A 60,948-nucleotide genomic window follows, 5' to 3' on the forward strand; every position below is an offset into this window, starting at 1 on the left:
TTTTGGATAATTTGTAGAATGTGTATGTACCACAGTATTTCTAAAATAAGAACAATGCAATCATTAAATACAGTGATTTGCTAGTACTAAATTTTTAATATTCTCACAGAAATTTTTGACCGTGGAATGTACGCCGGTCCTGTTGGTTGGTTTGGAGGAGCTGAAAGCGAGTTTGCTGTTGGGATTAGATCAGCGTTACTTGGAAAAGTAAGCAAAACTACGAATATGTTAAAGTTTACCTACTATGCAGTTCCCATCTTGTATTCTAACTTTTTTTTTTACCATACTTGCATATATAGTTGTCGTATTTTACAGTTACCAATCTCCTATTATTCCAGGGTCACAGCACTTTAGTGTACGCCGGTGCGGGGATTGTTGAAGGTACAAATCCATCTTTTGAATGGGATGAACTTGATCTCAAAGCATCTCAGGTACCATCTTGTCGAATTCATGATAAACAGTGTGCTGGGTTTAAATTAAAGAGTAAGGCTAAATGCATCCAATTTTTGGGTTATTTTCAGTTTGCAAAGCTGTTGCGGTACCAAGAACAACATATTCGCTACCAAGAGGCTGAAAACTTGGGAACAGTAATCTGAATAGAGAAGTACAGTAGTAACTAGTAAGTCATCACAAAGTTCAGCATTCATTTAGCTAGTTATCGTACACTTATTTGTTTGATAGTAAACTAGAAGGGATTTTCAGTTGAAAAATTGTGTAATTATGGGATTGAGAACGGGCGGCGGTGCTGGAAAATACATTGATGAATCAGCACGTGAATGTAACAGAATATATTTACAGCATAAACTATTTGATTGAATCATCACGTGAATGTAATAATAGACTATATTTACAGCAGAAACTCATGGCAATTGAAACACTCCATTTTGCAACTTTGCTCTGTTCGCGTATATAGGCAGCATACTGTTTGACTAAATATCCGATGAAACTATGTCAAATTTGTATCCACTGGATCAGTAGTGAATCTATCCAACATAAGAGCAAGAATGATACGGTTTCATACAAGCACTGTGAAAGCTGAGGTTGTGACAATCTCCAAGCTATTTGTACTGCCTCATTTAGAAGTTATATATTACAGCGACCGGCCTCTAAAACACAACTTTGACATCCTATTTTTATAAAAAAAATATTTAGAAAAAAAAGATATATGTATACTTATATGGAAGTATTTTTCAAGATAAATCTATTCATATATTTTTACACTAGTACTCCCTCCATCGCAAATTGTAAGTCATCCCAAGAATCTTGGAGCAAAGCATTTTCACGTTTAACCAAAATTATAGAGAAAACTACTAAAATTTGTAACGTAAAGTGAGTATACTATGAAAATATAATTAAGAAAGAATCTAATGATACTTAGTTAGTACCATAATAATTATTATTTTATAATATAAATTTGGTCAAACTTAGAAAAATTTGACTCTCCAAGATTCTTGGAATGACTTACAATTTAGAATGGAGGGAGTATTTCTCAATGTTTGTCTCAAGCCTTATCCAAAACAGCTTTTAATACGGAGGGAGGGAGTAGTAGAGAAACGGCAACAATGATGCTAGTGTATTTTGATTTGATTTTGAAGATTCCAAGATGAAAGACTAGCTTGTCCTCGTAGAAACTATCAACTCAGGCAGAGTGTGAATTGTGATGATTCGGAAAGTTGCAAAACGTTAAGAGATCCAAAGAAAGCACTTGGTATCATCAGTATATGTACAATAGTTGTGAGTAGCAAGAAACCCAGCTAGTGTGTACACTCTACAGGTATACAACCGTATATCTCGAACCCTCCAGCCTACTGGGTATTCAGTTGTTTATACAACTGTATGTATCTTGGAGCATGTGAACATACAACCGTGGATATATTCATGAACATACAGAGCTTTGTACACAAACACAACCTGCAAAATCAAGAAGAGAAAAACTAGGCACGCGCATGGTACCTTGGCTTGAGATGCTCTATTCTCTTCATGCTGGCTACTCTGTCTTGTTGACCCCAGGCAGAGGCAGGGCACCATAGTGATAGAAGAGCAGCAGCAGCAGCATGAGGAGGTATCCGACGGCGACAAGCGTGACCAGCCTGGCGTCGTCCCTGGCCAGGTACGCGGAGAAGGCCGAGTGCACGGTGAGCACAGCGAGAGCCGTCAGCCGGAGCCATGGCGCGGCGCGATCGCCACGACCTGCAATGGAGGAGGAGGAGGAAGAAGAAGAAGAAGCACCACCAGCTCTCCTGGTGTTCTTGGATGGTGAGAGGATCAGAGCGATGCTCTGGAGGCTTGGAGGGGAAAGGGGAGCTCAAATTCCCCCGGGACAAGTAGCTTTCTCAGTCTTGGGCCTTGTTTAGTTCACAAAACTTTTTGGTTTTAGATACGGTAGTATTTTCGTTTTTATTTGATAATTATTGTTCAATTATAGATTAACTAGGCTCAAAAGATTCATCTTATAATTTACAGATAAATTGTGCAATTAGTTTTTGTTTTCGTTTATATTTAATGTTTCATGCATGTGCCGCAAGATTTGATGTGACGGGAAAATCTTAAAAAAATTTGGTTTTTAAGTGAATTATAAACAAGGCTTTAGTTGTCCTTTGTCCCCACATCGGAGGATCAGAACTATGTGACCACTGACAAGGGAACAAGTGTTTGCTCTGCTCCATGACGACATCTTTTTGACTATACGGACACACAGAAAGTCGAGGAATCCGATACTACTAGAGACGAGAAACCATACGAGTCAATGTCACGAGTAGTCTCTGGTGGTGTGGTTTCTGGATTAATAGTTTTTTTTCTCAATTGTTTTGCTTTTGGTATTTGTATTAATACAAATATGTATGTCATATCCCAAGCCAGCTTTACAGTAAAAGAAAACTATGAAAATTGCGTGACGAAGTGTGTTTTCTTCTGTTCCACATGAAAGAACTGTTTGTTCAATAACCTACGTACTATTTCCGACGACAATCGCCTGAAGATGCAGCCATCAAACTACAGGTCCAAGAAGAAAAGAGTGGGATCAAAGTTTGGCAACAAAACGAAAGGTTTCAAAGAAAGCACTCCTTCAGATTGGTGTGTACAATAGCCGTGACCTGTGAGTTGTTCAACCGAGCTAGTGCAACTGAGCAAGTGTATGTGTCCCATTATCCTGATTTCTGAATCCTTCTGCCTGTACTGGGCGTTGGGTTCTCTTCTACAACTGTATACTAGAGCATGTACAAACATATAAAGCTGCAACCATATTCATCAACATGCACAACTTTGGACACAAACACAACCTCCAATATCAAGATAAACCTAGGCATGAAATCCACCAAAAACAGTTCTCCTAGTACCTTGACATGCTCTAGCTGTGTGTATCTTGGTGGGCATGTAAACATACATAGCTACAGCCATATTCATTAACATACACAAATCTGTACACAAGCTCCAAAACAAGACAAGGTTAGGCATGAAACTGGAACCAGCAAAAACAGTTATCATAGTACCTGCCTACCTGGACATGCACAAGGGCACATGTTCAAGATAAGTTTGCTAGTCACTGGTCAGGAAGTTGGATTACCCAGGGCAAAGGTTTTTTACCCTTAAAACATGCAAAGTAAATAACAGTGTACCTTTATTAAGTAGAACATACAAGACCTAGAAAAGAAAATAGAAGGTTTTGAACACTTAGAAGGGTGGAAAAGATCTCCCATCAATTTTTTTGGTTACCCTAACAACACCATCAGAAACTAACGTCTTGAAAACAATACCATGTCCGAAACCTTATTACTCAACAAACTCTGCTAAAAGCAAAGCCATCGATGAAACAACGTTCTTCAACTTGTACAGCTCTACAGCTGATTCTATTCTCAATTCTTACAATGTTTTCAGATAGCAGGGTACATCATTCTGACACAAATCTTGTTCGCAAACACCAGCTCAATTTAAGTGTTACATGATCAGGGGCCTCACAAGTGTCAAGATTAAAGGAGTTTCTAGTTCATCTACCAAGGTTCCCTAAGTCAAACATGGCATGTGGTAAACCGGAGACTGTTATTTTGTAGTTCCTTGTCCTGAGGGAGGGTCAGCCTCAGGCCTGGTATAAAATGCAGAAGTTTCTGCGTCCAGTAGGATTTGCTTCAGATGTTTGTCTTCCAGATGTTCCTGGAAACAATGAAAATGTCGACAGTCAGCCATTATGAGAGAGAGAGAGAGAGAGAGAGAATAAAGGAATAGAACATAGACTCAGAGGTTAATGTGATGAGAGGCAGTGTCCATGTAAAATCAGAGGAAAGTTTGGCTCATGTTTAACACGACTCATACAAACATCCACCAATAATAATTACTTCTGTCAGAGGGAAAGAGATTTGGAACTCAATCCCTGAACATAGTTATTCCAGTAATAACTATCCCAAAAGATGCAGGACAGCAGTAATTCAGTATGGCAGTCAAATACTCCCACCATTCAAAGCATATAAGCCGTGTGTAGTTGGCATGATCTTCAACATTACATTTGGAATTCCCTTTGATACAATTAAACCAAATTATTTATAGAAACAAAGCATTCTCACAGGAAAGTCCTTTCAACATGAATATAACGGTTCTACTTTTGAATCACAAAACATATATATTGTTGACTAATAGATGATAAAAGAAAAAAACAAAGTTCAGTGCAAGTAGACAAATATCACAGATATAGATCGATTTTCAACGCTGCAGTAAATCAGTAATCAGTCCATTTTCTTTGAAAGATTTAACCAGTCCATCAATTTCACTGCCAAGAACATTTGACTCTAACAACTGGTTGGTGGTTATTTCTATGTCCAATTGTAATCATAAATTGGTAATGTGGCTTACTGTGATATAACCATGTAGTTTATAGTGGTGGTATCAGGCGATGAGCAGTGTTGGCTCTATGACCTTTTCAATACATAGTGCACAGACTACTGAAAAGAGTTCTTCGAAGAAAATAGAGTTAGTCATTTGAAAGTTAATCTAGTTGGTCATGTTGAGAATTTTGCTTGCTCATCACAAACGAATCATTCAACTAAATTCAAGTTTCTCAATTTGATCCCCTGGACCAAATTGAGAACACATACGAAAACGTTTTTGTTGATTCACGAAAAGGTTGCTTGGAAATCGTGATAATAGTGCTCCTAAATTGCAGTAACTACGTGACCAACGATCTATCTACAAGAAAACATCCTGCTCTAGATCTTGCCGCCAACTCCATTGAAGAATCCAGGCCTAAGCTACGACAACAGTGCCGAGTACAATCCCTTCTTCCAACGAGTACACCCACCCCCTAGCCCCTATTGGATTGGGGCGCCATCACATTCAAGAACAGCGCCCTTGCGAAAAAACTGGGATCCTTAACGAGACCAGCCCAACAATACAATAAGATGAGCCGTGATCCTGCGGCCAGGGAGCAAGTAGATGCAAGCAAGGGGCGGAGGCAGGAGAAGCGCGGGCGAGGGGGGGAGATGGGTTACCTCGAGGCAGGCGCGGTACTTGTGCCAGTGGTCGGCGCAGTCGTCCCTCTGCCACTGCCCCTTGGCGAACTTCTCCGCGTACCACCGGTTGAAGCACTCGTGGTACGCGGTGCGCAGCTCGGAGCACGCGGCCGCCGCCTTTGAGGGCGCGGACGGCGTCGCCGACGAAGATGATTTGCTCCGGCCGAACACCATGCTTGGGGAAGTCGGATTGCGACGCTGGCGTACGCTGACTCGCTTGCTCCTCTCGCGTGTTGGGAGTAACAATTTGGCCCAACAGCCCAGCGTTACTTCAGGTTGGGCCAAAAATTCACATGTAGAAGTAGGTGCTAGTATTCTGGAGGAAAAAGTCTACTTTAGGAACTTTCGCGAAAGTCTGATTTTCATCCCTAAACTCTAAAATCAGACAAAATACATCCTTCAACTTTTAAACCGTGCACATTACATCCTTGACCTGGTTTTAAAAGCGGTTTTACCTTTTTCTTTTTATTTATTTTGGCTGATTTTTTTGAAAAATCACAGTAAATCACATAAAAAATCATAAAATAGAAAACTCAATTTTGTTGGACTTCTGATCAGTAGATCTACACATTGAATATATAATATAGTATGTTCTAGTACAAATTTTTTTGATGCATCTTTAGATCTATGTTTTTCTGTAATTAATTAGACTAATTATAGCTACATTGTCTATGGTCTAATTGTGATGAAATTTATATGGTGAGCTAATTATTCTATGTTTGAGTTATAGTAAAAATTTTATACTCATTGAATCATGTATTACTTAGTTATATATTTATTTAGGTTTATGCTTGTTAAATTATAATAAATCTATAACTAAGTTATACATGATCTAATGAGTATGTATTTTTTACCATAGTTTAAACATATAATAATTAGTCTAACATAAAAAATTCACCACAATTAGACCATACAAACTATAGCTATGAATTATTCTAATTAATTATAGAAAAAACAGTTCTAAAGCTAAAAAAAAATTGTACTAAAGCATACTATATTATATGTTCACTATGTAGATCTACTTATCTAGAGTCCAACAAAATCAAATTTACTATTTTATGAACTTTATGTGATTTACTATAATTTTACAAATATTCAGCAAAAATAAATAAAAATGAAAAAGACAAAATTGCCTTCAAAACCGCTCATAACCATGTCAGGGACGTAATATGCATGGTTTTAAAAATTGAGGGATGTATTTTACCCGGTTTTGAAGTTCAGAGATGAAAAATAAACTTTTGCAAAACTTGAGGGACATAAAGTGGACTTCTTCCTATTGACAAAATATGAGGTGGAAACTAATTTAAGAATACATATTTTGATCATTCAAAAATTTTTGAAACTTGGCATATTCATAGTCCATACAAATATGTGCTTATATGCAAAATCTGGAATTTAAACTCACTTAAAAGATTCATACGAAAATGGTAAATTTTAGGTCTATGTGCACTAAAAGATAAAATTCCTAGATTTCGTCATTTAGTGTGAACCTCATTTTTTTATGATTTTTTCAGTTTGAGTTTACATCTCAACTTTTTCGTGTGATTATATGTATGCACTATGAATATACAAAATTTTATTTTTTTTAATGATCAAATAAGTTTTTTGAATTGGTTTTTACATTTCACATAGTAGGTGGATTTCACCACAAATTTCGCCTAGAGCCATACCCGCCTTTGATGCTTCCTATTTCCTTTCCTTTGTGTTGTTGCCGCTAATTTCTGTTTTACACGTAAGGGGTTATTTTGATATACATGTATTTACCTTAATCCATATATGTTAGAGTGGATTGGGATGAAATCTATACCTAATGTATTAAAGAGCCAAATTAATGCCAAATATAATTTTCGTCTGATCCTCCCGCATTCACCTTTTCCTTCACTTCTAAGTTTCGAGACCAGTACAAGCTGAAGGAGTTTTCCATATTGTACCGCGAGATGCAAGAGGAGCGAATTTAGGCCACCCTACATCAGAGCGAGATCAAAACAAGAACATTGATCAAGTTGGGACCAAATCGAAAACATCATAGACAACTACCAAATCAAAATGAAGCATATTGAGACATAAATCAAGTATATGCCAGTGGGCGAAATCAAATTTAAGCCAAGACCAAACTGCAAATCCCTAAGCCCCCTAATAGTGAGCATGCGGAACCTCTAGGAGGCTGAGATGGAGGAGTGCTCCATGTGCTAGCGAACAATGGTAGTCTCCCGTGACGTCACACTTAATTTTGCTTCATCAGAGGAGAGTTTTTCTGACCGCTCTACAGAATAGAGCCAATGTAACACCCTCCTTTCCATATTGTGAGACTACATATCTAGAAAATCTAGAATGCCTTACAATTTGGAACAGAGAGAGTAAATCATAAGTCAACTCTTAGTATTAGGTGTTATTGTACTTTTGTTGCCTCAGAACAAATAAACTTCTAAAGTTTATTCTAACTGGATCAATCTATATTAAGTTTGATCAAATTTTTAGATGAAAATACAAACATTTTTTACAGTAAATTAGTATCATCATGTACACTATAAATATACTTTATTTATTTGCGGCCATAAGTAGTGGTAATTTGTTACAGAGCTAGTCAAATTCAAAACAACTTGATTTGAGACAAGTCTTCAAGTTGTTTTATTTTGGATTGGTGGAATATGTGATTCCATCTGTATTGCCTTCTTTTGTTATTGTTACTATGGTCAGGTAGTCAGCTACATATAACAAATCTTTTTCTGTTTATTTTAATTCTTTTTGGTAGGTACCCTAAAAAATTTGCTTCCACAAAATATGTTGTTTATGACAAAAAAAAAGCTTGGTCAAATCTTATAAGAACTATAAACATCAATACTATTACATTGTCATTGTTTCGAAACGTGTAAGTTATATGTACAAATTTGTATTCTATCTCTTAAATAGTTAAATTTAAAGAATTTTAGAAATATGTTCTAGAAAAATAGTGACCAAACATATGCATAGAACATGCAATGCCGAACATATAAAGTTTTCTAACAGGAGCCAGTCTATTTTTTTTTCTTTTATGAAACTAACAAATTTGTAGCTAGCTACATCCAAATCCATAGAGGAGTAAAATAAATTGGGCGCAGTGCCGGGCCTTTTGCGCTGTATTTGTACTAGTACATCGCGCGCGCCCTTGCGCGCGTGGCCAATTGGGTTATTGATGGATTACAATAGATTAATAGGGTATATATGTTATATAAATAAACTATAAAATGTCTGAAACGGTGAGGACAATTAGATAAAGACATTAGGCACTGTCTGCCGCATATGCAAAAGTCAGACATACATACAACTAGCCGAAACCCCGAGCGTTGCCGCGGGTGTAATTCAGCAAGTTGGATAGAAGCAAGCATGTGGTGTATGGCTACAACATCATGATTCAAAAAAATGGCATCGTAAATGGTCAAAAGATGGTTACATGGATATAAGATTCGTCATCACACATGTTGAAAGTAATAGTTCTACTCATGGTAAAGAAAAGAAAATAATTGCACTCTATTCGTGTTTCTATCTTTTTAAGCATCGAAAAGCAGGGCACTCCAATCTTATTGTAAACTAAGCAGTACTTGCACCTCTTTGTGGTGAAACCCAACAACAGCTGTTGAATCAGGAATGCAGGGTGTTCTGTTTTGGCATAGAAGAAGCGGGTTACACAGAAAATATGCAAAGTAAAATTAGAAACAAAAGCAAATATTCGAGAGATTTACAGACATGCAATAGTAGAGGAAAATGTTAAAAGAACGTACCTTAGCAGCAGTGGAAGAAGGGAACTGTGGGTGGTAGAAGTATTATAGACGCATTCATTTGCAAGAAGAGGAGTAGATGGTTTCCTTTTTGTTTCAGTCTTCAAAGCAACTGCACATCAGAACTAAAGAATCAATATAATTGGAAGCAGTTGGAGCTTGGCTGCTGCAGCAAGCAATGAAAGGAAAATATTTAGTGTTTCCTAGTTTCCAAATCATCTCTGTGGTGGCCTACCAAGTCCCAACAGTAGTACTACAGAAATGAATGACTTCCAATTATAAAGACGTTAAGACATGGTAAGCATCGAGCTCATTTTCTCTCCCGTTTTACTATTAATATAAGTCTGATTGTCGCATGAAGCCTTATTATGCATTCGCATTGCAAACAACCCAAGTGAATTTTTTGTGTAGCTGCAGCAACAAACTTTAGAACCGTGAAACCCACATAGAAGGAAGTGTGAACATTTATCTTGCCTACACCTGATCAGAAGGCAGAGAAAGGGGTAGTTCCATTCAGCAAAAGGTTTGCAGCAAGGATTTTGTATGGTGACGTGCAAACTTCTGTCTAGGGAGGAATTTATAAGACGTTTTGGAATACCAGGTTGTAGCAAGGTAAGTGGAATCAAAAGCAGAATGGAAGTGGGTGTTTTTTTTGTGAAATAATGGTTGGCTTACCTAAAATCAGAAATCGAGGAAGTACACAGATACTAATGCACTATTTCAATTAGAAATGTTGGATGTGCATGGGTACTCATCGTAGTACCAAAACAGTAAGGGTTGCACACTAAAATACATAGATATACTACATGTTTGACCAATACATAATTTATTAATTGGGCCACTAAAAAATTGTGGCATAGTATAATTTTGTAGAAGATTTGCTGAATCAGTAAAATAGAGTGAAATTGGTGACATCAAAGGATCATGTCACTTCAATTTAGTAGGCCTACCTTTTTAAGAGCACATACTGTGGTGGTACAATTCCATTCTGTTCCAGTTTGAGATATATAGAAGCCTTCCTACTACACAATAAAAGTAAAGGTGATAATCTGATCAGTTGCCAAAAATATAGTCGTCCTACAACATGGAACTATTTCTCTTATACATTAGCACAACATTCAGAAGGTCTAGATTGGTGCTGAAAGAGCTGAACTCAACATTCCACAGCCATGAAACTATTTCTGTAGTCACTGAGTTTGAATAATTTAAATCTAGTATGTGCCCCTACATATGAAATTGAAACAATTAGAATGTACTGAAGCAGGGGGAAAATTATAGTACCTTAATATCAGTGGAAACAGGGAACTGTGGGTAGTGACAGAAGCATTATTGTGGAATCGCAGGCAGATGACAATATCTTGCGACACTAATAGCATAGAAGAAGTTATTTAGTGCACCTACTAAATCATGTAAATTAACCACAATACAGCCATTACCTTGTGACCTGTTACCCACATAGACCGTGAAATTTAAACATTGAAGACAAGTAACAGAGATGCACTACTTAAATTGTAGAATGAAATACCTGTTCATCTAGCAGGCAATAAGGACATAGAGTGAAGCCATACAACTGCTATAGCAAAAGGGAGCCCATTTGGTGACAATTAGTAGCAGGAATAGCATACAAATGTAGTAGGTATATAGAACAACAACAAATGATTTAAAGAGAATAGTAATCAACGCTCTTAGTTTATTACTGAAAATTGAAAAGGAAAAAGGAATTGATTTGCTGAACAAATCCTCACCTTCGTGAATAGGAAGAGTGAACTAGCAGGTTTCTTATCAGGCAATTTCACATCATCATATTTGTTGCTATAAGGATCATTTACAACAATCCATATCCCATCCTGAAGACCTTGCCGACCCCACTTCGCACTGGCATAAATCCATAGACGCATTCCTGTAAGGCTTCAAAGGTGACCTGCCTCAGTTTCGGAAACAGTAAATAAAATGGCATAGCAAATGATCAACTTCGTGGAGATGTGAGAACTCCTTCAGTGGTAGAAGTAAGGCCAGCTCTTACATTAATGGTGCAATACCAGGAGAAACTGCAGATGAAATGGCATAGCAATAAAATAACTTATTTTATTCAGCTAACTACATAACAATGTTTAGGACAAGGCTACAAGGCAGACAAAAAACCCCAAGAACATCAGGTTAGAAAATTGTATGTGTCCTCATCATATCATGGACATGCATGTATAGCTCCAAAGGACACACGTCGTGCTACAGAAGAGTTGCAGGGTATTTCTAAATCATATATAGGTTAAATAACAGTGTTATCGCAGAACAAATTTTGCAACCTATTATCAGGTAGAGCTCTGTCAAATAGGCTGTGTATTGTACTGTTAGATCCAGCTTTACTCTATTCAAACGACAAAGCAAAGAGCAAGGCTATGTATTAGGAAAAGGATTATATAGAATCTGAATGGGCTCACCCCAAAAACAGCCACCATGTTGTACCATGAGAAGGGCCCTGATCAATGAAGCTGCACAAAAAAAATCCAGAAGTTTGTCAGTAGCTTTGACAACCAAAACGGTACCTAGCAACATAGAACCCAAACTCTAGGCAGGCCTTTCGAATTCAATCGAAACAAAAATTTAGTCACAATATAATAGCAGTCAATGTGGCCTAATCCGGGAGAAAAAAAATAAAAAGACCAAAGCATACCTTTTACATTGACATGGCTCTGATAATGACTCATCAGACACATGGTATGGGAACGCAATAGACTCTTGGATCAGTAGTGTAGCTAGGCAAAAAAAGCTGATCTTCGTGCATCCTATTTGCTGACAACTACAAAATTAGTATGACAAAGGCATTGGCATCATTATCAAAGCACAACACCAATCGCAATCCAATAGACCACAACATTTGTGCCTGAGCAATCAAAGACATATCTCACTATTTGTTTCTGCAAAGCACGTGACAATGAAGGGAAATTTTACTCTAGACAGACCAGGTTATCATGTTTCGAAGAAGAATTGTGCAAGCAAAGTGGTTGATAAGAACTCAACATCTATTGTCCTAGCTTGTTGTCTTTCATCCCATCATCTGTCCATCATTGAGATACTCATCTATTTCTACAACAAATGAAGCAGAAAAAGATGTCCCCACTTGAGAAAACCTTATGATCCAGACCTATTGACTGTACCATGGAGAGAAAAAGAAGGAAACTTAGAATGAATGTACATGGCAAATTTAAAATAACTTCCCATCATTCAGATTTGCTCTCGCCATTTGTTTGAACAATATCTGGTTTTATAATAACAACTTCCAATTAAGAAGTACATTAAACAGGACAAAACAATATTCCGATAGCACAAATTAAGGAAAAAGCATGTGGTTGTTTGTCTAACTGTGCCATGCATAGGCACACAAAAGTGAACTAAGTAGCAATAAATAGAAGAACAAAATGAAGTTGTCATATTTATCTGAATAAGCAAGTACCGTAACTTTGGAAACTAATTTTATAGTTATTTACTGAGGCTGCAATACAGGCTAAAAAGAATGGAGGATGAAAGCATGAGCTGCTAACCTGAACAGCAGCTAAAACATGAAATCCTCGCTGTTAACAGAACTATTAGAAATGTAGTGTGTTGATTAGTGCTTTGACAGCAAGTAGACTTAACCAAGCTACGCGGACTTCAACATGTAAAGAAAGTAAAACTGTAATAACCCCCCACAAAAGCTATTTTAAAATGAAATTAGCTACAAATTTTAGGGCTACATGTAACGATAAGTCATTAGGATTTAATAATTTTGACAGAAAAGGTGATGTTTATGATTAATAACATACAAAACTTTAATGGCGGAGCTCCCTCTAATATTTAAGAATTGTGATGGTTGAAACATAAATGATAGAGGTCCACACATTCCAACACTTATTTACCATTAAGGAGGTTAGGAGCAGGGGTTATAGCTACAATTCTTGAAGGATGAAAAATTATGCAACCTGAAAGCATGATTACACTTACAAAAAGATAAATATCATAAGACAGAGAGGTCATGCATGTGGCAATGTGGCATGTATCAATCAGGAAGCATGGATAAACATGGATAAACATTGATCATTTTTACATATTGTAAAATGGGCCCACCAAGTTCCTTCTACATGTGTATGCATGCTTGCAGCATGTATCTAAGTAATTTGAAGGCTAACTAATTAAAATTTTCCATGTTGGTACATAGCCTAGACTGCAGCAGGCAATTTTCAATATCCTTATCATCATCCTGACTCTATGAAGGCAAAGGGCAAAGGCTGAAAAATTGATACCAATTCAAGTACTTAATGTTATATTTTCTGGCATGACTGAGCAAGGAAAGGTTCATTGCATCACCTTGCATAATATATGTGGTAAATATAAAGCCCTAGATAACATAATAATAAGGAAGTTACCATAGCACTATGAAAACACACCTTTCCTTTGAAGAAGATAGAATGTGTATAAAATATAGAATCTACTCAAGAGGTAGTTGAATATGTTTGATGAACCACTCATATAAACTTATAAAAATCATAAGGTGAAGTTGAAATCTAAAAACGAAGTTAGGACCACTCTCATAATCTGTAGGTGAAAGAATTTACTAACTGAACACTTTGACAGTTCCAAAACGACATAGCTTTGTTCTGTGTCCACGGAGAAAAGCACCCTCCTTTTATTGCAAGACTAATATATTTCGTAGGATAAAAAAACATAAAGACAAAAGATAATCTTGGTAGAACTTTATTGCTCTAAAAGTTCATCCTTGTATTTTTTTTAAATGAACGTGCTCAAACATTTATAAAACAAGGTTCACAGTTAGGGGAACACAGAAGGCACTAATCTACAAAAGAAACAATTCATTACCACCTAGCAAACCTACCACAACCGCATGCTGAGCAGATTAGAAATCCGAAGAAAACAATCTTTGAATCTAGTAGACTAGACACTAAAGATCAAGCACAAATAGGGTAGGAGAAGTGCCCATATCCATCCATACCTGGTGGCTGAGCCTGTGCGCACTGAGAGAGAAGCGAGGAGGGGATGACTCGGCGTCGCCGCCGCTGCTGCAGAACCCTGGGTGGAGGGGCCAGCAACCGCCACATCCAGCTGCGGAGCTGAACCACCGGCGCAAAGGAAGAGGGCACGCGCAGCTGGGGTCCTCGAGCAGAAGCACCTAGGGTTTCCTGTAGCACAGGAGCACATGAGGAACGACGGAGGAGGAGGACGGGAAGAGGAGGAGGAGGAGGCAGATGAAGAGGCAGAGGAGGAGGAGGGCGCCCGCGGGGAGCCGCTCGCGGCCGGCGTCGGCGCCGTCGCCATCTCGTCGCCCCAGGCGTCTGGCATCGGGAGGAGACGGGAAGTGAAGAGTTTGGGAATGTTTTTTTTTGCTGAGATGAGGGGGGCTGTTTTTTTTCCCATCCCATGAACAGTAACACAGGACACGTGGACACGTCGGCTTCCGGCCGAGCGTAGGCGTCTTAATAAGAGTAAATAAATGCACTGAATCCAATAGAAAATACAGCCCTTTTTAAAAGATTCAGAGAAAATATGGCTACATATACAGCTTGCTAGCACATGGTACAGAATGAGCAACATCAGGCCTTGTTTAGTTCGCAAAAATTTTGTTTTTGGTTACTGTAGTACTGAAGCGCCCCTGGTAAACCAGGAACTCAAATGTGATACAATACTAGTCCCAGGAGGCTAGTAACACATTTATTACATCAGATAAGTTTCAGCGCAGTAGTCTCGGTAAGCGTGGACAAGGAAGACACGCTATAATAATAAGACACCAAAATACAACATAGGTCCAAAGGACCCAGAAACAAACGATATCACAATCGAACATCTGAAGAGTCACAATGCCACAGGCTTAGTTGGATGCAGACACGACCTTACTCGAACGCCACTTAGGGATCGAAGTCCGGATCTTCCTCTGTTTGATAAAGTAAGGGTGAGTACAAAGTACTCAGCAAATCCAACCTTACCCTACGGAAGGGGATAACAATATATATGCATATGGATAAATCAAGGATGAGGCTTAGTTTCATTTGCATAAAGCTATCTTTTTACACATGAAAGGTTTTATTTCACAAATACTGTTGTAAAAGACCTCTTTTCCACATATGATAGTATTTCTGAAAATGGGGGTTTGATCACAATTTTAAGTGTTGTTGAACCCTTGTTCCCACAACACAATGGCAGTCAACCATTTATTTCCAAAATCACACTCTCTCACATGTTTTCACTCATCCCAACCAGTCTAGTTGTTGAAACCAAACCATAACCCGTCCGAGACCGCAGACACGGCTATCCAGATAGATTTACACTCTGCAGAGGTTGTACACTTTTTCCACAAGTAGGATACCATAACTTACACCGTCGTGCAAGCATAGATCCATCAAAGTCATTACCCTCCATAGCTAAGTAATGGCGCTCACCACGGGAACACTAAGGCCACATCTCATGATACCACAATAATTCACAAAGCTCTTTTCATATATTTCCACAATTTCACATACATCACTTAGTGTCCCGTTGCACACCTGCCTCCAGGTGATTGCCATACTAACTAGAGGAATTTAGACTAAGCCTTTCCCATGCAAGGCGAGTGGTTGTACGATAAATGAGTTAGGCAAGATGAATCATCAACTCAGTCCTTAATCGAGACAAGACGGATATCTTCACGCTTAACCCCGCAAGGTATAAGCCACAACACCAGGGCATCCCAAAAGAGATCCCATCCGCCCCATCTCCATAGTAATCACATCTATAACTTGTTCATTAACCCTTTCATAATACCCACAATATATTTTCACCACTCACACCTTTTACTTTTAAAATCATTATATTTGAGAAAATATAGCGATGAGTATCCAGGATGAGTAACAAGTTCTAAGCATACTAAATAATAATATTTCTGTCATAGCATATTATTTGTTCCTAGGTTCGAACAAGACAATTACCGGGTAATATCAATTCAAGGATGGCTATTCAATAGGTTTTAACTAAGCAGCAAAAATACTTCGTACATATATCGTACATGCAATATTTAAAACGGCTTCTACGGGTTGTGTTTAAAAATAGGATCAATATGCATCAAAGGGGATCGGTTGGACTTGCCTCCGTCGGCGTCCTCGGCAAACTCCTGCTGACAGTCTGGGTCCTCGGCGTCAAACTCGCGGTACTCGTTTCCAACGTTCTCGTTTTCCGCCTCGTTCACTCCGTCAGCTAAAATACGCGACGAAAGACACAGACAACAGGCACAGATAAATAATTATATAAATTCAAATGAGCTCCAAAAATCATGAAATTAATATGGGAGATGGATCATGATTTTAGATGAATTTAGGAAAAAGAATTATTAAAATCAGAGTTAGCATGTGGTATTTGTGAAATGGCCGGAATTTAATCATGCGAAAAAAGCTAACGATGATTAAGAAATACATGCTTCACGAGATGAATTTTGGTTGGTAGTGCATGTTGCATGCATGCATGTACTATTTGGAGTTAATGCTTATGGCCCACACATGCATGGTTAGAGAGAAATTAGCAGGGGTCATTAGAGCTCTTCTGTATGTTATGGTTCTATTCGTGGAGTTCTTGGCTGTGAATCGGTACGGTCAAATACAAGGAAAAATACAGAAAAATACTACAGAAAGACAGAGAAGAGCAACGAGATGTTCATGAGTTGCTCACCTCGTCTTGCGACGACAGTCGAGCTCGGCTTGTGCGTATGGCCGTATACGGTATACGCGAAGTGAGAGCGAGTGAGCGAGTGAGTGAACGTGTTTCTCGGGTGGTGAGAGTGAGCACCCGAGGCTGGCTTTTTATAGGCCAAAACGCTCAGCTGCGTGCCATTAAAAATGCTACTGTAGCGCATGGTCGGTGCCTAATCACCGTGTCCTTGTATGCAGGTGCATGCAAATGGACGGTGGCATGTCCTACATGCATGCATGAGATATATATTCGTGTAGGTGCACTACTATGTTTTCTTGCATGTAAGTTTGCTGGTACTCGCTGTTATTTGTGCGCGAAAAATATGGATGGATTAGGTGGAGATACTATAGAGCTCAAATTATTTTATAGTTTTTGAAATATATTTTGAAAATAATTTTTAATGCGAGTGATTTTTGAATGTGAATTTTTGGGATGTTACAAGTACTTCTGTTTTTATTTGACAAATATTGTCCAATCACGGAGTAACTAGACTCAAAAGATTCATGTCACAAATTATAGATAAACTGAGCAATTAGTTTTTATTTTCGTCTATATTTAGTGCTCCATGTATGCGACCAAAGATTCGATGTGACGGGGAATCTCACTTGTTCACTTGTTGAGCGATATTTATACTAGCAGCTTTTTCCTCCTCTTCCTGGCATTGAACTTAATATACTATTATTCATACATGATATAATATACTGATGTCGCGGAACGTGTATCCTGGCGAGCAATCCTACCTGTTTGATTCCCTTGTCTGTCTTACGTTTGAAATAGACCAGGTCACTTTTACTTTTTTGCATTATGTGGTCCTTGAGTACAATGAGTAGGTATGTTTGACACAACTCTAACTCTAAGATTTGTTGGGACGGTCATCATCCTTAATAACTTTAGAATATGGATTGTTTAGTTGTTTACATACATTACTCTATATTCAGATCTATGTAATGCCGTTTGTCCATACATAAAGCTTTTGTACAAACTTATCAGGGTGTTCAAAGCAAAACTAATGTAATCAAGTTTTTTTAATACAAAAAGCTTTTATTAAAACCTCAGAAGTAGTACATAGAGTTGATGCAAAGCTAAAGAGAACAATTTACAACAATCTAGCTAATACACCATGTATCATACTTCCTCTACCCACCAAAGAATCAATTCCTAGAATTCGTGTCAATCAATTTTTTTTAGTTTGACTAACTTTATAGAAAAGAGTAACAATATATATCTATAATATAAAATATGCATCTTATAAAAATATATTCTATGATAAATCTAATGATACTAATTTTATACCATAAATTTTAGTGTTTTTTTCTAAAAATTTTATTAAAGTTTTAAAGGTTTGACTTAGGACAACTCTAGAAATTAATTCTTTCATGAACAGATTGAGTATTAGGCAACATAGATTTGGACAAAGTGATGTGGCACATGTATATAAATAAAAAATAGGGAGAATTAGGTGTATGGCTCTGAAAAAAAACTTGTCTTAGGTATATGGCTTTTTTTTAATTTGGCTCTATGGTCTACAAACAAAATTTATTTAGCTCTATGGCCTTCTGTCAGTTTGGGTAGCCAACGGTGTTGAGTTAGGATAAAAAGACCATTTTACCACTAGTGAAAAAAGTAAAAAACAGAGCTTTGTTTGTTTATTGTATATTTTGAGTATTATCATATATATTTCCGATACATTACCCCACACACACACACTTCTCATATAACCACATGTATATTTTCAGTACATAACATAAAAAATAGAGTTTTTTATTTTTTGTAAGTTATTCCAAGAATGTTGGAGAGTCAAAGCATCTCAACTTTGACTAAAATTATAGAAAGAAATTACAAAGATTTATAACATCAAATATGTACAATATGAAAATATAATTAATGAACAATGTAATGATACTAGGTTGACATCATAAATATTATTATCTTATCATATAAATTTAGTCAAACTTAAGATGATTTGTCTCTCCAAGATTCTTAGAATTACTTATAATTTGGAATGGAAAGAGTATAAATAGTAAGTGTAAATAAAATAAAACGATACTCACAACACTTACAGGGGACAGACACATAGAGTGTGTTTGGTTGCATTCTACATGTAGCTATGGCTCATTTGGGCCAGAAATTGAGTGTTTAGTTTGCTGAATAGGGCTTGGGGCATGGCCAGGCTTGGCTGGCCGTACTGGGATAGCCTGGCCAGCTTTGAAAGCCCAAATCGAGGTTCCCTACTGAGCCAGGCTCTGGCCAGCCCTCTGTCTCGTTGGATTCACCTCCCGGTGGTTCTCCGCACCTGCTCCTTCGCACCTGCCCACAGCCCGCACCTGCTCCTCCGCCGCGGCAGCGGGGGTCTCCTCCGGCGAGCGCCGCCAAGCGCGCAAGGCTCTCCTCCGGCGATGCTGATTCGACCGCTGCTAGAGGAGAGGACCACGCGACCCGCCAGAGGAGCACGCAAAGCAGAGCTCCGCCAGAGGAGCACGCGAAGCTTCGATTCGGCCGCCGCCGGAGGAGCGCGCTGAGGCGGTCCTCCCTGCGACGTCCTTGTCTGCATCCTCCTCCACCTCACCGCATAAGGTGGGTTTACAGAGCGCCGTGGGGCGGGGATTCGCCGGCAGGGATGGGGGATTCGGCGGGGGGGGGGGGGGGATGGGGGCGGGAGCAGCGGCTGCTCCGGCAACGTGGCGGCCGTCTCCATTTGTGCGCGGCTCCGGCTTCGGCAACGACGCGGACGAGCGGCCGGCAACGAGCAACGACGTCGACCAGCAACGAGTAGTACGGGCTCCGGCAACGACGCAGACCGACAACGAGCAGCTCCGGCTCCCTGTCCCTTCCCGGCGACCGGACGAGATCCACTCCAGTTGCGTACGGGTGGGCGGAGCGCCGTGGGATCCAGCGCCGACGAGCAGTAGAGGCTCCGGCTCCCTGTCCCTTCCCTGCAGCTCCCTGTCCTTTCCTTGCAGCTCCAGCTCCAGCGCCGACGAGCAGTAGAGGAGGCCAGATGTTCGATGAAATATCTAAGAGGGGGTGAGCTCACCAGAATAGAGAAGATGTAATTGTATGCGGTGCAAATCAGACAACCAAACACATCTAGTTGTTGGACAGGCTTAGTTGATACATGCAACCAAACAAGTCCATCCTGACTTGTTAAAGACAGGCTTGGGCTATCCTGGCTTAGTTTTACTAGCCAGGCTTCTAGAGGACACGAACCATGAGATGTTGTGTACAAGAGCATGAGATGTTGTGTCGTGATCCTGCCAAGAAGGATAGGACGGAGCAGATACAGCCTCGGCGGCTGGCTGGCTGTGTCGTCTGCACCTGTGTACGAGCCGGGGAGTCAGGGAGGACGATCGCGCCGCAACGAGAGGCCGGCCGTCGGCCGCCGCAGCATAGTATACTGCAAGCATGTCATGCATGCATGTGCATTGGTGCAACCACCGACCGCGGCACTGCCGCTGCGTGTGGCAGAGCAGGACGCAGACAGGAACGGCCCTCACTCCCATTCCATCACTGGCCACCAGGCCCCGCCGGCCAGTCCGTCGACGACACCGCGACAGGCGCGCCCGCCCCCGCTAGTAGGCGCGCGCTAATGCGGCGGTTCACGCTCACCGCCACCGCCACGTATGAGTATGACCGGCCCGACCCGAGCGCCGGGTGGTCGCGTGGTCCCGTCCGTCCGGTGAGCCCGACGCGGACGCCCACCTTTATCGTATCGTATCCCACGGCCACTTGCTCCTTCCCTGCAGTACCAGCCGCCCGCGCCCGGCTGGTCCGCGCGTGGCGTGGCCTGCATATATACACACACGCGGACGCAGTAGAACGAGGGAGGGAGGCAGCCAGCCAGCACACAGTAGCAGATCGAGAGCGCACGCCGAGCGAGCGAGCGTCCGTCTCCATGCATATGGCTGCACCAAGACGCGCGGCCACGGCGGCGGCGGGGCTGTTGCTGCTGCTGCTGCTCCTCGTGGCGTCAGGGACGACGACGGCGGCCGTCGCCGACGCCGTGCGGAGGAGGAGGCTGGAGCTGGAGGAGGAGGAGGAGGGCGCCGCCAAAGCCAAGGTAAACTACGGACCCGGGTCTGTTTGTTACGTGCACGATGCTGCTGCCGCCTGGCCTGCTGGGCTGGTGCTGGTAGAGTAACGTTACTGTCACTCACACCTTTGACTGCCACTACAGCGAGTGTCGGTTTTTTTTTTTTCGTTGCATGCGCAAGCGCAAGCTGCAATTACAACACTGTGCCGCGCCGGCCAGGGAGGTGAACTCCGGGAACATAATAGCTACAAGTCCCACTGAGACAGAACAAAATAGCTTCATTGGGTCCTTAGCATAGAGATAGAATCAGAAAAAGGACATTTCACTGTAGCCACAAATAATGGCACGACATCGACAAAGTAGTGACATTGGAAGATGACTTGGCAATTGGTTTAAACGACGTGACGGGCCTGTTTGGTTTGAGGCGGTAAATTAAAGTTTACCGTCCATCACATTAAATATTTAGACACATACATAAAGTACTAAATGTAGACTACTTACGAAACTAAAAACATGGCTAGAGTGTAATTTGCGAGACGGATCTTTTAAAACTAATTAGTCCATAATTAGACACTAATTGTCAAATAAAACGAAAATGCTACAATACCGGTTAAACTTTAACAACCCCAACCAAACACCCCCTTACAAGTGTCTTGTTAGAAAATAGTAGATGTAGAATTGTCCTCATTAGAGAATACTTGCATAAAATACGGGACATCCTCATCCATAAAAAATGTTGGACCAACTCGTTCGTCATTCATTCTGTTTTCTTCGGTCTCGCATGCATTGCTTTCTCTTTCTCCTCCAGCTTTGCATCCAACAGGTACCCAATCCAACCATGCCACAGCCCCTAGCCCCCACGAGTCACTAGCCACTAGTCAGCCGCTATGTGGTCCACACGCCTGTGTGCCATAGGGTGGGCACATAGCCTCGTGCACTATTCATGTTCATGGGCCTCCTATCTACTAGGCTTGAGTTTCTTCGGTTTCTTGGTTAACCGAGCTAAGGAACCGAATTGACTCAGGTTATTTCGGTTAGTACAAACCAGGAACCGAATTAGAAACCGAATTTTTTGGTTTCGGTTTTGGTTTCGAGGTTGGGTTCTCGGTTATTTTTGCCATAGTGAACTATTGGACAAGCGCACTATATAGGGATGACAATGGTTAAGAACCCTCTAGGTATCAACAATCTATACCCATACTCATTATCGTTATGATAAAATATATCCACTAAAAAGACTAATATCTAAATTATCCCACAAACTTATCATTTGATTTGGAAAATACCGACCAAATAACATATTCCTTTTTTACTTTTGAAATAAGACAAAGTTGCGTCCTCCTCCGGTCCTCCCTCTTCCCCAAGAAAAAGGAAAATACCAAACCCATAGTGGGTTTGAATTTGAATTGTGACTTTGACTGACATGACATACGTGGCATATGGTCTCACATGTGTTAGGTTTTTTTTGTCATGTTATTACCTGTTCATCAGAGAAACAAGTCACGTGCTTCTCTAACGCATATGATCGAGCGCGCATCTAGGGCTCTCTTTTTTCCCGATCCCTGCATGAAAGAGATTAAGAATCGGTTCCCTCCAAGGTCATTGCATTCAACCCCTTTGATCGGGCACCAGATCTTGCCCAAAGTTGCCTCCACCACCTCCGCCCTAATTGGATGTTCCGTCAGGACTTTCGCTACAACTTGTGGCACACCCCTCGACGAAGCCAACCCTGACCTCCCTCCGATCCTCACCGGTGCCTTCTCAGACTCCGACAGATTCATCTTCCCCATCAAATTTAGTACTTGATCCTGGCCTGAATCCATTCCACCAGGGGCCCCTAAAACCCTACGAGGTTCACGAGTTTTTAGGGTTTGCTGTCTTCTACTTTGTACTGGGAAAGAGAGATGTGGACACTGGGGGCAGGAAGATTGTGGACTCTGGGTGAAGAGGCGGCGAAGAGATCAGGTTGATCGAAGGGAACGAACAAACCCTAGACGTCGCCAAAGGCACTCCCTCGAAACGCCGAGGCGTCGAGACAAATTAAAGGGAGCTCCCCTTTCTTCATCTCTTTTGGCAAAACACCTTCATGTGACAGGGAAAAAATAACAAAATTACCATAGTGCCCTTTCTTTTCCCGGTCATCCTCCACCACTGACTTTCTTCCTAGGCACAGGTCCTTGGCCTTCTTCATGACTCACCAACGTCGGTGTCTCTCGACTCACCTGCCAATGCCAGGTGCGGCAGTCGCACCCTAGGCGGCCATGCCATGGTGTCTGTGCCCCATAGAGGTTGCGCATCCCTGGGCCTCGGCGGCCATGCCCGTGGCAGGTATGCCCCAGGCAGCCACGCCCCTGGCAGGCTGAGTTTGCCTCCACAGCTTCTCCAGTGGCGTCCTTCCTTATCTACACATGGCTCCTGCGCGCTTGGCAGCCGTGCGCCCGGCAGCGCCCGGCGGCTAAGCTCCCGGCGACCACTTCTTCGACGGTTTGAGCCCCTAGCAGTCACACGCCCTGCGGGCTGCACCATAGCGGCCACGCGCCCAGCGGGGTTGTGCCACAACAGTCACGCCTCCGGCGGTCTACACTCCGGCAACACCCACGTCCCAGCGATGAGCGTGCGTGGATAGATGTGACATTCGTACATGATGGGCCCCCACTGAGGAGGGATGAAATTGGGATGCTCCTTTTTTTAGCTTTATTCTAACTTATCCCTTTGTGAGAAGGGAAGAAAACATCATCAACCGTGAAGCTATTCTGAAAAAGGTATTTGGTGGAAAAATAGCTCACAACAGCTCGTGAAGCTGTTGATAAACTGTGCCAAACAAATTCTTATTTAAAGTATCATAAATATTGATATTTTTTAATCTATACTCCCTCCGTACCAAATATAGATGACGTTCTGGGCTCTGAACTGATTTTGTAATACATGTCGTTTAGCCTGGTTGAACTGGAGATGGACGCGAGTGCCCCTGTGGCCTCAGTCCCCACCTGCATGCGGCTGACTTGGGCCGCTCCTGCATTTACTGCACCTCCTCCCCTTCCCTCCACTCCCTAATCGCCTAAAAACGAAAAAATGACGTTCTGGGCTCTGAACTGATTTTTGTAATAGATGTCGTTTAGCCTGGTTGAACTGGAGATGGACGCGAGTGCCCCTGTGGCCTCGGTCCCCACCTGCATGCGGCTGACTTGGGCCGCTCCTGCATTTACTGCGCCTCCTCCCCTTCCCTTTCCCGCATTGACTGCGCCTCCCCTTCCCTCCACTCCCTAATCGCCTAAAAACGAAAAAAATGAGTGGGCACAAGACTCGAACACCAGACCTCTAGGCTCAAAGCCTTCAGCACCCCTGCTAACTAGTTCACCTCTTAAGCTTTTATGTCTAGTATGCATCGGCTGCAGTATTTAATAGGGGTAAAACTGGAAGATTACCCCCTAATTAATGACTCATTGGTAAGCACAATCATGTCCTAAACGTCATGTATTTCTAGTATGGAGGAAGTAATTAATTAAATTTTAAAATACTAAAAATGACAATATAAGAATTGTATTTGTTTACGGGACAGAGTATATTATTAGCTTTGGATGGACCGTAGTCATAGTAAATATGCATGGATCTCAACTACCACGTGAGGGCACTTCCAATGCAAGACTCTATCACAGAGTCCAAAACAATTAATTACATATCATTTATGGTATTTTGCTGATGTGGCAGCATATTTATTGAAGAAAGAGGTGGAAAAAATAAGACTCCAAGTCTTATTTAGACTCTAAATCTACATTGTTAGAGGTAATAAATAATTTTAGACTCCATGATAGACTCTGCATTGTGAGTGCCTGACTACACGGAACCCTGTCTCATCGGTTCCAACAAGAGCAACGTCCCAGGAAATAAACTCTTTTTGTAAAGTGATGATGGGGCGAGGCCGCAGCGTCGCAGGCAGACCGCAGCGCACCCCCTTGTCGGCATGCAATGCGAGAGCCTGCACCTGCCTGCCTGCCTGCCCCGAAATGCGCCGGTTCACATGATCCAATTCTTTTCGCGTGATCCGCGGGCTTCGTCTCCATCTCCGACGACCTCTTCTCCATCCCACCTCTCCGGCCGCTTCATTCCGATCGCGCTCTCCCAGTCAACGCACCAACGCCGCTGGTCGATCCGCATGCCGCGCGCGCGCCAGTAATAGCGCATGCACTCTCCCAAAGTCCCAACTGAACAACCCAACCAGTAACAACGCATGCACTCTCTCCCAAGTCTCAGCACAAGCAGTGTGCCGACCGACCTCACCAGGGCGTGGTGCGTGTGTCACTCTGCGTCGTCTCGTCTCTGCCAGATCGAGAGAGATCGAGAGAGAGAGAGAACAACGAAGAGAACCATGCAGAGGCTGCCCACGGCTACAGCCGCCGGCGGCGGCGGCGCCGGCATCGCGTCGTCGTTGCTGGTGGTGGCGCTGCTACTGCTCGTCCCCGTCTTGCCGGGTGCCAGCGGTGGCGACGCCGGGCCCCCGCTCGGCGGCAGGAAGATGGGGTTCGCCGGGGAGGCCGCAGGAGTACCTGCCCGGTACTTCAACAAGGTAGCGCTCTGCTAGAGATCGCCCACGTTGTACATTACTATTTTATTACGGTATTATTCAAAATAAACTCATTCGGTTTGTACTTTTGTATAAAACCTTTGCTTAGATGAGGAAAAAAATGATCTTAGCATAACATTTTGAAAAGTCCTATATTTTCTTTTTACAAAGAAAAGTCTTATATATTAGAACGGGTAAAGTCAGGCATACGGCATACCTATAGGTCTTGTTAGGCCAATTTCAGTGGAGAATGAATGTCCAAGTTTTTAGGACGCAATGTGTCGGAAATAATTTAGATAAGTTTCATCCACGTAAAACTCATTTCATTCCATGGAAATTTCATCGTCTCTCCCCTAATCTATTGCCATGAAACTCATGAAACTGGCCTTACTAATTTGAAATCATGGGTTATGCAAACATGTGTATTTTTCCAAACCATGTTTAATAATATGACAATTTAACTAATACATACTCTAATCATTTCAAATTATAAGGCGCTATCGCTTTTAGATGTCGTTCTGGCGTGGGAACGAAGCTGAGGAAAGGAAGTCGTTCCATGCCAGAAGGGAAAAATTGGATGCTGCTGCCCCTCGTGCCTCGTCTCCAATGCCAGAGTAATAATAGAACATGCCCAGGTAGAGATGAAAACGGATCGGATCGGAGTGGATAATGACTTCCCCATATCCTAATCCTTTTTGTTTGATTCGATTCGGAGCGGATCGGATATCATGTGGATTCGGATGCGAATACGGATTTTTCAGGATGTCGGAAATGGTACGGATTCGGGCTGGTGTCGGAGCGAAAGCAGACTTTTTTAAATCGGATGATACATACTTCAATATTGTTTTTTATGATAAAAAACAATTCTTTAACCAAAGTCATAAAGCGGCAATACAACTCGAAATAATTACCATCAATCCACAACTTAAATTTAGGAGATCATAAAATTAATATAAGTCCTCAGTTTGGATTTAAGAGTATAAAAAAGCATGTAAAGTAAAAGAAATAAATATTCTTAACTAAGCAAAACTTCGCCTTCACTCTTTATCGTGTATTAATCCTCCATTTTGGTAGATGATAATTATTTTGTTGCCTAGTGCCAGACCGCACCCAGCCATGCAAATTCCGCTAGCAGCAAAATGCGTCGTCGTGGGGGTTCGAGACGCGGCCACCTAACCAGTTAGGCCCTGTTTAGTTACTCAAGTAAAAATTTTTGATCTATCCCATCGAATCTTTGGACACATGCATAAAACATTAAATATAGATAAAAAATACTCAGTAATTACACAGTTTGGTTGAAAATCGCGAGACGAATTTTTTAAACCTAGTTAATCTATGATTAGCCTTAAGTGTTGCAGTAACCCACATAAGCTAATGATAAATTAATTATACTTAATAGATTTGTCTTGCAGTTTCCTGACGAGCTATGTAATTTATTTTTTTATTAGTTTCTAAAAACCCTTCCCGACATCCTTTTCAAAATATCCGATGTGACACCTAAAAAATTTCATCCTCAATCTAAACAGGACCTTAGACCAGTATTTTTCTTGTACAACAGATATTCGTAACTCTATTTAATAAGGGTAAAAGAAAAAATATCACCTAATTAATGACACCTTAGTAAGTACAATCATATCTTAAACGACTTCTAAAACTGGTATGGAGGAAGTATAACTTTTAATATATATTTAGACATAAACTATATGTAGGTGCATACCAAAAACAAAAGAAAAATAAATAGAACAACTTATAATTTAGAACGAAAGCAAGAACAACGATATCTGAAAAATACAATATAAAATTATATATTGATCTTGTGTTGCAAAGTTTTTTTTTTAGGATCTTTACGTTGCAAAGTTATTATCCATTCCTAATTTGTGTATGCCCACACTCTCATGTATGGCCTAGTGGGCCGTTATCCGGGCTTACTCACAATTTGATTCACGTAAGCTGGGCCACTGTCAGGACGCGAATGTCGAAGCGGCACCAGCACCGCCTCGCCGCGGGCCCGCGCCGCCGTCGCCGGCGGTGGCCGGTACGCCCGCACAGTTCCGCAGGCAGCCGATGCTCCCGCGCTTCGCCAAGCCGCTCCGCTACGACCTGCGCATCCGCCCCGACCTCGTCGCCTGCACCTTCTCGGGCACCGCTGCCGTCGCCGTCGCTGTCTCCGCGCCCACCCGCTTCCTCGTCCTCAACGCCGCCGACCTCTCAGTCGACAGAGCCTCCATCCGTTTCCGGGTACGTACGCGCCGACCAAACTCTCGAGAAGAAAAAAAAAATGTTGCCATCTATTTGCCCTTCCCTTGGCGCCAAATATATCATCTCGGATGCCGGTCCGGGGCCGGGTTTTGCAGGATTTGGCGCCTAAGGAGGTGGTGTTTTTCGATGACGACGAGATCCTGGTGCTCGGATTCTTCAAGGACCTGCCACTGGGTGAGGGAGTGCTCAGTATGAAATTTAATGGCACGCTCAACGACCAGATGAGGGGGTTCTACCGGAGGTATGGGTTTCCTCTGATCCTAAACTTTTTTTTGGCACTTAAATTGAGCGTTGCTGAAATGGAGAAAGGTCAAACTTATTGCCTTTGCTGGTACGAGAGACTTGTAGTCATGTCTTTAATCCTTTAGTTGTATTAGCTCCGAAAATTTGTGAGCTCTATGGCACGATCATGATAACATAGTCTAAAGTTAACAAACTTTGATCTCGCTGTTTGCACATACTTACTTGTTCTACCATCATTGATGGTATCCAATCAATGCCAACTAGGCACTTGCTATGTTATCAAGAAGCATGCAGTTCAGGAAGTTGCTTCTTTGAACGAGCTACTAAATGGGAGTTTTTTTTTTTTAAAAAAAATTGTGTTCGATTCATATCCATTTTGTTCATTTCTTTTCTTCATTCTTTTAAGTGTTTCTTTTTTCTGCGCTAATAACTCTGAGTGCTGTTTGATGCAGTAAGTACCAGTATAAGGGAAAGATGAAGAATATGGCAGCGACACAATTTGAGTCTGTGGATGCTCGGCGGTGCTTCCCATGCTGGGATGAGCCTGCATTCAAGGTGATTATAGTACTTAAATGAAATATCTAATAATCTGGGTTTGCTCCTTCAGGTGTTTCATCTATTAGGCTTTTGTGCTCTGAGCATCATTTTTGTTGCACTTAAAAGGAGTACATATATTATAGCAAGTTCTACTCCAACCTGTAGCTTTATGCTCCTCTCAGTCTCATGTACGCATGCCTAATAAAATATCAAATATGTGATTTCTTACATTTCCATTTTTCTGTGTCTATTTTTAGGCGAAGTTCAAGCTAACACTTGAAGTATCAGTTGGGATGGTGGCATTGTCCAATATGCCAATAGCTAGTCAGACAGTTGCTGGTCCTATCAAGACTGTTCGCTATGTGGAATCACCTCTTATGTCGACTTATTTAGTGGCTATAGTTGTTGGTTTGCTTGAATATATAGAGGGTGTAACACCAGAAGGTATCAACTCACTTTTCTTGTGTTACTTTGACATGTATCATCTTTTGTTAAGGAACATTAGGGGTGAGCCCCTACTGGATAAATATATAAATAATAAAATAAAGAATATGAACATGCACAAAAGTTGGTATCAACTTCTTTTTTCCCCTTTGCGTTCCATTTTCTTAATCTTGTTTATTAATTGTATAAAGGCACAAAAGTTCGTGTGTACACTCAAGTTGGCAAGAGTAACCAAGGGAAGTTTGCACTGGATGTTGGAATCAAGTCATTGCATCTTTATAAAGAGTACGACCAACCACACTCTTGCTAGTAAACAAGCTTGCAGAATCATAACAAAAGTTTATGAATAGTCGTGGTTACAATAGGATAGAACCACTAATATAATGTTCATTTTCTCCACTTTTTAGTTACTTTGGTACTCCTTATCCGCTTCCCAAATTGGATATGGTTGCCATCCCTGATTTTGCTGCCGGAGCTATGGAGAACTATGGACTGGTTACTTTCCGTGAAGTGGCTTTGCTTTTTGATGAGGAGTCTTCAGGGGAATCCAGCAAACAGAGTGTACCTTTCATAACTCAGACTCTTTGTTATATAACTTCCCACTATCTAGCTTTCACTTGTTATAAATGATGAATTACTACCATATTTGAGAATCAGATTATACTTTAATTTCTATAATCAAATACAGGTCAATTAATTGCATTGAATTCATAGTTCGATCAGTCACTTCAGGTGATTGAATACCAGGTGTACAGATGTTCTTGCTTTAGTGATCTCAACATTTCTTTGTTTTAGATTGCAATTACTGTAGCACATGAGCTGGCTCATCAGTGGTTTGGCAATCTTGTAACCATGGAGTGGTGGACTCATTTGTGGCTAAATGAAGGTTTTGCTACATGGGTAATCAATTTTAGATCCTAACATTTCAAATTTTCAGTCTGTAGGCTGCCTATATATATTGAGTAAATAGACTTTTCTTTTAACAGATGAGTAGTCTAGCTGTAGATTCTTTCTTTCCGCAATGGAATATCTGGACACAATTCCTTGATGACACAACCGCTGGTCTCAAATTGGATTCACTTCAAGAGTCTCACCCTATTGAGGTAACCCCGCTTTGGGATTTACTATGAGCTATGGCCCTGATTCAATAGTTTGAAAATTAGTTGTGTTTCTACATTTGAGTTCATTGTGGTGCACAATTGTTGATAGTTAAAATAGCAATGATAGATATGATAAACTTTTGTGTCCTCACATTAAAACATGGCATGCGTGCGTTTAACGCAGCGCACGCCCACGCCCTGTTGGAGCTTGCTTGCTCATCACTACGACTACGAGCCTTCGCTCCCTATAGGTCCAAGGTCCACCGTGACAACATATAAGGTTTTGGGACCAACTCAACCAAAAAGACTAGCCTGATAGGTGAGGACTTCTCCCACCTTATATGTTATGTTCTCCCACCATCAATTACCGATGTGGGACTAAACCCCAACAATCTCCCCCTCACTCACACATTGGGGTGGTCCTTGCCACCTCCTGTGACCTTTCCGAGATTGGATGGAGCTCTTGCTCCCCTGGTTTGGGACTAAACCCTGACAATCTCCCCCTCAGTCACACATTGGTGTGGTCCTGGCCACCTCATGTGATCTTTCTGAGATTGGATGGAGCTCTTGCTCCCTTGGTTTAGATTTCTGACCTCGGGTACCAGCTTCGATACCAATTGTTGGATCTGGCTTGCTCGACACTATGAGGCTATGAGCCTTTGCTCCCCATAGGTCCCAGGTCCACTGGAGCTAACAACATACAAGGTTTTGGGTCCAACTCAACCCAAAAGATTAGCCTGATAGGTGAGGACTTTCCCCACCTTATATGTTATGCTCCCCCACCATCGATTACCGATGTGGGACTAAACCCCAACACGCCCCACCTCTCTCTCTCTCTCTCTCTCTCAGAAGGCATCGTCTTCCACCTCTCTCTCTCTCTCTCAGATTCTTGGCCGCCAACTCTGGCGAGCTCCTCCCTAGCGGTCATGCCCGCGCCCCCACCGGAGTTGAAGAAGAAGAAGATGACTGCTAGGGTTCTGGCAAGGAGCTCGCGGGCATTAGAGACGAGGAGTTCACCACCCTTAGGGTTCCAGTGAGGCAAGATATCCATCATCACGACTAGGCGATGGGGACGACGGCTTTAGGGTGCTTGAAAGGTCCTCATATGGCTAGAGGGGGGTGAATAGCCTATTTAAAATCTACAAAATCACTAGAGCAAATGGTTAGTAAATAACAAGGCGAAGCTTTTTGCTCTAGCTCTAATTGAGGGTTGCAGGCCACCTATCCACAAATTCTAGTTGCTAATATCACTAGGCACACAAAGGCTAAGTCTCTACAAGCTACACTAGTGAGCTTAACTACACAAGACTAAACTAGCAACTAATTAACTACACTACTTTGCGGGAAAGTAAATGAGTGGGTGTAAACTTTATACCGCCGTGTAGGGGATGAAGCAATCACCAATATGAACAATCAAGTATCAAGAGAATGCCAATCAAACACAATTGAGACACTGATTTTTCTCCCAAGGTTCACGTGCTTGCCGGCACGCTAGTCCCCGTTGTGTCGACCAACACTTGGTGGTTCGGCGGCTAAGAGGTGTAGCACGAACCTCGTCCTCACTAGGATAACGTAAGAACCTACCCACAATGTGGTGGCTCAATGACACGCGCAATCCACTAGAGTTGCCTTTTGCGCTTCGCCAGGGAAAGCACAAAACCCCTCACAATCGCACGCGTCCGATGGTGCTGAATCGGACGCACCGCAGCGTTCGACGCACACAGCCTCAGCGCACGCTCGCGACCTTGCTAACGTCAGTATTCACGGGACGCGGGAACAGTGACTGAGACGCGTCTGAAGCTCACCCGTCGGATGCTCCGACGCGCACCTTTCACTCGCGCCAAAGACCGAGAGTACACCGGACGCTGGCCCAGTGTCCGACGCTGCCGAGTCCAGCGTTCGGTGCGAGAAACACTCCCGCGACTTCGCCAAATTTTTCACCGGCGCAATAGAGAATATGCATATCATTTTCTCAGGAAGAGAGATACCCAACTCCTCTCCATCACTTCAACCCTTGCTCAAACGTGCTAACCACCAAGTGTTCCACCTTGTGCACGTGCGTTAGCATATTTTCACAAACATTTTCAAGGGTTAGGTTAGCTCACTAAGTTCTAAATGAATGCACATGAACAATGACTCCTAATGGCACTTGATAACCGCTTAGCCGAAAAATTCCTACCTTTATAGTACGACTATCTATCCTAAATGTGATCACACCCTCTATGGTGTCTTGATCACCAAAACCAAAACCCTAAGCAATACCTTTGCCTTGATCTTCATAGGGTTTTGTTTTTCTCTTTCTTCTTTACCAAGTTGAGCACTTGATCATCTTGTGGTCATCACCATCATCACCATGATCATCTCTAGCTCCTTTTACTTGGCATGTACCAACCTTATCTAATCTACACACTTAGCATGAAGGTTAGTACTTGGGTTTCACCAATTATCCAAAACCAAACTTGGGCTTTCAATCCTGGCGGTGGTGAAGGCAGTTGGGCCAGGGCGGCAGTGGGAAGTGGGTGGGTGGGTGGGGGGGGGGGAGACTGCCGCAGTCGCGTTAGGGTTTCACTGAGCTTGGGTGAAACCCTAGCGTGCCGCGGTAGGGCGGTGGGCAGCGGTGGGGGCGAGGGGCGCCGGAGAGGGAGAAGACGACAAAAGATGCCGCACGCGAGAGGAAGAAGGTGGGGGAGGTGTGCGAGGAAGAGGCGGCTGTGCGGCTGGCCTAATGCACGCACAGCCGTGCCCGTGCGTTAGCAGCGTCCTTAAAACATTTGGCTATTGAAGTACCGTCCTTTTTCTTTCTTTTTATTAGTTTCCTTTCAGTTAATGCTAGTTCTACCTGGGCACAAACATGGGTGTTAGAATCTTCTTGGACTTGGGTGTCTGATTTGGCAAGATACTTTTGCACATGGCAAATAGCACTTGAAATCAGACAGAAGTGTCTGGTTGTGATGTGGGTGTTCAGCCTCAGACTTGGGAAAAAAATTATGGGCTCAGGTGTCCTTAATAACACTTGTTAGATAGTACTTTCTTGTCTTTTCTTTTCCTTTCCTTTTAGTTGGAATTTTGGGAATAAATCCCAGCCTTTATTTATTTATGGATTTGGACCAACTCCCTTACCTGGTATCGAACTTGGGCTAAGAGGGTCACAAAACCTTTTCTGTCCAGGAACCCATCCTGACCTTACTCTTGATCTGTCTATGGAATATAAATTAGAGAATAACTGTAGTGCATTTTCTTTATAAAAAACCCGTACAACTTATGGACCATTTTCAACAATTAAATCCATTACTTGGATGTTGACAGGTTTTCGAAAAAATTACTTAGATGTTGACACTGAATTTTTCCTTTGTCTAGGTACTGGCTTGTGATTCATTTTGCTAACAATATTCTTTTTTTCCCACTAGGTTGAAATACATCATGCCAGTGAAGTTGATGAAATTTTTGATGCCATAAGCTACGATAAGGGTGCTTCTGTTATTCGCATGCTACAGAATTACCTTGGTGCAGAGCGTTTTCAGGTTTGGATTTGCTCTCCTTGGGACTCTGTTTCATTATTCGATCCTTAATATTCTGCAATGCCTTGAGTCAGCGTCTTCTGCTTTATTATGCTGTTCAAAATTGTACGGAATCACCATCTCTTTACCTTGTATTTTGATATCAATTATCAACAGTCTCGTCTCATTTTTATCTCTTCATTTAGTTGCTACATTGGTGCACATGTTGTTAATCCAGTGCAGTCTGTGAATTGTCATGAACAATATTTTTTCTCTCTTTTTTTCCTCCGAAAATGATGTTTTATAGACGAAATCTGGATGCTCTAATTGGTTAGGGAACATGCTATTCCAAACCTGGGGCGCAATCATGCCGACCATTTTGGTTTGGGCACTCAAAAACCATGTTTGTTATGTTCTATCTATGTTTTCAGTGGCACAGTATTGTTTCTTTCAAACTTGCCCTACCCATGTTTGATGCATTTTGCAGAACCTATGAATTGGTTTACTTGTTTTATTACTCAAATAGACTAAATTTGGACGATTGGTAGATGAGAAATATGGAGTAGAGAAATCGATTAATTAAGTGACAATAGTCTATAGGAAGTCACTGAAAGGAGTTTTTCATAGCCGTTATCAAGGATATTGTTTTTCCTTTAATTTAAAGCCCTGGGATTGTTTTTCCTTTAATTTAAAGCCCTGGGATATGTTTATGTTACTGTTGGATTCCAATTGTGTTATTGTAGTGTGCACAAGTTTAAAAACCAAAACTGTTAAGAAAGAATGGCCAAGTAAGCTATAGCTGTCTTTCACTCATTCTTTTATTGCGAGTCATCTTTGATTTTTATCTGTATCCGACTTATGCTTTTCTGATATTTATGTTATTTAGTGAAAACTGATTTTTTCCTGCCTTTTTCCGTCCAGTTCTGTTTGCTTTTGCTCTCTGGTTTCTTGAGTAATTCTTCTAATACTTCTCATTGTGCTAAATGTGGGGAAATAATCTACTCTTTCAGAAAGCATTGGCTTCATATATAAAAAAGTTTGCCTACTCAAATGCTAAAACTGAGGACCTGTGGGCTGTTCTTGAAGAGAAATCTGGCGAACCTGTCAAGAATATGATGACTACATGGACAAAGCAACAAGGGTACCCTGTTATTAATGCAAAGCTTCAAGGGAATTATCTAGAACTTGAACAGGTTTTTATAATACATTGTCCTTCCTGTGTGATCTTTGCATTCATCAACATGTGAAGTGGTGAATTGAGTGTCAAAATATTATTATTCTAATGTAAAATTTAGCATGCTAGTTCATTGATCTGTGAATTTCTGTTGTTTGCTTCAGCCTTTATGAAGTTACTGTTTCTTTTGTTGCAGGCACAGTTTTTGTTAGATGGGTCCTTTGGGCCCCGAATGTGGATTGTCCCTATAACTGCAGGCTGTGGCTCATATTATACACAGAAAAAATTTCTACTGAAAGGCAAAAGTGATAGGCTGGATATAAGAGACATTGTTTCACAGTGTGGTAACCAACAGAAGGGCGGAGACTTTTGGATTAAGTTGAACATTAATCAAACAGGATTCTATAGAGTTCAATACGACGATAAACTTGCAGCTGCACTTCAAAATGCATTGCAGGCCAAGAAGATCTCTGTAATGGATAAAATTGGTAAGGACCACATGTGATACTGTTAATTTTCTTATCACTATTTTAGTGACAAGTATCATAACATTAGCATTGCAGGCATTGTGGAAGATTCACTGGCCTTATCTATGGCCGGCAAACAAACCTTAACATCATTGCTAAGTTTACTGTATGCTTACCGTGGGGAGGCTGATTACAGTGTTCTTTCACACATAATTACTGTATGTAAATCTTGTATAACCAATCAATTCCTGAATTCCATGATCTTGAATATTTTGATTTGAAGATATTTTTCAAGCTATTTCCTTTCGCTTTTCACAGGTGAGTTTAAGTATTGCTAAAATATCGGTTGATGCTACTCCTGGATTGGTTGGTGACATCAAACAACTTCTGATCAAGCTTCTTCTGCCACCTGCTGTGTATGTCAAACCATGTCTTACATTGCCTGCTTCTGAATCAGTTTAATTGTCATTGCGTGGAAAGTCATCTTGTTTCTGTTTGCGCGTTTGCTATTGCTAACATGCCTTGTTATACAGTCAGATGCAGTGTTTCATAGTACTGTCTGTTTACCAACATAGACTTTGCCACATGACAGTCTCCTTGTTTTTTTTTCAGAAATTTAGGCTGGGACCCCAAGAAGGGTGAGAGCCACCTGAACTCGTTGCTTAGACCAGTGCTCTTGGTTGCTCTTGTCAAACTTGGGCATGATAAGACTATAAATGAGGGAGTTAGGCGTTTCAGTATATTTGCACATGATCGCAACACTTCTCTTCTTCCTCCTGATACCAGAAAGGTCCTGCCCTTTTTCCTTACTTTATATGATGCTCTTGCGTTTTACCTGCCTCATATTTATTGCGATGTACTACAGGCTGCATACTTCGCTGCAATGCAGATTGTTACTACTTCACACAGATCTGCTTATAATGATCTTCTGAAAGTCTACAAAGAGTCAGATGAAGCAGAGGAAAGGGGGCGTGTCTTAAGTATGTGGCTTTTCAACAACTCTTAATTTAACAAAGCTTGCTGACATGTTGGGTTGTTCTGAATGCTTTGTCTCCTTGTTCCAGGCACATTGTGTTATTGTAAGGATAAGAATATTGTTCTTGAATCATTGAATCTTCTTTTTACCAATGAGGTAAACCTTTTCGTTTTTTTTTTCTTTTCTTTGTTGTTTCTCCATGATGACAGTGGAAGCTCAATCGAATGAGCTTGTACTCTTATGAAGTCTCACTTGCCTCTATTACTTGTCAGTTTCGCAAGCAAGACACATATTATGTACTTCAAGGTCTTGCTGTGGAGACACGTGATGCCGCATGGGTGTGGTTGAAGGTAAAATATGTTTTAATGGATATATATACTGAAAGGTTGAAGTCATCGATTTTGTCTTAGTTTCAACATATAAGATGAAACTCCTGGACCTGTATGGCTGTTACAAATATGGGATTCCTATTGGCATTTTGGACGAAACAAATCTGCCCTTTTGATGTCTTCTTTTATACCAAAGTTTTGAAATTCTTGCCGGCCAAACAAATCCCTAGGATATTGTTGTCCATGGAAAGTTGGAAACATCCCGGTGGAATATTTGTAAAGGAACTAATTTCTGTCTTCATGCAGTTCTGTCATAACTAAATTTTGAGATTTCACCAACTTTCCCACCTTAAACATTTCCTAGATTAGAAGTGGCAAAATTAGAAAGTGACCAATTTTTCATGTAGTTAACCTTGAAATATTTGAAGGCAAGTTGCTTACATGACATTTGTTCTGGTGTCGATGCAGACTAACTGGGATCGTATGGCAAAGATGTACGGGGACACACAAGAAGGCAGTTTTATCAGATATGTCACCACATTGGTAAGTTTAAGGCCACATTCCATTTCAAACAGTGCGTGCTTGTTATACTACCCCACTCCTCCAAAAAAAGGTATGTACGTATATAATAAAATACAAATAACCCATCGATCCCCTAAATATTTCTGGTCATCAGTTCACCTCCAACGAGAAGGCAGCAGAGTTCTCCAGCTTCTTCGCCACCCGCAAGAAGCCTGAATTCCAGAGAACACTGAAGCAGAGCCTTGAGAACATCCGGATCAGCGCAAGGTGGATCCAGGGCATCAAGAGGGAGCCCAGGCTCGCTCAAACGGTGCAGGACCTGCTGCGTAGACCCTGATCTGCCTTCGCTTGAGTTGCAGGTGTCAGGTGTGGCCGGAAATAAGTTATTATTAGCTCGCAGATGGCATACGCTTGTACATTCTCATCACTTCATCAGTGTGTAAAAGGTCATCTCTCTTAGTGTTCATCGCATCATGCAAATGTAAGCTATTGGGTTAGATTTGTTAGGATAAACCCTTTTCCTTTTTGACTTGCGATCATCGTCGAAGTTTTGGATCTGCGTGCGGGGTAGTTTCATGGGTAAGTATAACATACCCTTTGCTAGTTGGAGTAGTATTCTGAATATCATTTTCTTGCCTCATGAATTTCACATATTCTTGCTACTGTGTTGTGGATATCAAGCGGTCTTGCATCTCGTGGATTTCGCGTACTTCTGCTGAAATGATCTCTTTTTTAATATACGACGTATAGCACAAGTTAGTTACTTTATCCTAAACGTAGTGTATTTAGGTGTGGTTTGGATTGGAGGAAGAATACAGCAAACATATACGAAACCATTCTAAAGAAATTATCTCTCTGTCATCCTTTGGAACAAGGGAACCGGTAGAAACTATCAGAGGAACAATAATTGCATCATACTTTTTTTATATCACAATTGCATCTTAAAAACATATGAAAATGAGCTGTAAGCTGATTGGTAACTTCGACGCGGTCGCTCATCGGCTCTTTTTTGCTCCCTAACCATACTTATTTCCATTAGTTGCTAATAGTAGCTAGCTAATACTAGTTCATAGATAATAGTTAGCTAGTATATATTAATACTGGTTCATAGATAATATAGAAGACTAGCCAGCTAACTATTAGTTGGTTTAGTCTAACTAGTGAGATAGTTATTAGTAGGTATTAGCTAACAATTAGTTGGACTTATTTGGATTTAAAGGAGCTAATTATTAGCTCCATAGATCCAAATAGGGTCTAGGATTCATTAGTTGCTAATAGTTAGCTAGCTAATTTACTTGGTTTCGTTCAACTAGTGAGCTAGTAGTGTTGTTGGGTGTTAGCTAAACTATTTGGATTCAGCGGTACTAGATATTTGCTCCATGGATCCAACAAGGACCTAAATTGATGGAACATTAAAATAAATGAGATAACATAGAGCTATATGTAACAAATTAAAAAAAAACCTTGTTCGCACATATACGATGACTTGGTGAGTGGTTGGACTGGGAGTTCATGGACGAAGGGTTTAAAGGAGAGTCATGTAAAACATATGTACATTGATTCACTTTTATAGTATCTCCACGAGCCTTTTCTAAAATATGCTATCTAAATCATCATTTAAAAAGTTATTTGAGTAAAAATAGTTGTCTATATCTTTATACCATGTAACAACTTTTTTTATATCTTGTACACACTCTAGAGAGTCATATTTTCTCGCTCTCCATCTTTAGCAAGTGAGAAATATGAAATAAATGATATTTATATTTGGAGATCCAATTAAAGAGGTTGTTGGATGATATATTTTTTTACCAAAATTTCTATTCCTGTAAATTAGGAAAAATATAAAGAGACACTTAGAGATGCTAATGTTAGTTTATCATTTTCATTTTTTTAAGACCATGGATTATGCGTTCCATACACTCCTTTTTTCTATGTTCTTTTATTTCTCTATTTTCTATTCCCATTCATAATGCCTTTGTGTATTCTCTGTACATTCCATCGTTTCCTATTCCTTTGTTTCAAATAAACCCTTAAACACTTTGAAATTTACATGCTATTTTTTAATTCCTAATAAAAAATCTACTTTCTTACAGGGTTATTCGAAGATAAAATTTTAACCTGTAACCACAGTTTTTCTCCCTTTTTTTTCTATCCCAGGCTTTGCAATATTTCAAAATCGACAAATTGCAATAGGAGCAGGTGCTATTAGAGAACAATTGATAGATTTAGATTTATGAATTATTATAGAGAATTCTTTGGTTGAATGGAAGGAATTAGAAGACGAGGGGTATAGTAGAGATGAATGGGAAGATAGAAAAAGATGAATAAGAAAAAAGTTAATGTCTTTGTGTATTCTTGTACGTTCTATTGTTTCCTATTCCTTTGTTTCAAATAAACCCTTAAACACTTTAAAATTTTACATGCTATTTTTTAATTCTTAAAATCCAAAAGGATATGATAATTTTTTCCTAAAAAAATGTAACATACATCTATCTATCTATCTATCTATATCTTTTTTATACTAAATATTAAAAAAGATGTGAAATATCTTTTCACCTTTTTTTTCATCCACCTTCTCGGATCATAGGAGAATTTCTTTTGTCCTACCTTTTACTTTCCAAACTATATCTACGTCCTCCATATCTCGTATATGATCCGGGCTTATGACCCGTGTTTATACGGTTTAGGACAACACGCGTCCTGCGTATCTCATATGTGATCTAGACTCATACCCACGCTGATACGAGTTAGCTAGCGACGATAAACGTTTGCTATATATATATATATATATATATATATATATATATATATATATATATATATATATATATATATATATATATATATATATATATTAGGAAGATAAATAATGTATAGACATAATATACATAGTATATAATTATATTATTATTATCTGATACGATGAAGATTTGCTAAATTTCTGATGGTCGAGAAAAAGGAAAGCACCTCTATTCTATCCTCCCTCCCATGCTCGAGAGATCGGTTGTCGTTCTGCTGTCCTGGGCTGCTGGACCGCCCGGCGCCCGCCCGCTCTCGCTCTGCAGACGCCCCCGAAAGCCGAAACTGAAGCGTTCCAGTTTCCAAGGGCGCCGAGCCTCCCCTCCCGGGGGCGCGCGCGTGCCTTCCCATTCCGCTCCACCCTCCTCCTCCTCCTCGGGAGAGATCCGCCTCCCCGCGGCCTCCTCTTCCTCCGCGTAAACTCGCCGTGGCAGAGTAATCTCGCGCCGGCCCCTGCGCGCATATTTATCGGTGGAAAGAAAAAGGTGAGCCCATCGCGCTCCTCCTCCTCCTCCTCCTTGTTCGGTTGCGCTGTCGGGAAAGGAAAAGGTTTGCCGGATGCGGACTCGATGGTGGGGATGGGATGGGGGCTCTAGGGTTTGGATTGCGGTTATTTACGGGTGCGGCGGGCGATTCGATTGACAATCGGTCCTCTAATTCGATCCGGATTTTGCAGGTTTTTGGGATGCCGGCTGCCGGTGTGGAGCCGCCGGCGCCGCCAGCCGAGGCCGCGGCCGCGGCGGGGCGCAGGTTGAGACCTTCGAGGGTCTCCGCCAAGCGGTCCTGGCCGCCCGGGTGTGGTCGGTTCCCTGCGCCCCCGCCCGCGCCGGCCTCCGCGGCCGCGGCTGGTCCTGAGGTGAACGGCGTGGATGGCGCCTCCACCGTTGTCGGCGGCAGGGTCGACGAGGCGGCCGCACCCGCGGTCATTTCGCCTTCGGTTCAGAACGGATGCCCGGATAAGGTGGAGGAGGCCGTTGCCACCGCCACGGTTTCACCTGTGCGTCAGAACGGCGCCCCGCCTCCGCAGGAGGGATCGGAGAAGCCTGTGGATCAGAATGGCGCCCTGCCTCAGCCAGAGGAAAATAAGGTGGAAGCTGTGGCGGCTAGTTTACCTGCAGCGCGTAGCAGCGCCCTCCCACATGTGCTGCCTCAGTCAGGGCCGGAGAGGGCTAGGCAGGATGGAGACGGTGGTGAGAACGGAGAGGCACAATTGCTGCGCGATGCAGGCGAGCTGCCATCAGATGGTCAGCAAGGGAACAGGGTGGTGCAGGTGGTGGTGCCAACGGTAGCACTGCTGGGGAGTTGTAGCATTGTTGGTGCTAGTTCTGTGCAGAACGGTGACAAAGGGGATGGCTTGTTGGTGGCCGAGGAGAAGGGAGGTGGTGGCAGCAGTGATGTGGGGCAGGAGGTTGCTGTTAATGGGGATGTCACAGAGATTGGAAACAAAACAGGTGGCAGTGAGTTACAGAGAAAGGAAAATGGAATTGCAGCAAGGAGAACGAAACGGTGGTTGGAATCCTCTCTGAATCCGCCTCCTAAGAAGAGGGCGGTCTCAGCCGTACGCAGATTTCCACCTGGCTGTGGGAGGACTGCTGTTACCACCGAAGTCAGTGAAGTTTTGAAGGGCTCACCTGTACACACATTTTCTCCTGGCTGTGGAAGGGCTACTGTTACCACAACAGACACTGCTGTTTTGGACGTCTCACCTATAAGCACATTTCCTCCTGGTTGTGTGAGGTCTTCTGTTAAAACCACAGGCAGTGGAGATGAGTGGTTACCTTCAGAAGCCACGCCTGCCAACAATGGTGATGCCTTGGTGGCAAGTCTGGTTTTAGGAGAGTCAACTTCTCCAACTTTAGCACTAGAGCCCCCCAATAAGAAATTGGAAAGCAAGAAAATAGTGGATGAAGGACATAGCAAGGCTCACAATAGGGTCCAAGTTCGAGATGATTTTGCTGGTACCAAACAAGATGGTGACCAGCGAAATGCTGTTCCAAAATCTACACCAAGGAATGTTTCTGATGGGAAGATGAAGGGGAAACTCTCGGCACATAAAGGGAAGCAGGTAGCACAAGAAGTGGTGGATGATAAGATGAAAAATAAACTTGATGGAAGCTTGCAAAGAAGTAATCTTAGGACACCTTTGAGCAATTCCATTGACTCAAAGACAAAAGTAAAGAGGTTGGATAGTGACAAGATGAATGTTGGATTGCTTGGTAATGCAGGGGCCTCTGCAGGTGGGAAGATGGAAAGTAAGACTTTGAGTGCTAAAAAGGAAGTGGCGTGCTCAAATATGAACACAAAGCAAAAGAAGATTGCTCGTAAGTTGAAGGGTGATGGCATCGGCAAGGATAATTTGCATTCATCCGCTAGGGAGTCCAAGCTTGGAAAACATGTTGCAACTAATCAAATTGAAGAGCCTAACCAAATAGTTGTACAAGCATTGATGGCTCCCGACAATTGCCCTTGGACACGAGGAAGAAAGTCTATTGCTAGTGCTTCCAAGTCTCTTGTTCCTAGGAACAAGATAAAGGGAAAGGATGCTACTCCAAAAGATATACCAGCAAGAAAAGTGGATTTTAGTGAATCGATCAATGATGAGACAATGAATGACAATGAGACACAAGGAAGAAAATCTATTGTTAGTACTTCCAAGTCCCTTGTTCCTATGAACAAGCTAGATGCTACTCCAAATGGTATACCAATAGGAAAAGTGGCCTCTTTTGAAGTGAGCAATGATGAGGCAATGGATGGCAATGATGACATTAACTTGGAAGATGATGACAACTCTAGGGCTCTAGTTGTGTATGGAGAAAAGCGAGAAATATGTGTCACGGTTCTTCCGTCTATTCCTTCCGGGTCACACCACAGGCAACCTAGGGACCATGATATAGATGCTCGAAGCAAAGTTAGGAAGTTGCTCCAGTTGTTCCAGGCGACTTATCGAAAGCTTACACAAGTTGAGGAACAAGGTAAACGCAAAGTTGGGAGGATTGACCTTGAAGCAGCTAAGGCACTAAAGAGCGACCCTATCTATAAAAAGATTGGGGCCGTTGTGGGAAATATTCCCGGTGTTGAAGTTGGCGATGAATTTCATTTTAGAGTTGAGTTGTCCATAGTTGGTCTCCATCGCCCATTGCAAGGAGGTATTGATGATGCTAAGGTGAATGGTGTCCCCGTTGCTTTAAGTATCGTTGCCTCCGGTGGCTATCCTGATGAATTATCAAGCTCGGGGGAACTAATATACACTGGTTCCGGAGGAAAGGCTGGCAAGAATAAAGGAGGAGATGATCAAAAGCTTGCGCGGGGCAATCTTGCCTTGAAGAATTGCATCAAAACCAAATCCCCAGTTCGTGTGATTCATGGGTTCAAAGGCCAAAGTAGAAGTGAAGGTGGTCATTCTAAAGGCAAGCAAACTACAACATTTACATATGATGGGTTGTATGAAGTGTTGGAATGTTGGCAAGAAGGCCCAAAAGGTGAGATGGTCTTCAAGTACAAGTTACAGAGGATTGCAGGGCAACCTGAATTAGCCCTACATGCAGTTAAGGCAACAAGGAAGTCCAAAGTTCGTGAAGGTCTTTGTTTGCCTGATATATCTCAAGGAACCGAGAGGATACCCATATGTGTCATCAACACAATTGATGACATGAAGCCAGCACCATTTAAATACATCACCAAAGTCATATATCCAGCTTTGTTTGAAAAAGAACCTCCAAAGGGTTGCAACTGTACAAACGGCTGCTCAGACTCTATTAGTTGTGCTTGTGCAGTGAAGAATGGAGGGGAAATACCGTTCAATTTCAACGGTGCGATTGTTGAGGCCAGGCCTCTCATATATGAGTGTGGTCCATCATGCAGGTATGGCTGTGCAAAGACTTAAGTAATCCAAATAACTGTCAACCTGAAAATATTCATTTGTTATTTAGTTTTCTATTGGGTTTTTGAAGTTCCTGTATTTGAATTTCAAGCCATGAGAAATATTCCTATTCGTTGGAACTTGTATCTGATGTTACATTAAGGCTTATTGCTGGTTTTAGGTCCAGATGATAGTGACACATTATGAAACATTAAGAACAACAGCTGGTGTCTGGCATATGAAAAATGGTTTCAGAGTTTAGCTATTCTCCTGAAGTTATGGAGATCTTTGACAACAAGCAAACATATTGATACACACCAGACAATTAGCTTCAAACCGAGATAGTAATCTAGCTTTATACATGTGAGCTAACCAATTTTAACCACTACATGCAGGTGCCCGCCAACATGCCACAATAGGGTGAGTCAGCATGGTATCAAAATTCCACTAGAAATATTCAAGACAGGGAAGACAGGTTGGGGTGTAAGATCCCTCAGTTCTATATCATCAGGCAGTTTCATATGCGAGTATACTGGTGAGCTATTGAAAGATGAAGAAGCTGAAAAGAGACAGAATGACGAGTATCTATTTGATATTGGTAATAACTACCATGATGAAGAACTTTGGGAGGGGCTGAAGTCGGTGGTTGGTGTAGGATCTTCTACCTCGTCCTCTGAGACAATGGAAGGCTTCACAATAGATGCAGCTGAGTGCGGCAATGTGGGAAGATTTATCAACCATAGTTGTTCACCAAACCTTTATGCTCAAAATGTTCTCTGGGACCATGATGACATGAGGATGCCGCATGTTATGCTTTTTGCTGTTGAGAATATCCCGCCGCTACAGGAGCTGACCTACCATTATAATTATAGTGTAGGGGAGGTCTATGACAAGAATCACGAGGAGAAGGTCAAACATTGCTACTGTGGCGCCTCGGATTGCTGTGGCAGGCTCTACTAAAACATTATTGACTGTTGTTAGCTCTATGTTATGAACACCTCTGCCTTGCCTCTGCCGTACCCTTCTGTTCTCAGTTCATCTTGTACTTGTCGGCTTTCTGATGTTTACAGCAAGCTGCATTTGCTCTTGCTGTTTTCTTTTAGAAAATTTCTGCTCCGTTTATGAATGAAGTTTGAATGGAACCCCGTTGTACCATGTTTTAAATAATTAATGAAGTTTGAAAGGGGCTCCATTTTTCGATGATTCTGGCATTGTTTGTGTAGTAGTAGGTCTTGTAGTGCATGGAGGCCTTGTTTAGTTTTGCACCTAAAAACTTTTCATTTAACGCATCGAATCATCAAATCTTTTAACACATGTATGTTGCACTAAATGTTGATGAAAAAAATAATTACATAGTTTGATCGTAAATCATGAGATGAATTTTTTAAGCCTAATTAGTCTACGTTTAATATTTCAAATGTATGCCAGAATATCCGATGTGACACCCAATAATTTTCTTTTCGCGAACTAAACAAGGCTAGAGTATGGTGTGGTGTGCGTGCGTAGCATGGGTGTGTGTACATGAACAGATGCTACGGTTGTATCTAGATGAGAGGTTTAAAAAAGAAGAGTAAAGTACACTGGCGGTCCTTAAACTTGTTCATATGTGTTATCATGATCTTAAAACTATCAAATCGTTTGTTTAGGTCTTCAAACTTGATCGGTTGTATCATCTTGTTCTCTAAACTTCTCTAAACTTGTAGAGCACCCATTTAGCTTCTTAAACTTGTTTAGTTGTTTTATCTCAGTCCCTAAATGTTATAAGTACTGTAAACTTATAAATTCAATATATATTTATAGAACTATCCTAAAATTATAAATCTAATTTTGTTAGACTCTTGTTAACATGGACTTTAAAATAGAATAAAAGAAATCACCATGTACTTTCTTTCTTTTTAACTTTGTAGTAAAAAGCATGTATATTTTCTTTTTAACTTTGTAGTTAAAAGCATGTATCACTCCCGATAGCATGTACTCATTAATAGAAAGTACACAGTGATTTCTTTTAATCTAATTTAAAGTACATGCTATCGGGAGTCTAATAAAACTAGATTTATAATTTTTAGGTAGTTTTATAAATATATATTAAATTTACAAGTTTATAGTACTTAGGGACCGGGATGACATAACTGACAAACAAATTTGAGTACCTAAACAGGTACGTGTGCGCTGCAAGTTTAGGGACCTAGATGATACAACCAAACAAGTTTAAGGATCGAAACAAATGATTTGAGAGTAAGGAGTAGGATAACATAGATGGACAAGTTTAAGGACCGAAACAAACGATTTGAGAATTTAGGGATCATGATAATACAGAAAAAACAAATTCGAGAACCGTTAGTGCACTTTATTCAAAAAAGAATGAAACATGTTGTCGTTGTCTGTAGAAGTATTCATTCAGTAACATGAATCTGCAAGGTAAAAATGGACGATGATTGTGTCAGCATGCTGGAGCGTTGTCTTTTTTTTCCCTTCATTCACAGAACTGACTGGTGGTACTGCAAATTGAACTATGTTATTATATATTTATAAAAATCTAAAATCCGGTTTAATTTCTAAAAAAAAGTCATAGAAAATCTTGGGCTCCTTTGGGCCTTACCAAAGGATTTAGATCTTTGGGCTCATGGCAAGTGTAAATTCTTCATGTGGCCAGCCGACCGACTGTCAAGAAGAGGGCTTGGTCATTTAGGGAGATGTCCTCATTGTGATCAAGCTGAGGAATCCATAAACTGTCTTTTTCTTTTTTGTGTCTTTATTACAAAGAGATTTTTGTTTCAGGTTATTCCAAAGAGTAGGTCTACATATCCTTGCCCTTCATATTAGAGAAGGGTTCTCTGTTGGCAGATAACTACAGAAAGGCCTCAACTCAGCTTGTGATTCTTGGTGTCTAGACCATCTGGGATCACTGCAATAGATTTGTTTTTGATGGTGTACCTCCTTGTTTGGCCATAGCCTTATTGCTTGTTAGCGAGGAAATTAACTTGTGGGGTTTGGTTGGGGCTAAAGGTATTTTTTTTACCTTTTTGCCTAGTCATCTCATTAGTGTGTGTTCTTTAGGTTGTGTTCGTATCCTTTTCTTGTCCTGGCGCAAAAGTGATTTGTAGTTTTTTTAGTATGTGCGGTGTTCTGTAAGGGTTCTCCTTTTTTTTCTTAGCAATACAGTGATATGTTGTTCTCCTGCTCTTTCAAGAGAAAAAATAAAAAAAGTTTTGGCATAGAAAAATATGAAATCAATTTTAGTTTTCAATAAATCATGTTCTACCTTAGGTGCATAGCATAGAATGATTTGAATATTATATTACATTATTTGGGTGTTTATTTACTAGGATATGCCCTCGTTATCTATTATAATTAATCTATGTTTATAACCTAAAATACTCTAATGACAACACAAGTGTCATCTAACCACCTCATACCTTATCATATTTGGTATGAACATAGCATCACTTTGAGCTATGATCATATATAGATTCTAGTGACATTGTTTAGAATCATCCAATGGGTCCCCTCCCCCGCTCTCAAAAAAAGGAAAAAAAATCCACTTTTCCTTTCTCAACTTTTGAGAATGTTCGCTTTTCCTCTTTGAACTTCAAATTTGGGAAAACCACCTCCCTAACTTTTGAAATCATACGTTTTACCTCCCTGGTCCGGTTAAAAGCGGTTTTGTCTTTTTCTTTTTATTTATTATGGCTGAATCTTTGAAAAATCATAGTAAATCACAAAAAACTATAAAATGGAAAATCCAATTTTATTGGACTCCACATGAGTAGATCTACACGGTAAATATACACTATGTATGCTTTAGTATAAGTTTTTGCTATAGATTTTGATCTATTCTTTTCTGTATTTAATTGGAATAATTATAACTATAGTTTGTATGGTCCAATTTTCGTAAATTTTTATGGTCATCTAATTATTATATATGCTTGAACTGGAGTAAAAATTTTATACTTATTGGATAAGTATAACTCAATTATAGATTTATTTAGATTTAACAAGCATAAACCCTAAATAATTATATAATTAAGTTATACATGATCCAATGAGTATAAAATTTTACTACTGTCCAAATATACAATAATTAGGCCATAATAAAAATTTTACCATAATTGGACTATAAAAACTATGGTTATGCATTATTCTAATTAATTATAGAAAATAATAGATCAAAATTTACAGTAGAAACTTTATACTAAAACATAGCATATTATAATATTCATTGTGTAGATATACTCATGTGGAGTCCAACAAAATTAAAATTTCTATTTTATAGTTTTTCTGTGATTTACTATGATTTTTTTAAAAAAATTAGCCAAAATAAATAAAAAAGCTAAAGATAAAACCGCTGAAAACCAGGCCAGGAAGGTAAAAAGCATAGTTTTAAAAGTTGAGAGAGGTAGTTTGCCTGGTTTCGGAGTTTAGGAAGTAAAAACGATTTTTCGTAAAACTTGAGGGAGGAAAATGATTTTTTAAAAGAATCATCCAATGGCAGCCCACAGCTAAAATAAGGGTCCAAAAAGCCCAAGGCCCGTCAAAAAGCCCTGGCCCTCCATATCCCTTCGGCCTTCGCCTTCGTCAGTCAGGAGGCCATCTCCTACACCCAAGCTCCTCCTTTCCCACCTCCAATGGCGCTGCACTTGCCACCTCCCGCTCTGTCCACGACCCCTCCCTTTCTCTCCGCTCTCCGACCAGCACGGCTACCCTGCGTCAGATGCACCAGAACTAACACCGCCACCGCAAGCGTCTCCTCCTCTCCTCCCGCATCGGCGTCTTCTCCCTCGGCCTCCTCGCCGGTGGCGTCGGACGGCGCAGGTGGAAGGAAGAGTAAGAAGAAGAGCAGGCCCCTCAAGCCGAGTTTTGAGGAACATGCCCTCCGCCGCTGGTCCTCCAGGGCACCCTCCCAGCGTGCCTCAGTGCCCTGGGAACAGCCTCAGCAGCAGTCGCCTTCGCTGCCGCACCGGGATAGCCGAGAAAGTGGTGGTGCGGGCGGCCGAAACCGCAGTGGTGGAGGTTCAAGCGCAACGTTGCGCTCCATCGTGGACTACTTTGGCGGCGTCTCCTCTAATGACGACGGAGTTGGAGCAGAGGAAGGGGCGTGGGACACCACCGCGGTGCAGGGCGAAGCGGCGCGGGAGCAGGACGATGGATCGCATTTTCGGCCGAGCTATCTGCTTGGGAGCCAGCCAGTCTCTGCGCCGTGGATTCACGGGGAAGAATCGACCAGTGATAGGGTTTCTGGTCCGGTGGCAGAAGGGGAGGAAGGGATGGACATGAGTGATGTTTCTGATGATGAGCTGAGCTTGGAGGATAGGGATAAGGAAGAGATCGACGATGGTGAGGAGCTTCCTACTGGGAGTTCAGAAGAGCAATTGTATGATGATTATGCCACACCGACTGTGAATTCTTCATATGAGGTGGATTTGTCAGCAGATAGAGATTCATACGGTGGCAGATTCGATAGGAGTATGAGGCAGGGCAGCGTAAACACCATAGTTAAAACATTGAGGGGTTCGATGGAGGAAAGCGATCCGAATGCCGCGATTGAGCTGTCAAATGCTGAAGATTTTGTCCAGAAATTGGGCCCTGTACTCCTGCCATGGGAAAGGGAAGAGGAGGATGATGAGGCATTCAGTGGTGGCAGGGTGGGGAGGCGCAGCAACACAGAACTGGCCGAGAGGACTATTCCAGAGCCTGAACTGCGGAGGCTTAGGGACACGGCATTGAGGATGAAGGAGAGGATAAAGGTTGGACCAGGAGGGGTTACTCAAGACATTGTGGAGAGCATCCACAGGAAATGGAAGGTGGATGAGGTGGTCAAGATGAGGTTTGAAGGCCCTCCAAGCCTGAACATGAAGAGAACTCATGATTTACTAGAGGTACCTAATTTAAGGGTTTTATCTGTAGTTTTTTTTTTCAGTCCAATGAAAAATGATTAGAATTTGTGATCTTTGCTTTTGTCACTCAGGATAGGACTGGGGGAGTTGTTATATGGAGGTCAGGGAGATCAGTTGTTTTGTATAGGGGAATGAATTACAACCTTCAATGTGTGCAGTCATATGCTAAATCCATAGAAACTGATTCTGGTAAGGAAGTTGATGATGCTAGTAGTGCTGTATCGAGCCATGGTGGTCACAACTTGCAGGACTCAAGAGAAGCTGGTGCGAAGCGCTTAACGTCTACTGAAAATTTTTCTCTAGAATCCTCAGAAACATTTGATATTGATAACTTCTTGGATCAGTTGGGACCACGGTACAGGGATTGGTCTGGTCGCGGCCCTGTCCCTGTTGATGCCGACTTGCTTCCTGGTGTAGTGCATGGCTACAAACCTCCATTTAGAGTACTTCCCTACAAGATTAAGAGCACTCTTCGAGATAAGGAAATGACAACTCTGCGTAGACTTTCAAGGCAAACTGCTCCTCATTTCGCTCTAGGTATTGGAGTTTGTATCTGAATTGGATGATTTGACTAAATACTATTCGATCTTTAATGAATTTCAACCCTTTGTATGTACTTGTCGGTTGACAGGGAGAAACAGAGAACACCAAGGCTTAGCTGCTGCTATGGTTAAATTATGGGAGAAAAGTGCTATTGCAAAGATTGCCATCAAGAGAGGAGTTCCAAACACATGCAATGATAGAATGGCAGAAGAAATCAAGGTAAAACTATATAAAATTTCAGTATATGTTACATTTATCTGATAACCAAGCGTCTATACCCAATCTAGAATATATGAGGTTAGCTTGCTTAATTCGTATAAGTTTGCTTTATATGTATCTAGTCTTCTCTTGCTCTACTATCTTCTGATGATACAATGTTCTGGCCATTACCTCCTAGGATTTTTTCTGCTTATTATTTGTTTAGCCATGAAAGTCTGGTTTGCTGAGAGTGCTGCAAGGTACAATTCTGCAAGGGGTGCTATAGACCATCCATTGATAGATCTTTTGGTGTGTATCCTTTAATTGGTTCTTGTGTATGATTTATTAACTGCTTGGTTGGTAATTGAATTCTTGCTGCATATTACACCTGGTGAGTGTTTTGAGTCCGTGTAACAAAACACTTGCAGAAATTGACAGGAGGAGTGCTCTTGTCAAGGAACAAGGAGTACATTGTCTTCTACAGGGGCAATGATTTCATAGCACCTAAAGTAAGGCAGGTCTTGGTGGAGAAGCAAGAACAAGCCATTACTCAACAGGATGAGGAAGAGCTGGCTCGGCTTAAAGCATCAGCCTCTATTATAACTGTCCCCAAGGGTATAAAAGGTCCTCTAGTTGCTGGTACTCTGACAGAAACTACAGAAGCAAAATCTCGATGGGGAATGTCACTTAATGACAAGCAGAGGGAAGAGGAGATGAAGCGTTTGTCTTTGTTGAAGCACACGTCTCTTTTGAAGAACTTGAAGAGAAAATTGATTTTAGTATGTCTTACAAAATCTCTACCTGCAACGAGTTACCAATTTCACTTTTCATCATTCATTTTAAAGACAGCATCACACTTTCCACTCTATTATGAAGAAAATATCACTGCAGCCATTGCACATACTAATTATAATAATTTTTTTGACTTGCAGGCAAAAACAAAAGTTGCAAAAGCAGAGAGGGCTCTGGCGAAAGTTCAGGAATTTCTTTCCCCAGCAGAGCTTCCAACTGATTTGGAAACAGTTACAGATGAGGAACGCTTCTTATTTCGCAGAATTGGCCTAAAAATGAGGGCCTTTTTGATGCTTGGTACGACTGATGCTTTTCACTATACAGTTGCAATATAGAATTCATATGAACATGTGCTGACCTCATCTATTTACTAAAAAAATTCACAGGCAGACGAGAAGTTTTTGATGGAACTGTACAAAACATGCATTTGCATTGGAAGCACCGAGAGTTGGTTAAAATTATTGTCAGGGGAAAGAGCTTCGCGCAAGTGAAACATATTGCAATCTCTTTAGAAGCTGAGAGTGAAGGTGTTCTCATTTCACTTGACAAGACAAGTAAAGGATATGCAATCATTTTCTACCGGGGTAAAAACTACAGGCGACCCCAAATCATGAAGCCTAGGAATCTATTAACAAGGAGGCAAGCATTGGCACGCTCTATAGAGCTGCAAAGGCGGGAGGTAACTCCACTATTAAGTCTTTTTTTTTTATTGAACACGCAGGAACTCCACCATAAACTGTGGTCTTCCCTTGTTCCTTTTGCGTAAGTTGTACTTACCTTTTCATCCATTGGGTTTTCAGGCCTTGAAGCATCACATCTCTAGTCTGCAAGGCAAGATCTGGAAGTTGCAGTCACAACTTGTAAGGCATCAGATTTCTTGAACTTTAATTTATTTTACTGTTTCATTTCATGTAGTCACACGATACAATTCCATATTTTATCATTGTCAGGTACAAACAAAGGTTGCTAGCGAAAAGCAGGATCTGAAGCTGCTTCAAACAGTTGAGGATGACCTGTCATCAGATGATGATGATGATGTAGAGGTAAGGCAAACAGATGTTGCCTTTTGGGACTATTACCTTCCAAATTCTTGCTTGCAACTGAAGTTGATTGGAGGTGCTTCTGTGCCAGGATGATGGGGAGGAAGCTTATTTGCAAACTTACAGCAGCGCTGATGAAGAGGACGTGGAGGATGATGCTAATAATGAATATATTTGAACTGGTGCAGTTTTAATGGATGAGGCTCAGATGGTCATGTTCCGTTCCGAAGCAGTAAAAGTTCAATGCTGAAGGCTTTGTCCCCGCATGACTGCACGTCTGCAATTCCACGGGTCCAGGAATAGCATGGAGCCACTGAGTGGATTGCAATATTGAGATCAAACGTACGGTACAGTTCACTTTACAGCACAGACCGGCACATGAAACCAAGATGACCTTGTTTTAAGGTCAGTCTCAATGGTGGATTTCGTTTCACTCTTTCCAAGACAGCCACGTCAGCTTATTTGCAGAACTGGATTGAGAAATGAAACTGTTTCTTAGTATGGGTTTCATTTCACTGTTTCTAGGACAAGCTGTAACAGGTAATGTATGCATGATGTTGTTGATCCAATATGCCATATAAACTATGTAGTCATTTGAAATTATATCTGAACTGAACACAATCGACATGAATGATCAATTAGACCATATCTGCAGACCTATATACTCTTGAAACTACCCATGGAACAATTTCTAAATGTCTAGTCCATCACTTCAGCTGTAGGAGAGAATAAATAATTCTGAATCCATGATCATGCACAATGGCACATCACTGATGCTACATGGGAGCAGAACACTCTTTTCAGCAGACTGGTGCTGTTGTCACACTAACAAAATGACACGGATGTTGCATTCAGACTATGATGTTATTTTCACACCGGTGTCACACGCCTTTTCATTTCAGAAAACATCCAGATAGATAACATTCAGGGATGGGAGCACATTCAGGCAAATGCAGATAACATTCAGATATATTTTCATTCAGATAACATTCAGGCAAAGGCAGATAGCATTTAGATAGATTTTCATTTCAGGGAAAAAAAATATTCAGACAACCTTTCTCTCAATTCACTTAAACATCCAGGGATAAGGGCGCCTAAATCATGACAATGGTGATTTTCTCCAACTTTTCATCCTGACTTGGCTTCGGCACTCCTGTAACAATTTACTGAAATAGGCAGCAGGCTAGCAGCAGCAACCATCACTGAAATAGCAGTAAACCATATGAGCTACAGAGCTAAGCATGTTCGAAATATTGACAGGAAAAAAAAAAGATAGTCTCAGGTTCAAAATATGAGCTACAGAGCAGCAGCAACCATCACTAAAATAGCAGTTAACCAACGATTAACAAGTTTCAGGTACGGACCATAATAGCAGATGCACATACATGCCTCTGTGTTCACTAAAGGAGCGCCGATCGAGCCTCGACCTGCTCTGGTGAGACGCGGAGCCCAATGCGGAACCTCATGCCGTCGTGGCGGCGGGGCTCAACGGCTTCATCGTCGTGGCCACGGCGCCCGGCCGGCGAGCCCGAGGCCAAGCAAGCCCTTCAGGTACGGCGGCGAGCACGACGTGCTGCTCAACGACTGGTGGCGCAAGAGCACCTACGAGCAGGCCACCTAGCTCGCGTCCGTGCCGCTTGTCCCGTCTTTTTTGTTTTTTTTTTCTCTCTCTTCTTTTTTTCGAATAATTCTCACAATTATGTTTTTGATAGTTTGATTTCATTATTTGACAATGATACCAAACCCACAAACCACGTGCACAGCTGCGCACCATTGGCGTCATGGTAGATAGCGGCGTGTAGTGTTAACTTGGCCCCAAATAGTGTTAATACTAGCGCCAAACAGTGTTAGCTAGTCAGTTCAATTTTGTAAATGTTCTAAAAACATAAAGGGCTCTTGAGGTAACAAAATCAATTAGAGTTCATCCTATGAAATCCTTATATCAAGTAGCTCTCTCTTACCCTATTTCTAGATTCGCCACTAACAACTTCCACTTCAACTAGCCCATTTGATGATGGGCAAAGAAATAACCTAGTCACAATCGCAAAACCGACAGATCCGCAACTTAGCCACTCCCCTCCGGCCCTCCCTAGACTATCTCCAACGGCTCATGCAAAAGGAGACTCAAACCAAAATAGGTAGTGCTACAATGTAATATAAATAGGTGAAGAAAACTGGCTCCAACACGAGATGCAAAAGGAAGTAGGCATTTCAGGTACGAGACTAGCAACGACGCAATTTTGCGTCGTCTTTCTCTGAGACGCAAAGTCTTTGACGCCCATAGTGGTGGGGTAGGGGGGTGGAGCAGTTGTGGGTGTCTAGGCGGGAACACGGCAGGAGCTCACTGGCGAAGGGGGACCGACGACGACAGCGACGCGGGTGGCGCCGTGGGAGCACCTCTGGAGCCGCCCGCTTGGCTGCCTCTCTGAGTGTGAGCTGAGAGAGAACGTCGGAGGGAGGAAGGCCGTGCTGGCAGGGGCCCCGACAACGATGGTGACGCGGGCCCAACAACGACGGCGAGGGGCGAGGCGGTACTCGACAGGGAGCTCAGGTTGGCGCTCAGTAGGGAGCTTCGGTTGTCTTCGCTGCTAGAGAAGCGCGGTTTTGAATCCGTGACCCATCTGGTGTGGGGAACCTAAATTCTAAGATATGTTTGGTTCTCTAAGCTAAATTTTAGCTAGCTAAACTTTAGTCATTTTATTAGCTAAACTTTCAAACACATTGAGGCCTTGTTTAGTTTGCGAATTTTTTTTGGCTTTGGTTATTGTAGCACTTTCGTTTGTATTTGACAGCTATTGTCCAATCATAAATTAACGAGACTCAAAAGATTCGTCTCGCAAATTATAGACAAACTGTGTAACTAATTTTTTGTTTTTGTCTATATTTAATGCTCTATGCATGCGTCTAAAGATTTAATATGATAGAAAATCTTGAAAATTTTTAGATACTAAATAAGGTTTGATTAAAAAAAACTAAAATAGTTTAGTCTTACTGGTCACCAGCAAAAAGTAACTAAATAATTTTAGTCGGCTAAAATGGAGGAAGAGCACCCAGTTTCGAGGTATTGGAGATAGCCTTCACCGAACCGCACCCTCTGTCTCACCGCTCTCTCTCCTCAGTGCTCAAAACAGACAAAACAGAAAAACATCCCTCTTCTTCTTCCCATCCAGGAATCAAGTTATGCATGTCCACCACCGCGTTCTCCATCTCGAGAGCTTTCCATTCTCCTATGGCGCTCCCGCTAGCGTGGAGTATCGGAGGAGATCGAAGAAGCTCGCCCTCCATGGCCGCCCGCGTCACCAGGGCTGGGCGCGCGCAGCTCGTGCTTCCTCGAGCGGGGGCCACGGCGGCGCGGCCACCGGACGACGGGGAGCCTCCTCTTCGCTCGCCCTCGGTGCTCTATCAGCCGTCCTCGTCGCTCCCCCCGCCGTCCTCGTCGACTGCCCCGGCCAGCCGCCAGCCGCCTTCCACGTCGCACGCCCTCGTTGCTCCGCCGGCCGTCCTCGTCGCTCGCCCCGGCCGGCCACCGTCCTCGTCCCTCGCCCCGGATGGCCGCCGTCCTGGTTGACCTGCCGGGGAGAACACAGGTTGCTGCCCGTGGCGGGTGGCGGGCGCAGGTGCGGGCACGAGATTTTGCTCGCGGGCGCGGGCGTGCTAAGCCACTATCCGCGCGGATATTGCCCGTTGGCATCTTTAGGCTCGACCCATGGCGGCGCCTCGGATGATGTAGACGAGGGAGGTGGTGAGGAGGTGGGCCAGTGGGACCCGCCTGTCAGCCCCTTTCGAGCGCAGCGCGAGGAACCACACCAAGAAGAAGAGGAGGAGGACGATGAAGAATGCGAGTGGTTGGACCTGACCTCCTTCTTGCGAAGCCAAGAAGGGGTCAGCGATGTTTGCACCACCACGGCAGCCATGGAAGAAATCCTTGCCTTTGCGAGGTGCCCCGCTGCAGCGGGGGAACAAGGATTCGCCGAGTTCATGGCTGGATACTGCCACCGGAACCTCAGCGAGGAGGAGTACATGGAATTGATGTGGAGGATGTCTGAAGAGGGGCTCGCGTTGGGCTGTGCCCACCTGTTCCGGTGGTTGCGGGAGAAGCAGCCGGTGCCAATATCGCCAATGGCATGGTTGACGGCTTTTGTTTCGCTTGGGCGGTGCCACATGGCTGATGTGATCTTGGAGATTGTGGCAAGGTTACCCATGGAGAGGGATTTCCATGAGGCAGTTCTTTATAATGCAGCGATATCTGCCGTTGCCTACTGCAGGAGGTGAGTATTGTCTTGTTTGGTGTCAGGGACTGATAGTGCAAAATTTAGTGGGCTTCTCATCGTGAATACCACTGCGTGGTGGAAAATTGATAGTTTTAAGTTTCTTGGCACATGTTCCATAGTTTAGATAATAACTTGGTTGAAGATTTGTGGACTTATTTTGGAACCATGTGATGGCTAACTAGTACTATGAAATGTGAGAAAAGGAAAATTTGATTAGGTAATAAATAGGACTATATTTATACTCTACAGATGTCTTATGTCCTTTTAATTAGTTCATATTATCAGACTGAGTGAATAAGATTCTAATTAGAGAACTGTGGTCAACTTTCTGACATGTTTTGGGAGTTAAGGAAGAATTTGTGTTGTATTAAGTTGAAAGTTTGAGTTTACTTGTGAAAAATGTGGGCAGAAATATTTTTCATGCCAGAGTCTGATAGATGAAGGCTCTGTTCTCTCTCTCTATGGTATAAAGATGCTTGGCTATTCTTCCTTTTGAGAAAAAAGAATAGATTAAGCTCCAAATGTAAAGAACTAAAGATTATCAAGATTTGATCTGAGAAAGCATACACAAGACAAAAGAAGATCAGTACAACAACTAAGAGGCATATGCTTAATTTGAAGTTAAGAACTGGACCCTGACAATTCTTTACTATCATTTATAAGAGGAAAGAATGTCAATGCTAGAACATCCTAATGTCCTTTTGCCCTCACTGTCCTTTTCCCTCACTGTGTACATGACCTAAAACTGCCTTCCATTTGCTTGTCAAGTCCACTAAGGAAGAGCAATATTTTAGGTGTTTTGGGGCTGTTTTTATAGTAAGAATCTAGATTATTTCTAAAATGTTGTGTTAGTAACTGCTGGTAAGTTTGTGTCCATTGCTTTTCTTTGAAAAACATGATAATAAAGTTCAGATGGGTGTTGTTAACTGATTATCAGATTATGTTAAATCAATGTATCACTATTTTCCATTTGTTTAGAATCTGAATAACGTATATGGAGTTATATACCACTGGAGATAGCAAACTGCTAGCAGAAACATAGTTTAGTGACTAGTTTATGATGATGCAAGGGCGCTTCAGATGAAGTAGGTAACAACATTTATAACTAATGACGAAATTGAATAGGAGTGGTAGAAAATGTGCCACATTTACTCTTTGTATTTATGATTTAGTATTCATTATGATGAACCTGTTTCTACCTTTCTTCAGATACGATGGTGCTTGGGAAGTTTTTGAGCTAATGGAAAAGAACAATGTTCAACCTGATCACAGGACATCTGCAATCATGCTTAATATTATGAAGAAGAGTAAGGCATCTGCCAAGGATGCATGGGAATTTTTCCAACGGATGAACAGAAAAGGAGTCAACTGGAGCTTTGATGTTGGTGCGGCTTTGATAAATATCTTTTGTTTTGATGGGCTAAAAAAGGAAGCTCTAATCATCCAGCTAGAAATGGAGAAGAGAGGTATTGCATCAAACACAAGCATATATGAAACTTTGATGAAGGCATACTGCAAATCCAACCAAATTGAAGAAGCTGAGGGGCTCTTTGTTGAGATGAAAGAAAAAGGTTTGCAAGCAACAACCACAACTTATAATATCCTTATGGATGCTTACAGTAGAAGATTGCAGACAGAAGTAGTTGAATCCTTACTTTTTGAGATGCAAGATTTAGGTATAAGACCGAGTGCTGGATCGTACAATTGTCTCATAAGTGCCTATGGTCGCCAGAAGAAAATGAGTGGAAAGGCTGAAGATGCTTTCTTGAGGATGAAAAGGGAAGGTATTAAGCCATTATCTTCTTCATATAATGCACTACTCTTTGCATATGCAGTTAATGGATTGCATGAAAAAGCTCATACCATATATGTGGATATGAAAAGAGAAGGACTTAAACCTACCTTAGAAACGTATACAGCTTTACTCAACACTCTTAGGAGAGCAGGTGACACAGAGAAGCTAATGGAGACATGGAAAACTATGATTGATGAAAAGGTTGGTGGAACACGAGTCATATTCCATGTGGTGCTCGATTGTTTAGCAAAACATGGGCTGTATCTTCAGGCGAGGGATGTTATATATGAGTTTGGAAAGATTGGCTTAAAGCCTACTGTCATGACATATAACATTTTGATGAATGCTTATGGAAGAGGCGGGCAGCATTACAAATTGCCCCAACTCCTCAAAGAGATGGCAGCCTTGGAACTAAAACCAGACTCCATTACATATTCTACAGTGATATATGCGTATGCCCGTGTTCGTGACTTCTCAAGGGCGTTCTACTACCACAAGCAGATGGTCCGAAGTGGGCAAATACCTGATCCTAGGTCATATAGAAAGTTGTTGAATACTTTGGATGTGAAGGCTGCAAGAAAGAACATAAAGGATAAGAGTGCCATACAAGGGATGATTAGGGGCAAGTCTGGCTTAAAACCTAGGAAGGAAAAGAAAGATGAGTTTTGGAAGAACAGAAAAAAGCGGTCTATGCTGAACCATGGACATCAGTGAAAAGGAATTTTGTGAAGTTTATCTTCTGTGTACATTAGATTGTGTTCAAGATTTACATCCTATTTCATGGTCCCCTGCATTTTCACTTTCACTCTTGAAATGTTTGAGTTTGAGACTAAAGGGTTATAGACATACATTTTAGTTTTCTGTTCTCAATATTTTGCGTTTTAACATGGTCGGCTTCGAAAACTTAGGTAAATGAACTTCATCTGTTTGTTATTCTTTATCTGTATCATTAAAAATTTAGACTTTTGAACATGACTTGTTTATTTCCTACCATGAAAATTTTTAGTGATACACTTGGACAGCAATATCATTGTAATCTTATTAAAATATTAATGATGAATGATGCCAACTTGAACAGATGAGTCTTGTAATAACCTTTTGTTGCTGTTATTGATCTTTTAGGATCCTTTTCTTTTACTAACTACAAACTCCACTGTTTCCTTGCATTCATGTTTTATGAGTTGTGAAGTGTTGTTTTTTATTTGGTCTCAAAGTCTTCAAGCAGATATATTGCTCATAAGCTTCCACAATACATTTCACCACTCCTAAGTTTGCGACAGAGGCCAAACTTAATCTTGTTTTCTTTTTCTGATAAATTATCCATGATAATCTAGGAACAGAGTCATGTGAGCTTTGTACATGCAATTAAATTCTTTAAATACCAAGATCAGAAATTGTTGATACTGAATCTAAAGCAGCGGAGACTGTTCAGCATGAGAAAAAACCAATGGGAGCTTTCAAGGCATAGCACAGAGTGATGAAGATGACATAGAGGATGAGTACAACACTTTCAGTGGTGATATCATCAGGTGATATGATAAACAATGGAAATGATTGCTTTCAAGAAATGGAGACTTCATGGCTAGTGCTGCATAGATGACCTTGAAGTATTATGGTTCCATGTTGGCATTCAGAATGTCAACTTTAAGGTTACCTGTTTACTTTATTTCTTTTTTATAGTTAGTTTTTATTGTCCTTGTATCAATAACAAGACAATCAGATCATTTCGTTTTTAGTACTTCATTCTATAGCCATTTTGATATGAGGAGTTATTTTTTAGACCAATCTGAGGAGGTTAGTCCTCATGGTTTTATTGTGGATTTACAATTGAACTGGCAATTTGTTTTTGAAATTTCATCTACAATTAGCAGTTAGCACAAGTGACAGAATATGCATATCATAAATGAAAATATATGATTTATTTTCTACCATATTAACATTTCAATAAATGCTTAGATTTTGTTTAAAAAGCAGTTGCAAGGTGCGGAGTTCATTCGTAGGGTGATCTTTGCTAAGTGTACTTATGATTTTTGTTGTAGGAGCTCTCCATGGCTGATCTGGTTCTTCCGTTGTTCACAAAGACAGCCGATGTGCATGTCCTGATATTTTCGAGACCCATAGCCGAACTAAAATGAGGTCCAGGGCCCGTTGATATCAGCGTAACAAAAATAATACTCCAACAAACAATCAAATTCTTCCAAATGCAATATTCATACAAACCAATTCGTACATACTAAATTACCTATTATTTTTTTTCTTCTAATGTTTTTCCTACCTTGCTACACAATTAATAATGGAGTAATTAATGAGTACTCTTTCCATCCTAAAATAACTGTCGTTTTGGGTTTTTTATTGCAAGTTTGATTAAATTTATGAAAATATGTGCAATATTTATATCTCCAAATAAATTTGTTAAAAAACTAGATTCAAAGATCTTTCTGATGATACTACTTATGTACCTAAGTATTAATAATTTTTAATATATATTTTATTAAAGTTGTTTTTAGGGAAGCGAGAACGACAATTATTTTGGAACGAAGGGAGTATAAAGTACTAGATCGAGTTCTTTTTATGTGTAAATATGGTCAAATTTAAATTATTTTTGAAGAAATTTTATTAATACATCAGGACTTAATAAAAGAATTAATATTTTAATTTTATATA

General features: G+C 41.5%; 6 protein-coding genes across 40 annotated transcripts in view; 5 read left to right on the forward strand and 1 right to left on the reverse strand.

The window, feature by feature from the left end:
* The window catches only part of LOC8055573 (isochorismate synthase 2, chloroplastic), a 3,965-nt gene extending 3,075 nt beyond the window's left edge, over nt 1-890 (forward strand). The window contains exons 12-14 of the mRNA XM_021453064.1: nt 110-207; nt 339-431; nt 522-890. Coding sequence (XP_021308739.1) covers nt 110-207; nt 339-431; nt 522-596 — 266 coding nt within the window. The 3' untranslated portion in view covers nt 597-890. The remainder of the gene's footprint in view (nt 1-109; nt 208-338; nt 432-521) is intronic.
* LOC8055574 (uncharacterized protein At4g33100) lies at nt 3,600-14,682 on the reverse strand. Of its 27 annotated transcripts, none has more exons than XR_002449802.1 (12): nt 14,235-14,682; nt 11,922-12,047; nt 11,689-11,739; nt 11,274-11,298; nt 10,996-11,150; nt 10,776-10,820; nt 10,532-10,616; nt 10,201-10,272; nt 9,254-9,362; nt 7,303-9,131; nt 7,166-7,216; nt 5,690-5,811 (listed from the first exon to the last, which is right to left on the reverse strand). XR_002449802.1 is itself a non-coding variant. In XM_021452619.1 (10 exons), exons 1-7 carry the CDS (start codon nt 14,654-14,656, stop codon nt 10,577-10,579), a joined length of 855 nt encoding a protein of 284 aa, XP_021308294.1. In that variant the 5' UTR covers nt 14,657-14,682; the 3' UTR covers nt 8,862-9,131; nt 9,254-9,362; nt 10,201-10,272; nt 10,532-10,576. The 27 variants fall into 27 exon arrangements, 10 of the variants coding, with proteins under 10 accessions (XP_002462274.1, XP_021308294.1, XP_021308293.1 ...); XR_002449792.1 differs by lacking the exon at nt 11,274-11,298 and adding an exon at nt 12,211-12,334 and having other exon boundaries at nt 11,922-12,131; XR_002449793.1 differs by lacking the exon at nt 11,274-11,298 and adding an exon at nt 12,211-12,334 and having other exon boundaries at nt 5,691-5,811.
* Nucleotides 25,014-37,767, forward strand: LOC8054615 (aminopeptidase M1-C). The gene is made up of 20 exons (XM_002460067.2): nt 25,014-25,548; nt 27,511-27,783; nt 27,900-28,045; nt 28,500-28,602; nt 28,842-29,028; nt 29,220-29,313; nt 29,436-29,589; nt 29,824-29,928; nt 30,015-30,131; nt 33,536-33,649; nt 34,636-34,818; nt 34,996-35,287; nt 35,363-35,484; nt 35,585-35,682; nt 35,879-36,056; nt 36,132-36,246; nt 36,331-36,398; nt 36,515-36,592; nt 37,040-37,114; nt 37,248-37,767. The coding sequence occupies exons 1-20, from the start codon at nt 25,213-25,215 to the stop codon at nt 37,428-37,430; spliced, it is 3,021 nt and encodes a 1,006-aa protein (XP_002460112.2). The 5' UTR covers nt 25,014-25,212; the 3' UTR covers nt 37,431-37,767.
* LOC8055575 lies at nt 40,123-44,954 on the forward strand. Its single transcript, XM_002460068.2, has 3 exons — nt 40,123-40,377; nt 40,569-43,753; nt 44,147-44,954. The coding sequence occupies exons 2-3, from the start codon at nt 40,578-40,580 to the stop codon at nt 44,709-44,711; spliced, it is 3,741 nt and encodes a 1,246-aa protein (XP_002460113.1). The 5' UTR covers nt 40,123-40,377; nt 40,569-40,577; the 3' UTR covers nt 44,712-44,954.
* Nucleotides 48,310-52,878, forward strand: LOC8055576 (CRM-domain containing factor CFM3, chloroplastic/mitochondrial). Of its 2 annotated transcripts, none has more exons than XM_002460069.2 (9): nt 48,310-49,627; nt 49,717-50,182; nt 50,277-50,407; nt 50,815-51,165; nt 51,319-51,475; nt 51,565-51,857; nt 51,979-52,038; nt 52,129-52,221; nt 52,310-52,878. In XM_002460069.2, exons 1-9 carry the CDS (start codon nt 48,377-48,379, stop codon nt 52,394-52,396), a joined length of 2,889 nt encoding a protein of 962 aa, XP_002460114.1. In that variant the 5' UTR covers nt 48,310-48,376; the 3' UTR covers nt 52,397-52,878. The 2 variants fall into 2 exon arrangements, with proteins under 2 accessions (XP_002460114.1, XP_021310097.1); XM_021454422.1 differs by having other exon boundaries at nt 52,141-52,221.
* LOC8055577 (pentatricopeptide repeat-containing protein At5g50280, chloroplastic) lies at nt 55,260-60,698 on the forward strand. 8 transcript variants are annotated; one of them, XR_002450328.1, is made up of 4 exons: nt 55,260-56,486; nt 57,699-58,273; nt 59,700-59,933; nt 60,324-60,698. XR_002450328.1 is itself a non-coding variant. In XM_021454403.1 (3 exons), exons 1-3 carry the CDS (start codon nt 55,399-55,401, stop codon nt 60,338-60,340), a joined length of 1,680 nt encoding a protein of 559 aa, XP_021310078.1. In that variant the 5' UTR covers nt 55,260-55,398; the 3' UTR covers nt 60,341-60,694. The 8 variants fall into 8 exon arrangements, 6 of the variants coding, with proteins under 6 accessions (XP_021310078.1, XP_021310077.1, XP_021310075.1 ...); XR_002450329.1 differs by having other exon boundaries at nt 59,700-59,813; nt 60,324-60,696; XM_021454403.1 differs by lacking the exon at nt 59,700-59,933 and having other exon boundaries at nt 60,324-60,694.

The sequence above is a fragment of the Sorghum bicolor genome, chromosome 2 (genome assembly GCF_000003195.3).
Source record: "Sorghum bicolor cultivar BTx623 chromosome 2, Sorghum_bicolor_NCBIv3, whole genome shotgun sequence".
In the NCBI taxonomy this organism is placed as follows: domain Eukaryota; kingdom Viridiplantae; phylum Streptophyta; class Magnoliopsida; order Poales; family Poaceae; genus Sorghum; species Sorghum bicolor.

Excerpts from the sequence above, each read along its gene's own strand:
- LOC8055574 (XM_021452614.1), bottom strand. The coding sequence starts at position 14,656 with ATGGGAAAAAAAACAGCCCCCCTCATCTCAGCAAAAAAAAACATTCCC. Across the intron at positions 12,048-14,234 it reads CGCACAGGCTCAGCCACCAG|TTGTCAGCAAATAGGATGCA; the intron begins GTATGGATGGAT and ends CTAATTTTGTAG. Across the intron at positions 10,824-10,995 it reads CACTCTTCCTATTCACGAAG|CAGTTGTATGGCTTCACTCT; the intron begins GTGAGGATTTGT and ends CTTTTGCTATAG.
- LOC8054615 (XM_002460067.2), top strand. The coding sequence starts at position 25,213 with ATGCACTCTCTCCCAAGTCTCAGCACAAGCAGTGTGCCGACCGACCTC. Across the intron at positions 29,590-29,823 it reads GGGAATCCAGCAAACAGAGT|ATTGCAATTACTGTAGCACA; the intron begins GTACCTTTCATA and ends TCTTTGTTTTAG. Across the intron at positions 37,115-37,247 it reads TCAGATATGTCACCACATTG|TTCACCTCCAACGAGAAGGC; the intron begins GTAAGTTTAAGG and ends TCTGGTCATCAG.
- LOC8055575 (XM_002460068.2), top strand. The coding sequence starts at position 40,578 with ATGCCGGCTGCCGGTGTGGAGCCGCCGGCGCCGCCAGCCGAGGCCGCG. Across the intron at positions 43,754-44,146 it reads GAGTGTGGTCCATCATGCAG|GTGCCCGCCAACATGCCACA; the intron begins GTATGGCTGTGC and ends CACTACATGCAG.
- LOC8055576 (XM_002460069.2), top strand. The coding sequence starts at position 48,377 with ATGGCGCTGCACTTGCCACCTCCCGCTCTGTCCACGACCCCTCCCTTT. Across the intron at positions 50,183-50,276 it reads TGCTCCTCATTTCGCTCTAG|GGAGAAACAGAGAACACCAA; the intron begins GTATTGGAGTTT and ends GTCGGTTGACAG. Across the intron at positions 51,166-51,318 it reads TGAAGAGAAAATTGATTTTA|GCAAAAACAAAAGTTGCAAA; the intron begins GTATGTCTTACA and ends TTTGACTTGCAG.
- LOC8055577 (XM_021454398.1), top strand. The coding sequence starts at position 55,399 with ATGCATGTCCACCACCGCGTTCTCCATCTCGAGAGCTTTCCATTCTCC. Across the intron at positions 56,487-57,698 it reads GCCGTTGCCTACTGCAGGAG|ATACGATGGTGCTTGGGAAG; the intron begins GTGAGTATTGTC and ends ACCTTTCTTCAG.